This window comes from Sphaeramia orbicularis, chromosome 2 (assembly GCF_902148855.1).
Source record: "Sphaeramia orbicularis chromosome 2, fSphaOr1.1, whole genome shotgun sequence".
NCBI classification, from domain to species: domain Eukaryota; kingdom Metazoa; phylum Chordata; class Actinopteri; order Kurtiformes; family Apogonidae; genus Sphaeramia; species Sphaeramia orbicularis.
In genome coordinates, this window is record NC_043958.1 from 1 (window position 1) to 72,089 (window position 72,089).

At 37.9% G+C, this 72,089-nt stretch overlaps 4 protein-coding genes and 1 pseudogene across 5 annotated transcripts in view; 4 read left to right on the forward strand and 1 right to left on the reverse strand.

Annotated features, from left to right (window-relative positions):
• Positions 1-6: 6 nt before the first annotated feature.
• donson (DNA replication fork stabilization factor DONSON) lies at positions 7-12,185 on the forward strand. Its single transcript, XM_030155753.1, has 4 exons — positions 7-110; positions 2,374-2,443; positions 4,357-4,487; positions 11,964-12,185. The coding sequence occupies exons 1-4, from the start codon at positions 96-98 to the stop codon at positions 12,102-12,104; spliced, it is 357 nt and encodes a 118-aa protein (XP_030011613.1). The 5' UTR covers positions 7-95; the 3' UTR covers positions 12,105-12,185.
• Positions 12,186-16,508: 4,323 nt separating this feature from the next.
• On the forward strand, positions 16,509-32,433 carry LOC115434066 (uncharacterized). Its single transcript, XM_030155740.1, has 10 exons — positions 16,509-16,745; positions 17,111-17,191; positions 19,734-19,930; positions 20,041-20,188; positions 21,794-21,942; positions 25,164-25,315; positions 25,657-25,733; positions 25,806-25,907; positions 30,852-30,914; positions 32,028-32,433. Exons 2-10 carry the CDS (start codon positions 17,137-17,139, stop codon positions 32,156-32,158), a joined length of 1,074 nt encoding a protein of 357 aa, XP_030011600.1. The 5' UTR covers positions 16,509-16,745; positions 17,111-17,136; the 3' UTR covers positions 32,159-32,433.
• Positions 32,434-39,133: 6,700 nt separating this feature from the next.
• On the forward strand, positions 39,134-61,081 carry carm1l (coactivator-associated arginine methyltransferase 1, like). 2 transcript variants are annotated; one of them, XM_030150385.1, is made up of 15 exons: positions 39,134-39,225; positions 41,228-41,336; positions 42,832-42,957; positions 43,049-43,191; positions 44,927-45,031; positions 46,121-46,231; positions 49,320-49,497; positions 51,719-51,809; positions 55,377-55,458; positions 56,353-56,438; positions 56,803-56,892; positions 57,807-57,944; positions 58,661-58,750; positions 58,886-58,996; positions 60,245-61,081. In XM_030150385.1, exons 1-14 carry the CDS (start codon positions 39,160-39,162, stop codon positions 58,908-58,910), a joined length of 1,440 nt encoding a protein of 479 aa, XP_030006245.1. In that variant the 5' UTR covers positions 39,134-39,159; the 3' UTR covers positions 58,911-58,996; positions 60,245-61,081. The 2 variants fall into 2 exon arrangements, with proteins under 2 accessions (XP_030006245.1, XP_030006236.1); XM_030150376.1 differs by lacking the exon at positions 60,245-61,081 and having other exon boundaries at positions 58,661-58,776; positions 58,886-58,933.
• Positions 61,082-64,293: 3,212 nt separating this feature from the next.
• LOC115434119 (E3 ubiquitin-protein ligase TRIM39-like) lies at positions 64,294-67,293 on the reverse strand (annotated as a pseudogene).
• Positions 67,294-69,414: 2,121 nt separating this feature from the next.
• The window catches only part of cnot9 (CCR4-NOT transcription complex subunit 9), a 10,004-nt gene continuing 7,329 nt past the window's right edge, over positions 69,415-72,089 (forward strand). The window contains exons 1-3 of the mRNA XM_030157272.1: positions 69,415-69,587; positions 70,436-70,615; positions 71,960-72,075. Of these exons, the coding sequence (XP_030013132.1) occupies positions 69,570-69,587; positions 70,436-70,615; positions 71,960-72,075 (314 nt within the window). The 5' untranslated portion in view covers positions 69,415-69,569. The remainder of the gene's footprint in view (positions 69,588-70,435; positions 70,616-71,959; positions 72,076-72,089) is intronic.

Sequence of the window (72,089 nt, forward strand, 5' to 3'; positions counted from 1 at the left end):
TCCTCATTAACTGTAAGAGCGTGGTGGCGTCCGCCGGCTCCCAGGCAGGCTTACCCCCCACACTGCTGGCCCCCGTCGCTTTCAGAGGGGCTACGATGCACACACTGAAGGTACGAGGACAGACACACACACACACACACACCCACACACAGCTGTTCAAACCCTGAGTGGACCTTTGGGCGTCCACTGTCAGTCACATGACCCTATCGACCAGAGCCGAACAGCAGCTGATAGCACAGATCAGGCTCTTTCTGTTGGTCTGTAACATGCTAGGGTAGAGGTCTGCATGGGCCGAGGGGGAGGGCTGGAAGTGGGAGGAGCTTAGAGCAGCAGAGTGCAGTTGGTGAGAGAGACATGGAAGAGTTTTATTACTTTTAGTGAGATTTTAGCGGTGAATTCTCGTAAATAATTGTATGTACAGGGTTCCCACGGAGTCTTAAAAAGTCTTTAGTTTATAAATCTGAATTTACTACCTTAAAAAAGTCTTTAAAAGGTATTAAGTTTGATCTGGTAGGTCTTCAGTTCTGTTTCTATAAACTTGTTGGCTGTGTTGGGTTTAAATGTGTCTGTTAAATGTCCAAACTGCAAAGGAAGTAACGTTAGTCCACGCGGTCTCACCTGTTCCAACCCGACAGTTTATATTGAAATTAGGAACCCATTAGCGCTAACTTTGCAGAACTTTCACCCCAACACACATGCAGCCGTTGGTCGCATGCATCGCCTGACAAATGCAAGTGAAAAGTAAACATGAGGAAGTGCAGTTTTAGTTTTGGTTGGAGAAAAGATCATTCTCTACCTGTTTGACACCAGTTTGCCTAAATTCTAGGAGTCACAAATTTTTGCCAGTTTGGCCATGAAATAAGCTTTGAAATGGGCATTAAATTCTGTTCTAAGTTGTCTTAAAAAGACTTAAATTTAACTTGTAGAAACCTGTGGGAACCTGCTGTTTTGGAGTGTTCTACTAGTGTGTTTTAACATGTTTGTGTCAAGTTTCACAGTTTTTTTTCTACTGTTTTATCTGTATTTTTCCAGTTTGTATAGTTCATTGATAGTTGTATTTTATCTGTTAATATTCTATAAATGTCTGTATATTTCTCTCTCTATGTGTAGTTCTTTATGAGGGCTGCACGATTTTGGAAAAAACTAGCATTACATATTTTTTAATCCTGAGATATACAGGGTGTCCCAAAAAAAATGAACGTCATTTGAGATGTCCATATCAGAGTGACTACATGGTCAGGAGGAATGATGCTTAAAGGATAAAATGTTTTATTCTACAAATTTCAAATGAAAAATGTATGAATTTATTATTTAATTTAGGGTTAGGGTTAGGTTTAGGGTAACCCTAAACCTAACCCTAACCCCAGGGAGGTTCACACAGCTGCCTGCAGCGGCACCGTGAACCTCTGTTTCCCACAATGCACGTCGCGACAAAAAATTCCTCAGATGCCCGAGTTCCCTCCCAGCTCTGAATGTAAACACATGGTCTGTTTATGGTGGATGGCACTAAGAAACTGTTCACTGTAATGCAAGAGATTCAGCTGAGTAATGACAGACAGACACAGATTCATGAAACTGAGGATAGGACTGAGGTTTGACAGATCTGATGAAAAAGTGGTCACGAAAGTCTCCAGCACCTTTAAAGCAGAGGTGTCAAACATGTGGCCCGGGGGTCAAATCTGGTCCACCGAAGGGTCCAGTCTGGCCTCTGGGATGAATGTGTGAAATGGAAAAATGACACTGAACATGTGAATCCTTTTAGTTCAGGTTCCACATACAGACCAGTTTAATCTGCAGTGGGTCGAAGCAGTCAAATACTGTCACAGTAACCGAGAAATAACCACAACTCTGAATGTTTTTGTTTGTTTTTGTGTAAATACAGTAGAATGACATGAAAATGTTTACATTTACAAACTATAATTTCACAAAAAGATGAATAACCTGAACAAATATGAACATTTTGAAATGTCTGAAGTGCCAGTTATTATATAATATTCTGCCTGTTGTTAAATGTTTAGTGTATTTGTAGATCCGCTGTGATCTGTACGTTATAATGAGCATGTGTAAATGATAAACTGAGACAGAATATTAAAATTACACTTAGTTTTCTTAAGAAATGTCAGTTTGTTCATGTTTTTCGCATTGTTTTAAAGGATAGTTGGTAGATGTAAACATTTTCATTGCATAATCGTACTTTTTTTTTCGCTGTAAAACATAGAGGAAAGTTTGTGATTGACATTCTTTCTACATTATTCTGTTCTTATTTCCCTGGTCCGGCCCACTGCAGATCAGATTTGGCTGAAGTAAAATGAGTTTGACAGGCCTGCCTTAAAGGGTTCATGTGTCGGAGGAAATATGTGTGTGTGCTTTCAGGCCCGTAGTGTGAATGTGAAGAGCCAGGTGGGGAACGCCTACCACAACATCAGCAGTCTGGAGATCACAGGTAAGACACAGCACACGTGCACAGCAGCAGAGACGACAAACACACACACACACACACACACACACACACACACTCAGGCTTTAGTGAAGCTGGAGCCAAAGCACCCTGCAGCAGAACCGACCCATAAAGATGGAAGAGCAGAAGCAGCAGGTTGGATGGAAATCTGAGGAGAAAACAAACCCAGTCAGAACCGTCGACCCACACACAGGATCAGACTCACTCTGCAGGAAGGAGCTGAATATTCACTGAAGCACTTCCACCTTAAAATACCACCTTAACACCAAACATACTGTATGTTAGTGTGGATTCTGCTAACGCTACGGCTAACAGGTCGTTCAGTTTGGACAAACCCGTTAAGTGCAGATATATTCACTTCTTTAACGAGTCTTTAATGAGAAACAAAAGGAACATACAGTAGATTAAAGATGAATGATATTTAATTCTGATTAAATGAAATGAGCCCATAACGAACCTGTGATTAATGTGATTAAAACTGTTAATGGTTTGACTATAGCACTATAGAAAACTCACACCCATGTGTAAAGGCACACACCACACACGGAGATGATGTCATTTCAAATAAAAACCAACCGACCACATGGATACAAAGCAGCCTTCATCTGGAAAACAGTCTGAAGCAGATCAGACTGTCAGCCCTGAGTACTGGAAAGAAGAGCTGATAACAGTTTTTATCTTGTTGTTTTTTGTGTGTGTGTTTTTTTGTTTTTTGTTTGTTTTCTTCTTCTTTTGTTGGGGTTTAATAGGTTTGTAGATTTGTTGCATAATTTTCAGTGTTGGGCAAATTACTTTAAAAAAAAAGTAATTAGTTATAGTTACGAGTTACTTTCCTAAAAAAAGTAATTGAATTGGTAATGGAATTACTTCTTTATAAATGTAATTAGTTACCAGGGAAAGTAATTATTGCATTACTTTTTTGAAAAATCTTCAAATATATAAAAGGAAACTGATTTTTGAGCGTGTTTCATGTCCTGTGGTATAGAGTAGAACAGTAGACAGGAACTGAAGACCAGGACTGTGGGGAGGATGGGGTCCACTGGGGCCAGGCTGGGGTCCACCAGGGCCAGGCTGGGGTCCACCACATAAGTGCATATCTGCATTTATAGAAGAAGATGCTCCTCCAGTTAATCCAGCAGTAACTGTGTTCAGTCCAGTCAGACTGTCACTGATAACTCCTCCCCTAAATTAGCTGATAACTCCTCCCCTAAATTAGCTGATAACTCCTCCCCTGCACACGTAGTTGCGTTCAGGTGCCTGTGTTGTGCTGGTTCAACTCAAACTGGTAGATGTCATTAGTGGTTCAGGTGAAGGGGGCGTGGCCAACTCAGACTCATGGACACACAGGTGAAGCATGAAGGCAGTGTGGGCGATTTGAATAGAAGAACGACTCAACACGATTCACTTCTTATGATTCACTGAAAAGAGCCGTTCAAAAGACTGGACTGGTCCGTGAACGTCACACCTCTGGTGCCTGGCTGAGCGAGTCAGAACTGATAACAGCTGTTCGATATCAGTGCACAGTAACACACCACATTTCACTGCCGGTAACGGGAACAGCGTTGGAACGTTTCAAATAGTAATTCATTAGATTACCTGTTACTGGAAAATAATAACAGCGTTAGTAATGCCATTACTTTTAACACTGTAATTCCCAACACTGATAATTTGTTTGTATATATTGTGTGTGTGGTTCCTTGTGTATAAGTACATGTTTATATAAATGTATAATTTGAAATAAAAAAAAGAAAAGAACCTTCAATCAGAGGATGAAAAAAAAAATCTGATCTGACATCTGCTGTGAGTAGAAGTGAACAGGTTCATGGTCCCCCCCCCCCCAGTCCAGACCTGTGTGTGTAAACATGTGGTTGATTCAAGTGTTTCCTGTCGTTCCTCAGGGCCCGTCCTCCCCTCCTCCCTCCACACCATCACAACCATCCTCCGCCCAGCGCAGAAAGGAACCTTCTCAGCTGCTCTGTACACACACACACCTACTGCCGTCATGAACGTACACAGCACAAAGCAGCAGGTAAACACACACACACACACACACACACACACACACCTACTGCCGTCATGAACGTACACAGCACAAAGCAGCAGGTAAACACACACACACACACACACACACACACACCTACTGCTGTCATGAACGTACACAGCACAAAGCAGCAGGTAAACACACACACACACACACACACACACCTACTGCTGTCATGAACGTACACAGCACAAAGCAGCAGGTAAACACACACACACACACACACACACACACACACCTACTGCTGTCATGAACGTACACAGCACAAAGCAGCAGGTAAACACACACACACACCTACTGCCGTCATGAACGTACACAGCACAAAGCAGCAGGTAAACACACACACACACACACACACACACACACACCTACTGCTGTCATGAACGTACACAGCACAAAGCAGCAGGTACACACACACACACACACACACACCTACTGCCGTCATGAACGTACACAGCACAAAGCAGCAGGTACACACACACACACACACACCTACTGCCGTCATGAACGTACACAGCACAAAGCAGCAGGTACACACACACACACACACACACACACCTACTGCTGTCATGAACGTACACAGCACAAAGCAGCAGGTAAACACACACACACACACACACACACCTACTGCTGTCATGAACGTACACAGCACAAAGCAGCAGGTACACACACACACACACACACACACACACACACCTACTGCTGTCATGAACGTACACAGCACAAAGCAGCAGGTACACACACACACACACACACACACACACACACACCTACTGCTGTCATGAACGTACACAGCACAAAGCAGCAGGTACACACACACACACACACACCTACTGCCGTCATGAACGTACACAGCACAAAGCAGCAGGTACACACACACACACACACACACCTACTGCCGTCATGAACGTACACAGCACAAAGCAGCAGGTAAACACACACACACACACACACCTACTGCTGTCATGAACGTACACAGCACAAAGCAGCAGGTACACACACACACACACACACACCTACTGCCGTCATGAACGTACACAGCACAAAGCAGCAGGTAAACACACACACACACACACACCTACTGCTGTCATGAACGTACACAGCACAAAGCAGCAGGTACACACACACACACACACACCTACTGCTGTCATGAACGTACACAGCACAAACCAGCAGGTACACACACAGACACACACACACCTACTGCTGTCATGAACGTACACAGCACAAAGCAGCAGGTACACACACACACACACCTACTGCCGTCATGAACGTACACAGCACAAAGCAGCAGGTAAACACACACACACACACACACACACACACACCTACTGCTGTCATGAACGTACACAGCACAAAGCAGCAGGTACACACACACACACACACCTACTGCCGTCATGAACGTACACAGCACAAAGCAGCAGGTAAACACACACACACACACACACCTACTGCCGTCATGAACGTACACAGCACAAAGCAGCAGGTAAACACACACACACACACACCTACTGCTGTCATGAACGTACACAGCACAAAGCAGCAGGTAAACACACACACACACACACCTACTGCTGTCATGAACGTACACAGCACAAAGCAGCAGGTACACACACACACACCTACTGCTGTCATGAACGTACACAGCACAAAGCAGCAGGTACACACACACACACACACACACACCTACTGCTGTCATGAACGTACACAGCACAAAGCAGCAGGTACACACACACACACACACACCTACTGCCGTCATGAACGTACACAGCACAAAGCAGCAGGTAAACACACACACACACACACACACACACCTACTGCTGTCATGAACGTACACAGCACAAAGCAGCAGGTAAACACACACACACACACACACCTACTGCTGTCATGAACGTACACAGCACAAAGCAGCAGGTACACACACACACACACACACACCTACTGCTGTCATGAACGTACACAGCACAAAGCAGCAGGTACACACACACACACACCTACTGCCGTCATGAACGTACACAGCACAAAGCAGCAGGTAAACACACACACACACACACACACCTACTGCTGTCATGAACGTACACAGCACAAAGCAGCAGGTACACACACACACACACACACACCTACTGCCGTCATGAACGTACACAGCACAAAGCAGCAGGTAAACACACACACACACACACACACACACACCTACTGCCATCATGAACGTACACAGCACAAAGCAGCAGGTAAACACACACACACACACACACACCTACTGCTGTCATGAACGTACACAGCACAAAGCAGCAGGTAAACACACACACACACACACACACACACCTACTGCTGTCATGAACGTACACAGCACAAAGCAGCAGGTACACACACACACACACACACACACACACACCTACTGCTGTCATGAACGTACACAGCACAAAGCAGCAGGTACACACACACACACACACACACCTACTGCCGTCATGAACGTACACAGCACAAAGCAGCAGGTACACACACACACACACACACACCTACTGCCGTCATGAACGTACACAGCACAAACCAGCAGGTACACACACACACACACACACACACACCTACTGCTGTCATGAACGTACACAGCACAAAGCAGCAGGTACACACACACACACACACACACCTACTGCTGTCATGAACGTACACAGCACAAAGCAGCAGGTACACACACACACACACACACACCTACTGCTGTCATGAACGTACACAGCACAAAGCAGCAGGTAAACACACACACACACACACACCTACTGCCGTCATGAACGTACACAGCACAAAGCAGCAGGTAAACACACACACACACACCTACTGCTGTCATGAACGTACACAGCACAAAGCAGCAGGTAAACACACACACACACACACCTACTGCTGTCATGAACGTACACAGCACAAAGCAGCAGGTACACACACACACACACACACACCTACTGCTGTCATGAACGTACACAGCACAAAGCAGCAGGTACACACACACACACCTACTGCCGTCATGAACGTACACAGCACAAAGCAGCAGGTAAACACACACACACACACACACCTACTGCTGTCATGAACGTACACAGCACAAAGCAGCAGGTAAACACACACACACACACACACCTACTGCTGTCATGAACGTACACAGCACAAAGCAGCAGGTACACACACACACACACACACACACACACCTACTGCTGTCATGAACGTACACAGCACAAAGCAGCAGGTACACACACACACACACACACACACCTACTGCCGTCATGAACGTACACAGCACAAAGCAGCAGGTAAACACACACACACACACACACACCTACTGCTGTCATGAACGTACACAGCACAAAGCAGCAGGTACACACACACACACACACACACCTACTGCCGTCATGAACGTACACAGCACAAAGCAGCAGGTAAACACACACACACACACACACACACCTACTGCCGTCATGAACGTACACAGCACAAAGCAGCAGGTAAACACACACACACACACACACACACACACCTACTGCTGTCATGAACGTACACAGCACAAACCAGCAGGTACACACACACACACACACACACACACACACCTACTGCTGTCATGAACGTACACAGCACAAAGCAGCAGGTACACACACACACACACACACACACACCTACTGCCGTCATGAACGTACACAGCACAAAGCAGCAGGTAAACACACACACACACACCTACTGCTGTCATGAACGTACACAGCACAAAGCAGCAGGTAAACACACACACACACACACCTACTGCTGTCATGAACGTACACAGCACAAAGCAGCAGGTACACACACACACACACACACACACACCTACTGCTGTCATGAACGTACACAGCACAAAGCAGCAGGTACACACACACACACACACACCTACTGCCGTCATGAACGTACACAGCACAAAGCAGCAGGTACACACACACACACACACACACCTACTGCTGTCATGAACGTACACAGCACAAAGCAGCAGGTACACACACACACACACACACCTACTGCCGTCATGAACGTACACAGCACAAAGCAGCAGGTAAACACACACACACACACACACACACCTACTGCTGTCATGAACGTACACAGCACAAAGCAGCAGGTACACACACACACACACACACACACACACACACACACCTACTGCTGTCATGAACGTACACAGCACAAACCAGCAGGTACACACACACACACACACACACACACACCTACTGCTGTCATGAACGTACACAGCACAAAGCAGCAGGTACACACACACACACACACACCTACTGCCGTCATGAACGTACACAGCACAAAGCAGCAGGTACACACACACACACACACACACACCTACTGCCGTCATGAACGTACACAGCACAAACCAGCAGGTACACACACACACACACACCTACTGCTGTCATGAACGTACACAGCACAAAGCAGCAGGTACACACACACACACACACACACCTACTGCTGTCATGAACGTACACAGCACAAAGCAGCAGGTACACACACACACACACACACACCTACTGCTGTCATGAACGTACACAGCACAAAGCAGCAGGTAAACACACACACACACACACCTACTGCCGTCATGAACGTACACAGCACAAAGCAGCAGGTAAACACACACACACACACACACCTACTGCCGTCATGAACGTACACAGCACAAAGCAGCAGGTAAACACACACACACACACACACACCTACTGCTGTCATGAACGTACACAGCACAAAGCAGCAGGTACACACACACACACACACACACACACACCTACTGCTGTCATGAACGTACACAGCACAAAGCAGCAGGTACACACACACACACACACACACACACACACACCTACTGCTGTCATGAACGTACACAGCACAAAGCAGCAGGTACACACACACACACACACACACACACACACCTACTGCTGTCATGAACGTACACAGCACAAAGCAGCAGGTACACACACACACACACACACACACCTACTGCTGTCATGAACGTACACAGCACAAGCAGCAGGTAAACACACACACACACACACCTACTGCTGTCATGAACGTACACAGCACAAAGCAGCAGGTACACACACACACACACACACCTACTGCTGTCATGAACGTACACAGCACAAAGCAGCAGGTAAACACACACACACACACACACCTACTGCTGTCATGAACGTACACAGCACAAAGCAGCAGGTACACACACACACACACACACCTACTGCTGTCATGAACGTACACAGCACAAACCAGCAGGTACACACACACACACACACACACACACACCTACTGCTGTCATGAACGTACACAGCACAAAGCAGCAGGTACACACACACACACACACACACACACCTACTGCTGTCATGAACGTACACAGCACAAAGCAGCAGGTACACACACACACACACACACACACACCTACTGCCGTCATGAACGTACACAGCACAAAGCAGCAGGTAAACACACACACACACACACACACACACCTACTGCCGTCATGAACGTACACAGCACAAAGCAGCAGGTACACACACACACACACACACACACACACCTACTGCTGTCATGAACGTACACAGCACAAAGCAGCAGGTACACACACACACACACACACCTACTGCTGTCATGAACGTACACAGCACAAAGCAGCAGGTACACACACACACACACACACCTACTGCTGTCATGAACGTACACAGCACAAAGCAGCAGGTACACACACACACACCCCCAGAGTCCTCTTCCCTCTCATAATACAGATCAGTGTTTTCCAAACTAAAACCTAAACGAACACCATCGTATAGATCTGTACGACTGCACCGTGCCTCCCATACTTTTATACAAAGGACCTCAGTCTGAGGGGGGGTCCGTCCCAGGGTCGCTGAAACACCCCTCTCAGCCTTCTTGTTGCAAACGCCCCATGACAGTCGCCCACGCACCCCCGATGTGCCCCCCCCCCCCCCCCCCCCCCCCGAAAAAAGAGAGCGACTCAGAGCTGCTGAGGAAGGTTGGCGTGTGTCCGTCTTCATTTCCTGCATGACTATCCGGTTTAGGGCTGCACAATTAATCGTTAAAAGACTGCGATCTCGATTCACACATGAACGTGATCTCATTTCTAAACAGGGACGATTCTGAAGCATTTTATTTAACGGCTGCATTACAAACAAACGTCCACAAACACAGAACCGCCGCCGCCTCTTCCCTCAACCAACAGTAAAACGTCTTCACAACACAAGAGCTGCTGCTGTTGGCTGCAGATGAGTGAAGAAAGAGTGAATGACAGCAGAGGAACGACTACAGTAAAGAGAGGGAAATGGATGAAACCCCCAGTGGGAGGGGCCAGAGTCCCCCACCTGAACTCCTACATGGTTCAGGTTCACATTCATCTGTGTTCATCTCATGTCGGTCTGGTTTCCTGTCGTCCAGATCCAAGTGTGTTTTCATTTTCACTTCTCTGACTTCTGCTGCTGTTCTTCTCTTCCTTTTCTTTTCTTTGTAGGTGACAATAACTCGGCCTTTAACCAAGAATCAAAAGTCTCCCCCTCTACAAAATTTTTCTATTAAAAATATTCCATTGTGCTGCTGGAAAGTTTCTTTGCGCTGCAAACTTTCACAGATCAGCTGACGTCGCTTAGCAACCAGGACCAGAAGTGCAGGGAAAAGAGAAATGAACAGAAAGTTTAACTTTCACTGCTGCGGGGGCACGGACCGCACCGCCCCCTACCCCTATTGTATAAGTAGGACGGTACCCCCCCCCCCCATTACACACAGCCACACCAACAGATCATTTCCACGGCAGACAGCGCATGAGTGAGTGGACGACTGCAGTGACATGAACGACACGAGTAAGAGGAAGAAGCAGCTACTGTCCTGGACAGCGCTGCAGGAAACATTCAGTGAAAAACATCGTGCCACAGAATCGTGATCTCAGTTCTAAGTAAAAGAATCCTGATCCCGTTTGTGCCAGAATCATGCAGCCCTGATCCTGTTTGTGTTGGACTAAACAGACCCAGGTTTCACACAGACCAGGTCCACTGACACTGGATCTGGAGGACCACTTCCATGAATCTGCTGCTGTGGACAGTCTGCTTCTGTGGTGTGAACTGGGCTTTTTCTAATGTCAGATATGTGCGGTGGTTCCAGAAGGTTGGAAAACCCTGATCCAGATGGTGGTGCTCTGGGTCTGTATGGTGTGGGTGGTTTTCCACGTTTATTCAACAGGCGTCGTTGGGACTTTAGGAAACATCTATAAACTGTATAAACTGTATAAACTATAAACTGTCATCGATCTGGTTTAACTCTGAGCTTTTATTCATGTATGTTTAAACCCACTGTGTGTGTGTGTGTGTGTGTGTGTGTGTGTGTGTGTGTGTGTGTGTGTGTGTGTGTGTGTGTGTGTGTGTGTGTGTGTGTGTGTGTGTGTGTGTGTGTGTGTGTGTGCAGGGTCCAGACGGGTCAGTGGACCTGGGGGGGTGTGGTCTACATCCAGCCTCCATCCAGCAGCTCCAGACGCCCTCCCCCCTCGGAAAGACGGCACTGACTCACATCAGCATGAACGACTTCAGCTACAGCTGGAAGAACTGAAACACACCAAAAGAACTGAAACACAGCAGAACTGAATCACAGAAGAACTGAAACACACCAAAAGAACTGAAACACAGAAGAACTGAAACACAGAAGAACTGAAACACAGAAGAACTGAAACACACCAAAAGAACTGAAACACAGAAGAACTGAAACACAGAAGAACTGAAACACACCAAAAGAACTGAAACACAGCAGAACTGAATCACAGAAGAACTGAAACACACCAAAAGAACTGAAACACAGAAGAACTGAAACACAGAAGAACTGAAACACAGAAGAACTGAAACACACCAAAAGAACTGAAACACAGAAGAACTGAAACACAGAAGAACTGAAACACAGAAGAACTGAAACACACCAAAAGAACTGAAACACAGCAGAACTGAATCACAGAAGAACTGAAACACACCAAAAGAACTGAAACACAGAAGAACTGAAACACAGAAGAACTGAAACACACCAAAAGAACTGAAACACAGCAGAACTGAATCACAGAAGAACTGAAACACACCAAAAGAACTGAAACACAGAAGAACTGAAACACAGAAGAACTGAAACACACCAAAAGAACTGAAACACAGAAGAACTGAAACACAGAAGAACTGAAACACACCAAAAGAACTGAAACACAGAAGAACTGAAACACAGAAGAACTGAAACACACCAAAAGAACTGAAACGCAGAAGAACTGAATCACAGAAGAACTGATATGCAGAAGAACTGAATCACAGCAGTAGAATTGAATCACAGCAGTAGAACTGAATCACAGAACTGGAGCTGCCATGTGACCTGCTGTGGTGTGTTGGATCCTTTTTTGGTTGAACTCTGGGTGTTCCAGGGCCTTTCAGACAAACTTTTTGTCCCACGTTCTGCATTTGTTGTTACTTTGGTGTTTACGCTCTGGTATTCGCTCATAGACGCTGTAGGAATGTCCACATGTTCTTATTCTTTTATTTTTTTTCCCTCCTTGGATATATAAAAAAAAAGTTGCATAAATATCACACAGTCCAATGGTATTGTTGTACAGTGTACTTAATATCAGTGAAATAGAACTATTGTGTTTTTTTTTTTAATAACTTCATCATGAAATTAAACTGTTGGCATAGATACAAACACTGTGTATTATTAGTAAAGATGCTTGGGATATTTAGTATAAGTTTGTAATCTTACCCCCAGAGCAAAGATTTTTATTATAAATAATTGGCGTGGTTTGTCATGTGTCCACTAGAGGGCGTATTTCTTCAAGACAGAAGTAATAATGTCACAGTAATGTTTCTGGTCACAATACAAAATAAAAGTTCTTCAACAGTAAAATGGAAACTGATATAAAATCTACTCTAACGGGCTAAAATTTTAAAACTTTAAGTAATAACATGTAGTTATAATAATTTTACAAACTGTTTGGTTGGTATAATCTATATTGCTTGATTTTGGTGATTTTTTTGGTTTAATGGGAACTCAAACACATCTACTTTTCCTGTATTGTTTTGAGTTGAAATACTCTAATTCTTAAAATAAAGCACAAATAATACACTGAAAAAAACTTACAAGCAAAAAGGTCTAGTAAAAGTTAAAACATTATCAGGCATTATATTTTTACCACAGTAATATGCAAATCAAATGCTATTGGCTGCTGAAAATGGCACCACTTGAGTTATTTTTTTTAAATCGAATATTCACAAAAATAGTGCTAACTTTGTTTTATTTTATTTATATGTCCCAAGTTAAATGAAAAACAATGCAAATTATCAGTTTTCCTTCACAAATTATGATTGTGTCTATTAATTAAAGGTCATTATTATTATTTTCACTAAGAAGAAAAATCATTTTTAATAACACTGGGGTAAAAAAAACCAAATCAAACCTGCTGTCATTTCATAGTTTGACCACCAGATGGCGGGATTGTCCGTGTTATTAAAAAAAAAAGAAAAAAAAGACACAAACTTTTCCAGTTTTAAAGCAGTTAATTCTTTTAAAAGTTTCCAAAAGTTTTGTGAATATTTGATAAAATAAATTAACTGTCAAGATTTTCCACTTGTAGCAGCCAATTCCATTTTATTTGCAGATTATTGCAGTAAAACTGTAACACTTGTTAATGCTTTAACTTTTACCAGAATTTTTGCCTCTAATTATTTTAATGTCTTTTTGTCATGGGGTGGGTGGGTGGGTGGGGGGGGACTGCAGCTGATGTCAGATTTTTGCACCAAGTCTCCTCAGCTGTGACGTGGACTCCATTTCCCAGGAGGCCTTTCGCGCCGGAGCCCAGGTGAACTGATGGAGCACGCGCCGCGGTTTCACCCGGGACACGGAGGAAAACACAAACCTGGACCCAAACCTGGACCCGGTGCCTTTCTGTGACCCGTTCCGACCCGGTTGGAGGTAAAAGTCGGAGTGCTGCTTTTAAATGTGTGAATGTGTGCCGTAAAGCGGCGGCAGGTGTCGCTGTCGGCCTCCGGTTTCAGCAGCTGCACGAGACGGAAAAAGAGTGAACAGACGGAGAAAAACTGTCAGATTTGACTGTTCTGACCTCCACCAGGAGGGGGGGGGGGGTCACTTTGATTTGTGTTTGTGTGTGTGTTTGTTTGTTAGCAAGATAACTCAAAAAGTTATGGACGGATTTTCATGAAATTTTCAGGAAATGTTGATACTGGCACAAGGAAGAAATGATGAACATTTGGTGGTGATGGTGGTGGGTGGGGGGGGTAGTCCAGTCAGAAGAAGGAGTGGACGCACGTCATCAGAATGAACACAAATGAAGGAAAAAATGAACAAAATGCACAAAAATGAAGAAAATACTAAACTTAAATGAACACAAATGAATGAAATAATGAACAAAATTCACAAAAATGAAGAAAATGTAAAAATTAACCCTTTCATGCACGAATTATGAGAACCTCAGTCAAGATTTTATTCTTGAGTGTTTTTATTCCTCTATAGGCATGAAAAAAAAAACAATGTGAGTGATTTTTTTTTTTTTTTAATGAACCTATTTTTCATGGAATTACAAAAATGTCCACTCAGCTGGACATCATGCATTTAATTTTAACAGCAAAGAAACATGTATTTACTGATATACTATCAGGTAAAAACATTTTTAATGCTGCTAATTTGATGTTTTCTCATATTTTAACAATACCTGCATATAGATAATATGCAATAAAACAGAACTGTTAATTACAGTTTAATAACAATTAGCTTTTTTTTTTTTTTTTACAGTCAAACATGTTACTGCAGATCAGATTCATCTAGAACAGCAAATTTACAGTAATGATCTGAATTACAGTGTATGGGACGATACATAAGCGTCCACTGTGTTGGCTGATATGGAACTAAAACAACAGAATCCATAAGTATATAAGAGAACCCCTTTGAACAGCTGTCCACTGTAGTGACCACTATGCATGAAAGGGTTAAATGAACACCAATGAAGGAAATAATGAACAAGATGCACAAAAATGAAGAAAATATATAAATGAAATGACCAAAAATGAAGAAAATATTGAACAAAATGAACAAAATGAATATAAAAACACAATGAAGAAAAATGAAGAAAATATAAAAACAAAATAAACAAAAATGAAGAACATATTGAACAAAATGACCAAAAATGAAGAAAATATTGAACAAAATGAACAAAATGAATATAAAAACACAATGAAGAAAAATGAAGAAAATAATGAAGAAAAATTAATAAAATATAAAAACAAAATAAACAAAAATGAAGAACATATTGAACAAAATGAACAAAAATGAATATAAAACAAAATGAAGGAAAATGAAGAAAATATAAAAACAAAATGAAGAAAATAATGAACAAAATGAAGGGGGGGGGGGGGGGCAGAGGTCTGCGCTCTCTGAGTGCTTTTCTTGTTATTGTTATTATTAAGAAAAAGTAAAATCATGTTTCATTTTAAATTCCACAGAATGACTGAAACCTGCTGTAATGTCATGGTGTGGTCTTCAGATGGCAGGATTCTCCCAAATATTAAAATAATAAAGACACTAACTTTTCCGGCTTTTATAAGATATTTAAGCCATTATTATTTATTTATTTAAAGTTACCAAAGTGGTGCAACCCCCAGCAGCCAATAACATTTTATTTGCATATTAGTGCATTAAAAATGTAATACCTGATAATGCTTTAACTTGTATTAGAATTTTGCTTGTAACAGTTTGTTTTAGTGGATTATTTGTACTTTATTTAAGAATTAGAGTATTTCAGATCGAAACTTTAAAATTATAATAGCTACATATTACTACTTAAAGACACAGATCATTTTATTTTATTGAATTCTTCCAGGTTAATTGAAAAATAATGCAAAGTGTCTGGTTCTGTGTCAAAAATTATGATTTTGTCCATTAATTATAGGTTGTTATTATTATTATGAAACAACACAGGAAAAGTAGAGTTGTTTAAATAGTTTTTTTCATTATATCTTGTGTGGTCATTGCAGGGCTGTGAATAAGTGTTATTTTTCCTACAGCACTTGAAGGAGGCACGTACCTTTTCAGAGTAAAGGCCTGACTGTGCTGGAAGGGCAGCGGTGACTGGACAGGAGGCGCCTGCTGTTATTTCTACCACACACAATCAGTTTTATCTGTCTGGATTATTGGACCTGGTGGAATCTGTCTGGTAAGGTTTTGTCTTATTTGATCTGCACCTGTCACTCACATGTATTATCATCTTAACCCCACATTTTATCTGTTGCATTGACTTTTGAATTAAACAAAGTGAATATTTCACCTCATTGCATGAACAGTTTTTGGAATCTTTCACTTTATGGAGTGTTAAAAAACACTTGACAGGACAGTTCACCACGGTCACGGCTCTATGTTTTTTCCACTCTGTGATCTATTTTTACTCCTCTGGGTATTCACACATGTTACATGCATGTACCTTTCCAAGTATGTGAGTCAGCGTGTGAGTGAGCACATTTTACAGCTGCTAAAAATGACCCAGGCTGACTCAGGCTGGAGGTTTTTTTATTCTTTTTCTGTTTTAGCACCGAAGGAAAAGGAGGGAGAGGAGATGCTTCCTCTGTGGATTTTGTTGCTGTGCTTTTATTGTGGAGGGGTTCGCAGCGGTAAGTCTGCACGATTCTTACTTTTACATTCCTTCAAAACAGTGCAGTACAGGGGGGTTAAATATATGGCCTGTGGGCCAAAACCGGCCCACCAAAGGGTCCAATCCGGCCCGCGGGATGAATTTGTGAAATGCAAAAATGACACCGACGGTCCAACCAAGGATGTTCAAATCCTTTAGTTCAGGTTCCACATTCAGACCAGTATGATCTCAAGTGGATCAGAACCAGTAAAACACCATCCTAATAACCTATAAAGAATGAAAACTACAAATTCTGCCTTTGTTTTAGTGGAAAAAGTAAATTACATGAAATTGTTTTTATCCACAAACTATCCTTTAACGAAAAATGTAACTCACCTGAAGAAAAACGAACAACCTGAAATGTCTTATTAGAAGTCAGTGTAAATATACTAATATTCTGTCTGTTATTAAATGCTTTGTGTATTTGTACATTCACTGTGGTCTGTAAGTTGTGATGTACATGTGGAAATGATAAACTAAGCCAGAATATTGTTAAAATTACGCTTATTTTTCTGAAGACATGTCAGGTTGTTCACATTATTAACACTTTTTAAAGGTTAGTTGAGAGATGTAAACATTTTGAAAATGTAATTTATTTTTTTACTGAAACATAGAGAAAATATTGGAGTCAACATTATTTTTTATATGTTATCATGTTGTTATTTTACTGGTCATTTGAGATCATATGAGGCTGAATGTGGAACCTGAGCTAAAGTGTGTTCAGTCCTCTTGGTCCAGAAGGTTTACACACTGGCTTATCTTCAGTCTGACATGATTAAAATATGCTTTATCTTATCTTGTCAACTTTTCTCTCTGCACTTATTCTTCGTTTTTCTCCATTTTTTTGTCTTTACTTTAGGAAAGCCGTTCATTTATGCTTCTCTGCAGATTCAGTGTCATTCAGCACTGTATTCAGTTTTCAGTTAATCCATTATTATATTCATTTGCAATATTCAACATAGTGTCTGACATTATTTACTTCCTAAACTCCAACCACAATGACCTTTTGACCTTAGAATAACAATCTAGAATGAATGTGAGGAGGCACGAGCTGTATCCCCTGTCATCGTCTTCGTCAAACGTCTCCAAACCTACTGGTTGGATTCATTTCAGGTTTTTTGTGCGTCTACGTTGGGACGATGTCCATAAAGTTTGCTCACAGTTATTAGAAATGTGGCCTTTTATGGTCCATATTTAGATGGTTTATAACATGTCAGTGGTTACAGATGTTTATATAGTTCCTATTGATCACTGATAGGAAGTCATATATGACTTTCATTAGGGTCCATGACCTTTGACCTTGAAGGGTCAAACACAAGATCACCAATGTCTAGATTTCAATATTCTTCTTCTGTGAAACTACTGATCGGATTCATTTCAGATTTTATGTATCCTCCTTGTGACAATGTCTACAAAGTTTGGTCAACTTTATTTATTATTCAAATGTCATGAGATAACTTTTGTTATGATTTGGCACTAGATGCATAAAATTTGATTAATCCATTGATTCACGTTTTTCAGAAATTTAGATTTTTTTTTTTTTTTTCATTTTTGATGAATTTTTGAAATATTTATATTGTGTCTTTCCTTGTAATGTTTCATATTTTGATGGTTTATAACATGTAAATGGTTACAGATATCAATATAGTTCCTACACAGGAACAATTACTGAGCATTTTTTGTCTAGAGTCAAAAGTATTTTCCTCAAAAAAGCTAAATTTGGCTCCATATTGAGTTTGGAGAGCTCTACCCAAAGAGTAACTTTTACTCTTTTTAGAGAGGGACCAAATGTTATGAGTAGAGTAAAATTTTCTTCAATGTGAGTAAATTTTACTGAGATAAATTTCCTGTGTATTGATCACCGATAGAAGTCATATGTGGACCATGATTGGATGAGTTGAGTTCTCTTCCAGTGAAAGTCCCGCCTACTTGTATCGTTAGTTTGATGTGCATCCAGACCACAGGACTGGAACATAGAGACAGAACCTGAACAACCTCACACAGTTAACATGGAACAGACACTGACCTACAGGGATGTTGGTCTTTTTAAAAGTCTTATACCTGTTCTCCTCCTGATCTTGATATGGAAGAAAATCTGTCTCATCAGATTTTGAATTAGAAAAGCCATTGAATTTCTAGCACTGAATTTTTTTTTGCACTGAAATTAAGTATCTGAATTTTTTGTCTCTCAATTTTACTATGTTCATAAATTTAGAATAAAAAAAAATTCTGATGCAAAAAATTCTGATGCAAAAAATTCCGATCACACACCCGGGACACCAAGGATAAGCAATGATTCTATCTGAAGTCGAAGCGACAGCCAGCCAATCGAGTTACATTAGGTTGGTCATGTGACGTTGAAAAAAAACTCAGATACTTAATTTCAGGGCAAAAAAATTCAGTGCTAGAAATTCAGTGGCTTTTATTATTCAAAATCTGATGAGACAGATTGTCTTCCATATCTTGACCCCTGCTTGTATGAACTTTCTATGAACTATGAACTTTCCCCTTTCCTCCATAAGTTTCCTCCTCTTCCCTTCATCCGGCCCCTCACATTCCTGAGTCTCTGGACCTTCAGGTGGAGTATGGACAGTCGGCCATCTTGCCCTGCGATGGCTCTTCATACCTGGAGGATGATGGGGGCGTCCAGTGGGAGGCGATGGGGGAGGATGTGGTAACTCTACAAGGGGAGGAGCTAAAAGTCGGAGACAGATTCACGGTTTGACCTTTATATCCTGCATCTATTATGTTATATTCTTCTTCTTCTGGTACTTCTGCTTTTGATTCCTCATGAGATGCAGTGTTTACAAGTCCCATAATTCCGTTCAGGGTCGGGTCCATTTTGCCTCTGAAGAGAAGAGAAAGGAAGGAGACTGGTCTGTGGTGGTCGAGCGTTTACGCTTCAGCGACACCAACATGTACGAGTGCATCTGGCAGGGACGGCGGACTCTGTCCACAGTCTGGCTCACAGTCACACGTGAGTAGGAAACACTTTTATCAGGCATGTGTGTCTGAGGAAACACGTTTTATTTTTTATTTAATTTAACGTTTATTTAACCAGGAAAACCTCACTGAGATTAAAAATCTTTTTTCCAAGAGTGTCCTGGCCAAGACGAACAGCAGTTCATTAAAGAGTTACAGACACAAACTTTCACACATAAAACAAAAACAAGTTTTCAACACATAAAAACACACAGTCAAGTCAAACCTTCCAAAGTCAACTTTGCAAAAAGTGCCCATGAGATGAAGACAAAGTGCATCAGGTAAAACATCTGCAGACACACGTCTCCCTCTCTAAGTCGTACAACATCATCTTAAAAGTGTCCAACCAAACCAGATCCTTCAGTTCCAGGTCTTTTTGTAGTTCGTTCCAGGTGAATGGAGCTGTAAACCTGAAGGCCTTTTTCCCTGTTCAGTTCTAACTTTAGGAACAGACAAAAAGAAAAGATCCTGACAACAAAGATTATAAGCGTCTGTGGTTCTACAGCTGATGTAGGTCTGAAGGTAGGATGGAGCTGACCTAGAATAGATTTATACATTAAAATACGCCAGTGAGTAAGTCTGCGGGCCGACAAAAGAAGACCATCCTACACCAGCATAAAGCAGACAATGATGAGTGAGAGATTTGAAATAGGTGATGAACCTCACAGCTCCATGATACAAAGTGTCCAACGACCATAGGCTATGGGAGGAGGCATCAGCGTAGTCCAACACAGACAGAAATGGAGCTGAAAGCAGTCTCCTCCGTGATTCAAAAGACAGATGTGATTTTATTTGAAAGAAGAAGCCAAGTTTTAGTTTGAGTTTTTTAACAACTTCACGCACTAGTGACTGTGTTTCAGCTGTAAAGCACTGACAGTAGAACCAGTGCAACACTGAGGTGTCTGCTCAGTTCATGGAGAACTAATGAATAACAAATAATTCAGTAACTTGTGTGGGATAAGGTAGCTGGGATGGGCTCCAGCAGCACCCCCACAACCCCCTCAAAGACCCAGGGATACTCTTTTATGTCAGTTCCCAAATGTTCTCTGTATTGAACTTTTCTCAAGTGATTTATCACCATTTATTATAATATTATCCTCTGTGTTTTGTGTTTTTTCAGTGAAAATGTGGTATTTTTGTACATGTAATTCATTGATCATGTAGATGTTCATTAAAGCTCAGATTAAAAATTTAGGGTTATTAAATCAGAATTACGTTTTATTACATTTTTTTCTTGAGCTTTATTTTGCTGCTGCCATGACCATTGAATTTCTCCATTGTGGGATCAATAAAGTATAATCTAATCTAGTCTAATGTAATCTAATGTAATCAAGTCTATTGTGGTGTATTCTAGTCTAATCTATTCTAATCTAGTCTAGTCTAATCTAAGATAATGTATTCTCATGTAATGTAGTCTATACTAGTCTAGTCTAATTTCTTCTAATCTGGTCTAGTCTTGTCTAATCTAATCTAATCTAATCTAATCTAATCTAATCTAATCTAATCTAATCTAATCTAGTTTAGTCTAATCTAATCTAATCTAATCTAGTTTAGTCTAATCTAGTTTAGTCTAATCTAATGTGTTCATTTCCCTCCCCAGCCCCTGAAGTTGAGGACTCTCTGGTGGTCTCTGTGGGTGATGATGTGATCCTCCAGTGCTACATTGACGTCTCCAGGATCCAGTCTCCTGAGGACCTTCTGGTGTGGTGGGAAAGGAACAACACCATGATTATCCAAAAGAAGGAGGAGGTACTGTGATTCTGCAGCACACTACTGATGTGTGCCATAGCATTTATACAAATCTGTGCTCATGTTCTTACTCATATATTCATGGGACGCACCAATTGCGAAGTTTTTGCTCTTTTTTTGTGTCCATTTGTGCCTAGAAACATAGAAATCTTCATTTCATTTCATTTCATTTGTTTGGATCTCCATTAGCTTTGGCTTAGGCCACAGGTGTCAGACCTGTGGCCTGGGGGCCAAATCCGGCCCGCCAAAGGGTCCAAGTCCAGCCCTTAGGATGAATTTGTGAAATGCAAAAATTACACTAAGTTATTAACAATCCTTTTAGTTCAGGTTCCACATTCAGACCAATTCAATCTCAAGTGGGCAAGATCAGTAAAATACTATCGTAATAACATATAAATAATGACAACTCCAAATTTTCCTCTTTGTAAATGTAAATATTTTCATGTATTTACACTAAAAGAATAATTTTGCAAAAAAAATGTGAATAACCTGAACAAATAAGAACAACCTGAAATGTCTTAAGAGAAGTAAATGCAATTTTAACAACATTCTGTCTGTTACTAAATGTTTTGTGTGTTTGTAGATCCACTGTGATCTGTACGTTATAATGTACATGTGGAAATGGTAAACTGAAGCAGAATATTGTTAAAATTACACTGATTTTTTCAGTTTGTTCATGTTATTCACATTGTTTGAAAGCATAGTTTGTAGATGTAAACCTGTTCATAATGTAAATTTACAATGTTTTCACTCTTAAACATAGAGAAAAGTTTGGAGTTGACATTATTTAGATATAATTATGTTATTATTTTACTGGTCCGGCCCATTTCAGATCAAATTTAGCTGAATGTGGAACTGAACTGAAATGAGTTTGACAGCCCTGGTTTAGGCCATCGCTATTCCTGGAGTCCACACCCATCACAACTGTCTTCATACTGCAATACACAAAAATCATTATAGACCATAACAGAACTGTTTTCGTCTTTCAAATCTCCATCTCATGATCTTTCAAACCTTTTTTATTTCATTTTTATCTCCATGAATTAAATGGTTCAAATCATCTACATTATAAATATCTAGATGTTCTGGTGTAAATGAAGTCAGAATCCCATGGAGTTGTCCTGTTGTCTGTACGCTGAGTCCATGCAGTAGAGATGTGATGAAGTTATGCGTGCTCTGATTGGCTCCCGGTCACATGGCAGACAGGTTCTGGGCTATAATTGGTTATTTCAGTTGTCAATCACCTGTTTGTAGGAGATCAAATAACTAACCAGAAAAGCGGTGATTTCAGCACAAATCCACTTGACTAAATAATCCTCCTCAGATAAGTGTTCGTTTTTATTTCAGCTGAAGTCCCCTTGAACACACAGGTTACCTCATGCATGTGTGGAGGCCTTTGTATCCTTTATCTCTCCAGGAATGTCCCAATGAGGTGCAGGTAGGGATGGGAATCAATAAGAATTTTACAATTCCGATTCCATTATCGATTTTGCCTATCAATCCGATTCCTTATCGATTCTCTTATCGATTCTGTTTGGGTGAGGGAATAATGCCATGTTGGCTACATTCTGACCAAAACAATGCAGCGTACGCATGACGTCATCACGCATGCACAACGAAGGCAGAATCAATCAGCAGAATCATTAAGCAGGCAAACGATTCCAAGGAACTGAGCTACTGGGATCCGGTTCTCAAAAAGAACCAGTTCTCGATTCCCATCCCTAGGTCCAGGATTTCTTTTTCTGGGGATTTGCATATATTCGTCACATTTTGTCAGCGCTCTGACGAAGTGCAAGCAGAAGTTTCAGATTTGAAATGACAGAAAATGAGAACACAGTCGATTTTGTTAACCTTAAAAATCTGTTTTCAAATCTTGATTTATGGTTTGAAAACTTTATTTTCGATATACCTTTTTCTCCTTTGCTTGCATAATACAAACACAAAATTATCTTCATACTCTACTTGTTGCACAGGGTAAAGGATGCTGAAAAGCCAGGCTCTCATTGGCTAGCTGTTAGCCAATCAAAGTCAAGAAGATTAGCATGTTGAATATTTATGAGAACTGGTGCAGATGGAGCTGAGTCTTCCAGCAGGCTTTCATTACCACGTTAGAACGGATGGAAACTTAGCAACTGAGTCCATGGCAGAACGTCAGACATGACCATAAAAGGAATGAAATACGTGTAGCAGAGCACCTTTAATTCATATTTAAAGACTTATTAGAAAATGTAAATTGTGTGGATGTGAGAGTGAGTGGTTGTTTGTGTGTAGTAGAGATGTAACGATTACCGGTATAACGATAAACTGCGGTAAAATTGCAGACGGTTAGTATTACTGTTTAAATTCTGTGTTTGATTATTGCACTTGTAGGGAAAAAACCCGATGTAAAGATCTGCTTTTATGTCAAATATTTGAGTATAGTTTTAATTTATTCCAATTTTGATTTTCTATACCTAATATTTGGAACCGATATTCACTTTTAAAGTCTTTGAAAAGGTTCGTTAAGCATCTGTGTGTTACTTATGCAATAAAGTATATAAATTTTTCAAATCAGATTTTATATTTTTTGTGTGTTTTGTGTACTTTGTGTACTTTCATGTTGATATAGTAGGTTAAAGTGAAAAAAATAATAGGCAGATGAGATAGATGAAGTTGTGCTGAAAAAACAGATCCCAAACATGGGTATAGTAAACATTTGTTTATATAGTACATAAAGGTAAAATCAAAAGGACTTAAAGACGGCCTAAATAGGCTCAGACCACTAAGGGTTAATATTTGAATGTTTCTGCAACAGAAGGGACATCATGCCTATTGTTTTATTTGATTTATTTATTTATTTAAATACAACTCGGTTCAAGTCTTTCAGTGTGTGTATTAGTACTTTTTAAACATTTTGAGCACAATTTCAACAATACCGCGATAATGATAATCGTGATAATTTTGGTCACAATAACCGTGATATGAAATTTTCATATGGTTCCATCCCTAGTGTGTATATGCCATTCATGTGAGGAACAGTCCAAAAAAAAAACACGTCCTTTTGCAACAATGCAATTTTTCAGTTTGGGATTAATGAAGTACATCTGTGTCTGTCAGTCAAACACACACAAAAAAAACAGATGGTGGTCTAAGATGATGTTTGTCCTTTAAATCTGTGCATCTCCGTTCATCCCTATTATATGATTCTGTGACTAAGTTTGAATCCTGTGTGTGACTTCCAGGTGTCTGTCAGTTCTGACGGTGACTCGGTGGTTTATTCTCCAACGCAAAATGACTTCAGTGAGCAGACGGACTTCACTGAGACCTTTCACGTCCATATGAGGCCGAAAACAGTGGATGACAGTGGAGAATACCGCTGCTGGTATAAAACCAGGTACCTGCCATTAGGATGACAGAATGACAGGAGATAAAATAAGACTTTATTGATTCCACCACTGGGAAATGTCACAGTCGACAGCAGCAAATACAGAAATAAAGTGCAAGGGAAGACAGGATGGAAATGTACATGCAGGATTTTTTAATTTTATAAATATTTCTATAAATTTAGATTGAAATATTATTTACTTACATTATAGTTGCATGACTTTTTAAACTCCCACATCTAACAAATTCCACATTAACACTTTGGATTATGTAAAAAAAAAAAAAAACAGATGTACTTTGTTGTATTTAGTGTTTTATTACGACAGCTCATATAAATAACCATATTTTCAGGAGGTCTGATGATCCCAGGCCAGGGACGCCACAGAGCATCACAGTGACTGTTCTAGAACCAAACCATGAGGAGACAGGTAGGAACTAAAACCTGAACATGTCCATATTCCACACATGATTCATCTGATGACATCATCTGATCTTACCAGGTTTCGAAATGACCGATCATTTTGAGACAACCACAGAAACGGCTGAAACCATGACCGATCTAACGCCAGTGCTCCTGGACGACGCCACACAGCCCGTGGAAGGTAAATAAAATGTAGAGGACGCACATTCAGCAATTTGAGGAGATAATCTGAAATAAGATTAAGACAAAATAAGATTAAACATGACTTTTTAAGCTCCCACATCAAACAAATTCCACATTAACACTTTGGATTATGTAAAAAACAGGTGTACTTTGTTGGATTTAGTGGTTTATTACAACAGCTCATATAAATAACCATATTATCAGGAGGTCTGATGATCCAGCAATTTAGTCCGGCCTGTCTGGATTGAAACGTTTAACCCTTTAACCCCTGACGTGTCTGTGGTGAGCGTTCTGAATGTATGATGTATTTTAAATATTCATAAAAATTCAACTGTTTGCTCAATAAGAAAAAGTTCAGAACATGCTGATAGAATAGTGTTAGAACCAGTGACACAAGACTTGGACCCAAGTGCACAACCAACAGACAGGAATAAAGTTAATGAGTGTTTATTAAACACGAACAAAATTAACAGTTCACAAAAAGGGTTCTTTAAGGAGTCTTCGCAGGTCAGACTGTGTGAATTCGTCACGGCGTCCGAGACCAGCAAGGGAAACTCTCTGCCCGGGTCGGGAACACATGAGGGGAACCCGACTAGGAGGAAACAGAGGAGAGTCAGGGGACAGACCAGGTCATACACAGAGGATCCAGAAAACAGGCAACGGTACATGGGGATAAAGCAAAGCACTAACCGTGAGTCCAGGCAAAAGTCGAAAACCAGTGAGGCAGAATCAGGCAGAGGTACAGACAGGGATCAGGCAGGCTCAGAAGACGAAGACAAACCGGGTCAGGAACGAACAGACAGACGAACAGGTTCAGAGAATCGCTGGTAAGTAAACACAACACTAGGAAGGAATACGAACTGGCGACTAACTGAGGGGAACACATTGTTTAAATACAGAAGAGGGCGGGAAGACAATAGGACACAGGTGGAGACAATCAGGGAGGAGTCAGGTAATCAGGTAAAAGGTGAACACAAAAAGGAAGGAAAGACACCAGACGAGACACAAGAGGGAAACTACAAAATAAAGCAGGAAGTGGCACACACAAGACAGACAAAACATACAAGAGTCCAGTACTGATATGACAGAATAGACCTTGTTCTTTCCATAGACATCTGAGCATGCTCAGTGCACCCCCACCACCTGTGGAATGGCGGGGGGTGTAAAACACAGAACAATGAATGAGACCGACTCACTATAAAAAGAGTTTGGTTTTTTTTGCACCGTTTTCCTTGTGTTTTTTTGTTTTTACTGTTGACACAATAAACTGGAATTTGACCCCCTAGACATGCTCAAAAACTCACCAAATTTGGCACACACGTCACGTCCTGTGAAAAATTTGATAACAATGTAAATATTAACCCCTTAGATGCCAAAATGTGCTCTCTAGCACCCCCTAGATACACAAAAACAGCCCTAGCGGCCAGTAGGAATGTGGTAGAAACATGAAACGAACGCCAAAATGTTTGTCTCATCGAGCCCAACAAGTTGTACACCGACACCCATGAGCCACCTGCAACAGGAAGTTAGCAATTTGCCTTTCAAAATAAAATGCTCCCATACAAACTTCCAGTTGGAATGTCGTACACACATGAAGTGAACGTCCAAATTATTGTCTGATTTTTTACTGAGTTTTGTCCATGGAACTGCTTTATGGAGTTAAACAGGTGTCAAAAAACAGCTGGACTGATTTATTTAAAAAAAAAAAAAAGAGCCCAAAGCTAAAACTACTGGGACCAAATTCAAATCCTTGTTGCTCAGTGTGTTCCAGTTCCCAGTTGATGTTCAGCATCCTAAATCTCTTACTGATGCACATTCTAGTGCCTTATTTAGTCCAAACCTGTCCAACTTCAGTTCCTCTCTTTGTCTTTTTTCTGTTCTTTCACCTGTTTTGACCCTAAAACACACAGTAAAACAAAACCACTGAAGAAAAGGAACACAACAAGCACATACTCACAGCAGCTTCAATGAACCTGAAACAGATGCAGATTCACAGCAGAACCTTTACCTGGAATCAGGGGTTAAAGGGTTAACATGTGAATCTCTACCTGGAATCAGAGGTTAAAGGGTTAACATGTGAACCTTTACCTGGAATCAGGGGTTAAAGGGTTAACATGTGAACCTCTACCTGGAATCAGGGGTTAAAGGGTTAACATGTGAACCTCTACCTGGAATCAGGGGTTAAAGGGTTAACATGTGAACCTCTACCTGGAATCAGGGGTTAAAGGGTTAACATGTGAACCTCTACCTGGAATCAGAGGTTAAAGGGTTAACATGTGAACCTCTACCTGGAATCAGGGGTTAAAGGGTTAACATGTGAACCTCTACCTGGAATCAGAGGTTAAAGGGTTAACATGTGAACCTCTACCTGGAATCAGGGGTTAAAGGGTTAACATGTGAACCTCTACCTGGAATCAGGGGTTAAAGGGTTAACATGTGAACCTCTACCTGGAATCAGGGGTTAAAGGGTTAACATGTGAACCTCTACCTGGAATCAGGGGTTAAAGGGTTAACATGTGAACCTCTACCTGGAATCAGGGGTTAAAGGGTTAACATGTGAACCTCTACCTGAATCAGGGGTTAAAGGGTTAACATGTGAACCTCTACCTGGAATCAGAGGTTAAAGGGTTAACATGTGACCTCTACCTGGAATCAGGGGTTAAAGGGTTAACATGTGAACCTCTACCTGGAATCAGAGGTTAAAGGGTTAACATGTGAACCTCTACCTGGAATCAGGGGTTAAAGGGTTAACATGTGAACCTCTACCTGGAATCAGAGGTTAAAGGGTTAACATGTGAACCTCTACCTGGAATCAGAGGTTAAAGGGTTAACATGTGAACCTCTACCTGGAATCAGAGGTTAAAGGGTTAACATGTGAACCTTTACCTGGAATCAGAGGTTAAAGGGTTAACATGTGAACCTTTACCTGGAATCAGAGGTTAAAGGGTTAACATGTGAACCTTTACCTGGAATCAGAGGTTAAAGGGTTAACATGTGAACCTCTACCTGGAATCAGAGGTTAAAGGGTTAACATGTGAACCTTTACCTGGAATCAGAGGTTAAAGGGTTAACATGTGAACCTTTACCTGGAATCAGAGGTTAAAGGGTTAACATGTGAACCTCTACCTGGAATCAGAGGTTAAAGGGTTAACATGTGAACCTTTACCTGGAATCAGAGGTTTAAAGGGTTAACATGTGAACCTTTACCTGGAATCAGAGGTTAAAGGGTTAACATGTGAACCTTTACCTGGAATCAGAGGTTAAAGGGTTAACATGTGAACCTCTACCTGGAATCAGGGGTTAAAGGTTCACATGTGAACCTCTACCTGGAATCAGAGGTTAAAGGGTTAACATGTGAACCTCTACCTGGAATCAGAGGTTAAAGGGTTAACATGTGAACCTCTACCTGGAATCAGAGGTTAAAGGGTTAACATGTGAACCTTTACCTGGAATCAGAGGTTAAAGGGTTAACATGTGAACCTCTACCTGGAATCAGGGGTTAAAGGGTTAAAAACAGTCCAGTTCTGTATTATCATAACGTGTGCATGAACATTGTCTGATGACAGTAGGTTTCCTTTGGTCCTCTGTCAGTGGGGTTGTATGGTTTGAATCAGGCTTGAACATTAATGTCTGATGTTACTCTTAAGGTTTTTCATCACAGTTTTTTTGTCGCTCTTTGTTGTTTTACTATTGTCTGATCTATTCTGCAACATTCACTTTGGATAAAAAAAAAAAAAAATCAACCTTTAAACTGGGACTTGATATTTACCCTGGCAATGATCCAAACTGACTGATATGCGACATTTTATCATGTTAAATTGTTCATGATACTATTCCCTGGAAATAGTTTAATCAGGTTTAAATGTGTCTTCACACAAATGATCACAAATACAATCATCACAACTCAGTTCAATCAAATGCTAATGTGACTGTTTTATAGTAGAGGTGTGAATAATATAAACCTCACCTTAATAAAGATTATATTGACTTATTTATGAAAGTATGTATTAACTTTATGATGCATTTCACCTGCTTTTTTATTTCAACTTGAATAAGACGGTGTTCTATATAGAGTAACACTTAAGTAATGTATTTTTTTGATGTAAATGTTAGGGGTGTAAGTAAATATCGGTTCTGCAATATATCGCGATATTTCATTTCACAATACTGTATCGATATTAAAAAGTACTGTATCGATATTTTTAGGTATTTATTCAAATGCAGATATTGTGGAGGTTGATTTTTGTTTATGTTTTATTTATTATTATTTAACACTCTTATTAAATAATATTAGTTCCTTTGTTGGGATTGCACAAAAATAATGTTCTGATGTTAGTTCTGAACTAATAGAATAAATGTTCATATTCTATTAGTTCAGAACTAACATCAGAACATTATTTTTGTGCAATATTTTTACGATATAGCATTAGATCCTGTTTTGATCGAATAAAACTGTGTTTAGTATTTGTCCATATTTCTGGTGTAATTCAATTCTTCAAAGAAATAATCATTTACAAAAAAGAAACAAACAAAAAAAATGCCTTTTTAACAGTATCATGATATATTGTGATATATCGTATCGTGATCCTAGTATTCTGATTTATATCGTATCACCAGATTCTTGCCAATACACAGCCCTAGTAAATGTGTATGTAACAGTGAATGTAGCAGAAGTAGCAGTAGGACAACCCCTAAACACGTTATTACATTACACACTAAACACCAGCATTCATTTGGAGATTGTGTCAAAATTATCTTTAGTTCCAGTTTAATTCTCGCTCTGTTTGGTCTGCCATAAATATCTAGATGCATAAATCTACACTATATGCTACAGTGACAAGTGTGAAAAGACAATAATATGTTCGATGGTCTGGTGCAGACTGGACCGCACAAGTTACAAGCAGCATTATTTAATATGCATTTTTTTAATATATATTTTTAGTCATCACAGAGCCACAGCCAATGGAAGCCTTTGACGAGACAGTGACATCATTCCCAGATGACCGTGAGTGGACATTTAACACATATCTGACCAGATCACTTTGGTCAAAAAACATCACTTTTAACTGTGTTTCAATACATCGATCGCCCACACATATATATAAACAGTCCAAACCAGTGCAGTTTGAATTAAAGCAGATATATGCAAGCCCAGCAGGTCCAAATATATGCATTTGTTCATCATATACATCATGTTTCTATGCAGTAACACGATTAAGGTGATGGTTCTCATGCACCCACTTCTGTGTCAGTTCCCAAATGAATTTTTCTCCATATCTAAACTTTCTTAAGTGATTTACCATCATTGATAATAGTATTGTCCTCTGTATTTTACATTTTTCAGTGTAAATCATGTATTTTCCTATATTTAATTTACTGTACATGTAGATGTTCATTAAAGCTCAGAGTGAATTCAAAGGTTATTTTATCAAAACAGAGAAAAATGAAGAAAAAGGGACTTTTTCAGCAAAATATGTCATTAACTGAACATAAAACAAGTGTCTCCACTGTCATCTGTCAAAGTCTATTGGTGTATTATTTTCTGTACAATTTTGTTCAATTTGTGGCGTATTTGGTTTATGTTACTAATTATTTAGTTGGTTTATTTTTCATTCTATTCATGTGATTGATCCCTTTGGATGTTTTTGTTTATCTTGTTGCTTATTCTATTCTTTTTTACTTAATTTTATCTTATTTTTTCATGTTATTGAGGATTTTGTAAAGTTTTTCTTCATTTTGTTTGTTTTATTCTTTATTTCATAAATATAAAAGTGTCACTGATCCAACTCCATGGGTTTTACTGGTGACTCAGTGTTGTAGAAGATGACAGTGTTTCCATGGTAACTACAGAGCCTCTGAACGTCCAAACGGGTCATATCTGATGACCATGAAAAGATGACCAACTGTATTTTGCACCAATTATTGACATGTACTGATAGGATTAGTGGATGAACAGGTATGAAACAGTTCCTTCAGTAGATGGTTTTTTTGTCACAGGTTGTTGAAGGGTTAAAGTCAGACATGCACATACAGACATGTACCCCTCATTTAACCTGCAAAGCCCATCCTGCCTTTCATAGCTTAATGTGTCCTCTCATCCGTCCTTCTGCCCTTCTAGACTCACCGGACACATGGTCTGAGTCTGTGCAGTGGGACTCCTTCCCGTGGGTTCGGACCGGTCTAATTGCTGGGGTCTTGCTGACCACAGCCGTGGTCCTGTGCATCCTCAGAGCTCTGCGGAAAGTCTAGGACTTCACTCCACACCATTTAGTGGACTTCTGAAACGACTTAGGACACGACGAACTTTTATCTTAGTGTTGGGACTTTAAAACTAGGAATTTCTCCAACAACTGAAATGACCGCAATCACAAAAAGTAAATGCAAGAGATACATGAAACAGTGTGTGATACTGTACTGGACAGAGCAGGTGCACCGTCCACAGAAGCTTTGAAAAGTTTCAACTTGAATAGAAAGAATAAAATCCTGACTGAGTGTCTGTGACAGACAAAGCCCCTTTTTTTTAAAGTTTGACCAAATAACACACATTTATCATAGAATCCATTTCTTTCCGTAGTTTATCAAATTTAAGAGGCAAAGATTTTTTCTCGGTGTTAATGTAATCAGTATGTTTAAGACTCAAAGTCCTCCCACAATTTAACAATAGAATATAGTAGTATAGAAGAGGATTAGGGCCACTATATATATATTTATTCTGAGAAAAAGTCAGAATTCTGAGAAAAAAGTCAGAATTTCTAACTTTTTTCTCATAATAATAATAATAATAATAATAATAATAATAATTATATATATATATATATATATATATATATATATATATATATATGTGTACCTTTTTTTCCCCCAGTGGCCCTAATCCTCTTCCATAGAATAGAATACAATATAATAGCCTTTATTGTCATTGTGTGTTAATGTTCTCATTGAAGTCAAAATAAACATAAAACTCAAAGTATCCTGTTTATATTCAAGGTTTTCAGTTAAAGCAAATGGCGAGAAGTTCCCAACATTAGTTTTGAAGGAAGGTCTCATGAATGAAATGAAAGTTACAGAAGAAGGTGAAGATAGACATTTCAGGCGCCGTCAGCTGGTGAGTATCTCTGCATTTATTCACACCAACAAAAGAAATATCACATCAACAGCTACAGTTTACGAAAGTAAAGGTTTAGATTTTTATGAACTGGAAACTGTACTGGAGTAAATTTCCATTTTATGTGACTTTATACCTGTCCTCTGCTGCATTTCATGGTCCAATATTTGTCTTCAGATTGCTGTCCTTCTTGTCCAATGAAACTCAAACATCTACAGAATAAAATGTGTTGGATTTGAATATTTGTTATAAATAGAAGGAAAGAGTTTTCGTTTATGGACCGAGTTAATACATTGTCTTTATTCAGATGAATCAACTCAAAGGACAAAACGACAAACATATGAGGATTTTCTAGAATATGAGGCATATGACGTACTTCACATGAGCCCAAACTTAACCCTTTCATGCATAAAGACCCACACATCCACCAGTGACCAAAATACTCTACTGATCTGAACTGTTTAATACCTGTTGATCCACTAATCCTATCAATCCATGTCAATAATTGGTGTAAAATGCAGTTCTTCATCTTTTCATGGTCATCAGATATGACCCATTTGGACGTTCAGAGGCTCTGTAGTTACCGTGGAAACACTGTCATCTTCTACAACATTGATTCACCAGTAAAACCCATGGAGTTGGATCAATGACAGTGGAGAAAATGAACAAAAATGAATGAAAAACATCTACAAAATAATAAATAATGTGAAAAATAACCAAAAGAATGACTAAAATAAAGTAAAAAGTGAATAAAATAAGCAACAAAATGAACAAAAATAGCCAAAGTAATGAATGAAATGAACAAAAATGGAAGATAAATCAACAATGTAATAAGTAATATTTAATAAAAACTTAAGTAAAAAAAAAATACAGTTCTTAATCTTTTCATGGTCATCAGATATGACCCATTTGGACATTCAGAGGCTCCGTAGTTACCATGGAAACACTGTCATCTTCTACTGTACAACATTGATTCACCAGTCAAACCCATGGAGTTGGATCAATGACAGTGGATAGAATAAACAAAAATTAATGAAAAAAACTACAAAATGTGAAAAAATAAGCCATAAAGTCTACTAAAAATAAAGTAAAAAGAATAAAAGAAGTAACAAAATGAACAAAACCAGCCAAAGTAATGGAAGGAAATTAACAAGAATTAATAATACATCAACAATGTAATAGTAACATTGACAACATAAGCCACAAACTCTGAACTACAGAAAAAAAAAATTTCAAAAGACAAGAAAATGAATAAAAACAAGTAAGATAATAAATGAAATCAACAACATGAACAAAAGTGAATAAAAAATGTGCAACATAATAATTAACATAGAGAAAATAAGCAATAAAATGAACAAAATAAATAAAAAAAACTCAATGATGTATCTTACTAAAAAAGTCTGTTTTTCTTTCTTTTCTCTGTTTTTGATATAATAACCCTCAGAGAAGTTACGGACATCTACATGATCAGTAAATTAAATATAGGAAAAATATCAGATTTTCACTGAAAAATACAAAAATACAGCGTATAATATCAGAATAAATTGTGATAAATCACTTTTAAAATGGTTAAAAATGTAAAAAAATTCATTTGGGAACGGTCACAAAAGTAGCGCTGGGTCTTTATGGGTGAAGTACACGTTTCTGACAGTCCACACTTTTATTTAAGTAGGTTTTGTGGAGTTTTTTTGGTCTACTTTGGGTTCTTCTTTCTCTACTGTAAGTGTGAGTCTTCACTGAGGATGGCATGGACCTACAGCTGAGAGTGAAATCCAATATAGAAATGACCCCCAGCCAAAAAACGCTGCATCAGGACGCCTTCGTAGCCACATAAACCTCCACTAATTACTTCCCAGTGATTATACCCTCTGCCACGCCTTCATATTACTCATTCCACCCACACTACTTTAGGATATAGTTTACATTTCGATAGCCGTTTTAGAGGGAATTCACGCCTTTACATGTGACTCATATGGCCTTAACTCACCTGTGACCTTAGCAACGGTCCACCGCACATATGTGCAGGGGTTTACATACCTGACATACCCTAGAGCAGAAGCAACCAGGCCTGGGGAAATATTAGTGAAGCACTTTAAAGACACACACCCAGACTTTGTTTCAGGACATTAAGTTGCTGCTCAGAAGTTATGGTCTGGACTAAGGTTAGAATAGTTTTGGACTTTCCATTATAGTTTAGTTTTATTTAATTTTGGCTTTTTTTCCCCTTCTAATTTAGTTTTAATTAGTTTTTAGAGCAGGTTTGACAGTTTTTATTAGTTTTAGTTTTTTTCTAAATACTTAGTTTTAGTTTAGTTCTAGTTTTTTTTTTTTATATATATATTTTCTCTTCCTCGCCGTCGTATTCAAATCAATCCCATACAGGACTCTGCTGCTTTCTCCCATAATTAGTCTCCATGTTTCCAGGTAGAGTGGGGACCAGAAGACGACTGGAAACCACAAGTGACGGACCATGACCTACTGTACTGTATGGTGCCACTAGCTAAAATTGCTCAAGTGAAATAAATCAATTTCATATCAATCAGACACTTACAAAAGATGAAAACAAAGGGAATTTTATCCATAATTTTTATGTATTTTAGTTATTTTTGTGAGCACAAAATACAGTTTCAGTTAGTTATCATTTTTTCTTTTAATTATAGTATTTATTTATTTCAGTTAATGAAAATGTTTTTTTTCTATTCTAGTTTTCGTCATGTCGTTAGTTTTCAGTAATAACCTTAGTCTGGACCCGGTGTAGTGTGTTGACGCTGGAGTTATTGCTTTGTTGTAAATGTGCGGTGGTAGATGGACGGGCCGTGGAATGCAGCGGGGGGGGGCATTATAAAGTCCATGTATATTAATAGAATGTGTTATAGTATCCAGCTGCACAGGGTGGTATGTCTGAGGGACTGAAAGCTGAGTTGGACAAGGTGGTCCACACCTCTCAATGTAAACTGTCGCTCTCTTCTTACAGTTATTTTATGTCACAGGCGCCAAATAATACCCCCGTTCCACTCAGCTGACCCTCTTTTATAAGTGTGGATATCAGTCTGTTCACCGAGTAAAGAGCTGAGGGTCGACTTAGTTTAGTGAGTTTAATGGACTCAGACTCATTTTAGTTCCAGACCGAGATCATCTCAAATGGGCTGAACCCATGAAATAACAGCACAGTGACCTCTACATCAGGGTTCTCAAACTCATGTTCTTTCAGGTTCCACATTCAGCCCCATTTGATCTGCAGTGGACCGGACCAGTCACATAAGAACAGAATTACCTATAAATAATGACAGCTCTAAATTTTTGTCTTGTTTTAGTGCAAAAAACCCCAAAAACAATTAAATAATGAAAATACTTTTATAAACTATCCCCCCCAAAAAATGTGAATAACTTGAAAAAACTGAAATTTAAATTTTAAAAAATTAAGAAAATTTAGCGCAATTTTAACACTATTCCGCCTCCACTTCTCATTAGTCCATGTGCATTCTGGATCAGATCTGCAAAGACACTAAACACTGAGGAACAGGAAGAAAAGAGTTCAAACTGGACTGAATTTAATACAGACATTTCAGGTTGGACATATTCAGCTTATTCACATTTTATTGCTACTGGAAGTTTGTAAATGTCAGTATTTCCATAATTTAATGTTATTTTTGCACTAAAACAAAGAAAAAATTGGAAGTTTGTGTTATTTCTAGGCATAATGTAATCTTTTTCTCACATCAAAGCAAGAAGTAAATCTGCAGTGGTTCTTCTGTGTGGGTTCTTCTGCTGTTCTTATTGGACCAGATTGGTCTGGATGTGGAACCCACACTAACATGAGTTCCACAGCCTGGACTGTGGAATTTTCGCACTTTGCAAATTCATCCGACAGGCTGGACTGGAACCTTTGACGGGCCGCATGTTTGAGACCCCTACTCTAAATAATTACAACTCCAAACTTTTCTGTATGTTTTAGAGAGAAAAAAATGAGAATTACATTCTGAAAATGTTTACATCTACTCAGTTTCATACTTTATTAGTGCGTTAAACGATGTGATAGTTTTTATCCTGGGCAGAGCTGAAAAGATGTTCGTCTATATTTTATAAGCACTAACATAAAATTTCACAAATCACTGCAAATGTTAGATTAGACGTCCAAGCGAAACATAAGGTGAGCAGCGCTTCCACATGATCAGTACTCCAACAATTTATTTATTATTCATCAACAGACCATGCAAAAAATAGAATATAACAAGAATATACAAAACATCAGATGTTCCAAGCCATAATAATCATAAACTAATAAGACAAATAAAAAAACTACAGTAATAAATAAAATTAAAAATATATAGACAAAATATAAATAAATAATAAATTAATTAAAGAGAATAAAAAAGAAGATCCAACAATAAGTAAAGGTACAGTTAGAAAAAGACAGAAAAATAATATTACAGTATGAAGTGGCAGACCAATTTACTTCAGGTAACTGTAGTAAAACTGAAGCGCTGATAAACGTTTTTTATTAAATTTAATATGTTTTAGAGATTCAAAATACATTTTCAATTCTAGTAAAAATAACTGAAATAATGCAGATGCTGTGGATTATCTTAGCTTTACTGAATATGAAATTTACCCAGAAGAATGAAGAGGTTGACTATGTTAAAATAATTATTATGAGAAAAGTAGCCAAAAATAATCATTTTTTCATCAAACTGATACTTTAGTTTTGGTAAAAAGAAAATTTTCCAGATTTTTCCACGAAGGGGTACAAAACTGGCATGTATAAAATAAGTGGACGATACTTTCACTCTCCCTTTTATAAAAGGTGCGACTGTCATCAATGAAAGTCAAGGGGACTAATGAGTGAGTGGGACTGGTGGGGGTTCTGTGTTCTTGCAGTGACAGTACTGTTCCACCAGAGGGCGCATGATTATAAACCATGATGTGCAGAAAGTGTAAAGTGTAGTCTGTTTGATGAACTTAACCTCTTGAGACCCAGGAAATGTCAGCAAAGTACCAGCTTTTTCTGTTTTTTATCAAATCAGTGCCTGTATTGGAAACATCATGATGCAACAGTTTTTTCAGATGCAGTTTTTACAATTTTTATGGAATGTCCTTTGTGGTGGACAGTTTTCTTTTCTTTTTTTATGTATAAAGTTGTGAAACTCTTGTCCACAAATGTGGACAGAAACCCCAGAGCTGGGTCTGAGGAGGTTAAAACTGTAGAATTACAATTTTAGAAAATAACTGCCTTAATGACTAATTTACTTTAGTTTATTTCACTGTCATACAGCATACAGGGTGGGGAAGCCAAATGTACACTGAACATTTAGTTGTTTTTTCTCAGCAGACACTACGTCAGTTGTTTTGAACCCAAACATATACTGATGTCATAATCATACCTAACACTATTATCCATACCTTTTCACAAACTTTTGCCCATATGAGTAATCAGGAAAGCAAACGTCAAAGAGTGTGTGATTTGCTGAATGCACTCGTCACACCAAAGGAGATTTCAGAAATAGTTGGAGTGTCCATAAAGACTGTTTATAATGGAAAGAAGAGAATGACTATGAGCAAAACTATTACCAGAAAGTCTGGAAGATACTATTAAAGAAGAATGGGAGAAGTTGTCACCCCAATATTTGAGGAACACTTGCGCAAGTTTCAGGAAGCGTGTGAAGGCAGTTATTGAGAAAGAAGGAGGACACATAGAATAAAAACATTTTCTATTATGGACATTTTCTTGTGGTAAATAAATTCTCATGACTTTCAATAAACTAATTGGTCATACACTGTCTTTCAATCCCTGCCTCAAAATATTGTACATTTTGCTTCCCCACCCTGTAAGCCAACACTTATTTGAGATCATTTATTTTATTTTTATAGAATGTCCTTTACCGTAGACAGGGTGATTTATTTATTTTTTTAAGTAAAGCTGTGAAGCTGGTGTCCCCTCCAGAGGATCTAAATGCGTTGCTTGGTCTCCAGACCTAAACTCAAACGGTTCTTTCATGCTATTTTGTGCATTTCACATTTTCCCTTTCTCCTCTCTCCTTTGAAAATCTCTTCCATCCATCTCTCCTCCCCTTTTGCTCGGTCCCCTCCCTCTTTTTTCTCCTCTCCTTCTTTCTTCTCAGTCAGGAGCTCTTTTCCACAGTGAAGAATGGAGGAGAAGGTTGAGGAGGAGACGCTGGTTTTCTCAGTCAGGGTGTACACTCTGCAGGAGGAGGTGAGGCTGCCCAGGCTGGACCTACACTCCAACACCACTGGAGTTGATTATCATTCTGACCTGATTTCACTGTGGATGTGTGCGCTATGCAGCCGTTTCATGTCTAGGACACACTCAAATGTATATGGGTTTGTGAGTGCAGTGAAAGAGAATCAGTAGATGTCGCTGGATTTTAACCCTTTAGCCCCTGACGTGTCTGTGGTGAGTAGGGATGGAACCATTACCAGTATAACGATAAACGGCGGTGAAATTGCACACGGTTAGTATTACCGTTTAAATTATAATTATCACGATAATCGTGTTTGATTAACGCACTTTTCCAGAGAAAACGCCTATGTAAAGATCTGCTTTTATGTCAAATATTTGAGTATAGTTTTAATTTATTACAATTTTAATTTTCTATACCTAATATTTGGAACCAATATTCACTTTTAAAGTCTTTGAAAAGGTTCGTTAAGCATCTGTGTGTTATTTATGCAATAAATTATATACATTTTTTGTGTTTTTTTTGTCCTTTTGTGTTGATATAGTAGGTTAAAGTGAAAAAAAAGGGCAGTTGATATAAATGAAGTTGTGCTGAAAAAACAGATCCCAAACATGGGTATAGTAAACATTTGTTTCTATAGTATATAAAGGCAAAATCAAAAGGACTGAAAAACAGACAGAATAGACTCAGACCACTAAGGGTTAATATTGGAATGTTTCTGACACAGAAGGGACATTGTACCAATTTTTTTTTTTTTTCAAAATACAACTTGGTTAAATTATTTCAGTGTGTGTATTAGCACTTCTTGAACATTTTGAACACAATTTCAACAATACTGCGATAATAATGATAACTGATATTTTGGTCACAGTAACCGTGATATGACATTTTTATATTGTTACATCCCTCCCTAGTGGTGAGCATTTTGAACGTATTTATTTTGATTTATTTTCAATAGTCATAAAAATTCAACCATTTGCTCAAAATACAGAGCAGTGAGTGAGACCGACTCACTGTAAAAATACACGGTTTTGGCTTTTTTTGGACACTGTTTTCCTTCTGTTTTTTTTTTTACATTATTTTTTACTGAGTTTTGACCATGCAACTGCTTTTTGGAGTTAACCAGGTATCAAAAAGATAGAATGACCCCCAAAAAAAAAAAAAAATCAACAAATGTCTGAATATTTTGTAAATGTAAGAAATTCAATAAAAATAATAACATATGACTGAAAATTAGCAAAAAAAAAAAAAAAAAAACAAATAAGTGAAATTGAACAACATAGTCATGCAAAAAATGGCAAAAATAGTCAACAAAATTGACAGAATTGAACAAATATGAACCAAAATCAGCAAACTGATTGAACAAGAACAAAAAAAGTTAAAAATAATCAAGAAATCTACTGAAATGAACAATTACAGGTGTTACAGTTGATGTTTTTTTTACTGTGTTTTTACTGAGTTTTGACCGTGGAACAGCTTTTTGGAGTTCAACCAGGTATTAAAAAATTTAAATGATAAAAAAAAAAAAAAAAGCAAAACCATCAACAAAATCAGCAAGTGTTATCAGAATATTTCGTAAATGTAAGAGATTCAACAAAAATGATCAACATACAAAAGAAAATTATTTTTTTTAAAAAGTGCTATTCTATTCTATTCTATTCTATTCTATTCTATTCTATTCTAGTGGTGTGAGAAGTGCAGGATTTGAGTACACACCTCTAGTGTGCATTAACCTACAGGTCATTATTATTAAATAACTTAATGTTAAACCCAGACCAGACTGACCTGTGTTATTGTATTTTGGTTTTAGTGGACACATCCCAGCCACAGACTCACTGTCCAACGTAACAAAAACAGGACTGACTTCAGGATTTAGAAGGAACACTTCCTGTGGTGCGTTTTCAGATGACACCTCTGATGGTGTCTACTGTGTGTGTGTGTGTGTGTGTGTATGTGTGTGTGTGTGTGTATGTGTGTGTGTATGTGTGTGTGTATGTGTGTGTGTGTGTGTTGAAGGCAGTGAACAGAGGTGAGCAGGTCGGTGTTTACAGCCACAGACTGGGACAGGAGTCCACTGTGATCCTCAGCACAGGACGGGAGGTTCAGCAGCTGACGGTGCAGGACGGTGAGCACACACACACACACACACACACACACACACACACATTCAAAGATGACAAATGTTTGCGTCTTTCTTAAATGCGGTGGAAGCGGCTGCAGTAGTGGACAGTGTTAAATGCATCAGAGGACTAAACCAGTAGCAGACTGCTGAGGTCACAATGATCATCACTAAAGACAAAGACAGTGTGTGGGTTTAGAACGGACTGTGAGGTCATTTTCACACAGAACAAGTCACATGTCTGTCTTATCAGTAAAATACACAACCATGTGTGTGAATATGTGAATTCATTTTCCAAGTTTGAATAGAAGAACTGTTGAATTGAAGAGTTCATTATGTATAGGTCCTATATATTAGTTGTATATATCCTATATTTCCTATATGCATCTTATAGTACATGCATATATCCTTTATTACCTGTATATATCATGTATTATTTTATATATATATATATATATATATATATATATATATATATCCTATATTGCCTGTATATATTCCATATTACCTATATATATTCTATATTACTTCTATGTATTCTGCATTTCTCATATATATCCCACATTGCCTATATATCCTATATTTCCTATATATATATCCTATATTATTGCCTGTATATAGCCTATATTACCTGTATAGATCCTACATTACCTGTATATATCCTGTATTTCTCGTATATATCCCATGTTGCCTATATATCCTATTTTTTCCTATATACATCCTATATTACCTGTATATATCCTATATTATTACCTGTATATATCCTATATTATTACCTGTTTATATCCTATATTATTACCTGTATATATCTTATTATTACCTGTATATATCCCACATTACCTGTATATATCCGATATTACCTGTGTATATCCTATTATTACCTGTATATATCCTCCATTACCTGTATATATCCTATATTATTACCTGTATACATCTTATTATTACCTGTTTATATCCTACTTTACCTGTATATATCCTATATTATTACCTGTATATATCCTATTATTACCTGTATATATCCTATTATTACCTGTATTTATCCTCCATTACCTGTATATATCCTCCATTACCTGTATATATCTTATTATTACCTGTATATATCTTATTATTACCTGTATATATCCTACATCACCTGTATATATCTGATATTACCTGTATATATCCTATATTACCTGTATATATCCTATATTACCTGTATATATCCTCCATTACCTGTATATATCTTATTATTACCTGTATATATCCTCCATTACCTGTATATATCTGATATTACCTGTATATATCCTATATTACCTGTGTATATCTTTACATGTTGTACTTGTCTCTCAGCTGTAGTATAGTTAGTTTTTTTGTATATATCAGTAGTATTAGTAGTATATGTATATGCATATGTATATTTTATCCTGTGGCTCTTTGCACATGCCTACATGTTTCAGTTCCAATCTGATCAATACTTACTATTTTCTGCGAACATGTTCTGTGTGTGTGTGTGTGTTTTCAGACAACAGAGCGTCAGTCTTCCACGTCCCCGTTTCCATGGAGATGGACTGCTGTCAGGTGGGAGGTCAGTCCTCCCTGGTCACCGTCGGCAGGATGAGTGTCGTTCTGCAGTTCAACACTCCGTCTGGTTTGTGACGTCATCGGTAAAATACTGCGTCCGTGTCATCGCGGGGCGGGGCTGTGCTCTTACAAACGCCTGTCACTCCTCGATGTCGTAGATATGAAGAACTTCCAGCGGCGGCTGAGGAGGCAGATCGACGAAAAGACGAGGACAGGACAGCAAGGAAGTAGGAGAGGAAACAAGGGTGCAGAGAAAAGGAGACATCTGTGTGAACTGAGGACTGAAGATTCACCTCCACAGGTAAGAGTCACAACATCTGCTTTAAAATGATGCATGCATCTGGAGTTATTCTGGTTCTGAGTGAAAACTCTACTGTTCACATGGATGGTAAACCGAGAGGATTCAAACCTAACAGCAGTTCACCACAAACAGGGATGGAACCATTACCAGTATAACCATAAACCGCCGTAAAATTCCTGGTGGTTAGTATTACCATTTAAATTCTAATTATCATGATAACTGTGTTTGATTACTGCACTTTGAAAGACAAAGAGAGAGAGAGAGAGAGAGAGAGAGAGAGAGAGAGAGAGAGAGAGAGAGAGAGAGAGAGAGAGAGACTATCTATCTATGAAAAAGAAACTAAAACAACTCAAACTTGATCTGGGAAATGGTCCAACAAAGGCCATAAGGTTCCATCTGTAATGCACATTTGTATGTTTGGTGTTTACATGTTAATATTTGAATGTTTCTGCAGCAGAAAGTACATTGTGCCAGTTATTTTATGTATTTATTTATTTTCAGTTTTTTTCAATTCCAAGTTTTCAAATTGGATTTTGTATGTTTTTGTGTTTTCTGGACTTTTGTGTTGATCTAGTAGGTTAAAGTGAAAAAAATAATAGGCAGATGATACAGATGAAGTTGTGCTGAAAAAACAGATCGCAGACATGGGAACAGGAAACATTTGTTTATAGACTGGTTAAATTAGATTAGACTAGACTGAATTAGAATGGATTAGATCAGATTAAACTGGTTAGAATAGACTAGACTAGACTAGACTAGACTAGACTAGACTAGAATAGAATAGACTAGAATAGAATAGAATAGAATAGAATAGAATAGAATAGAATAGATTAAACTGGTTACATTCGATTAGATTAGACTTTATTGATCCCACAACGGGGAAATTCAGTGATCAATTCAGTAACAGAATAAAGTGCAAGAAATAGTGAACATGTGTAAAGATGGAGCAAAAAACAAAGCATATAAAACTAATAATAGTAATAAACCTATACAGACTGTATGGCTGTAACATTAGAGTCCATTGAACCCAGGTCCTGCTGCAGCTTCAAACACATGAATAAACAGGTTTATGAACAAACAGGTTTATGAACAAACAGGTTTATGAATAAACAGGTTTATGAACAAACAGGTTTATGAACAAACAGGTTTATGAACAAACAGGTTTATGAACAAACAGGTTTATGAATGAACAGGTTTATGAACAAACAGGTTTATGAACAAACAGGTTTATGAACAAACAGGTTTATGAACAAACAGGTTTATGAACAAACAGGTTTATGAACAAACAGGTTTATGAATGAACAGGTTTATGAACGAACAGGTTTATGAATAAACAGGTTTATGAACAAACAGGTTTATGAACAAACAGGTTTATGAACAAACAGGTTTATGAACAAACAGGTTTATGAATAAACAGGTTTATGAATAAACAGGTTTATGAACAAACAGGTTTATGAACAAACAGGTTTATGAACAAACAGGTTTATGAACAAACAGGTTTATGAATAAACAGGTTTATGAATGAACAGGTTTATGAACAAACAGGTTTATGAACAAACAGGTTTATGAATAAACAGGTTTATGAATAAACAGGTTTATGAACAAACAGGTTTATGAATGAACAGGTTTATGAATAAACCTGGTTAATAAAACATAAATAAAACAGGTTTATGAATGAACAGGTTTATGAATGAACAGGTTTATGAATGAACAGGTGTTTTTTTGTTGGTTCCAGTTCCACAGCTGCCTGTCACAGCAGCAGAGCCTCCTTCAGGACTACCTGAGGACCGCCACGTATCAGAGGGCCATCCTCCTCAACGACATCGACTTCAGAGACAAGGTGACAGACACTCAGTCCATAACAGACGGCGGCTTTTGATGGAGCTCCGCCCCTTTAAAACGCTTCCTTCAGATCAACTTTATAAATATATATGTAGGAATTTTATCAGGGGAAACATGAGAATGACATGAAGCAGAGGTTTTATCCCTATAAAAGTATTTGTATCACATGTACTACACCAGGTTCTGAAACCTCTAACTAATCAATAAGATCAATACTTTCCTTAGAAGCCTGTTGTATGTGACCCAGTGCAGGTTTTCTGCCCCCTGGTGGGTTATCATCCCACTGCAGCCAGTGGAAGGGCTTTTTTTGGCCTTTTTCAATATGGCCGCTATCGTTAAATGATCCACACACTTTGTGCAGGAAAGTCTTTGGTAATTTTCTAAAAGTTTTTCTAAAAATTACACTGAAAATGTGACTGTTCAGGGGTGACGTACAACTGAATATGAAATCAAGTAAAATAAAAGCACAATAAATAACCTGTGAATAATGATACTTCCAAATGTTGATATTATAAGAATATTTACATTTACAAATCCAGTCACAATAAAATGTGACTAACCTGAACAAATATGAGAAACCTGACATTTCTGATGAAAAATAAGTGCAATTTGAACAGTATTCTGCCTGTTACAAATGTTTTGTGCATTTGTCGATCCACTGTGATCTGTAAAGTGTGTTAGTGATAAGTTGCAACGAAATATTGGTGAAATTACACCTTTAAAAAAAAAAAAAAAAAAAAAGATATTTCAGGATTTACATGGTTGTTCAGGTTATTTACATTTTCATAAAGTACATTTACTTTCTCATTAAAACAAAGACAGAAATTTGGATTTTAATTTATAGTTTATTATGCCTATTATTTTCTGGTCCGGCCCACTTTAGCTCATATTGGGCTGAATGTGGCCCCTGAACTAAGACCTAAGTTTGACGCCCCTGGTTCAGACCATTCTGTTTCTTTCATACCATGTTGAAAATCTCCTCCCCGCTGACTGCTAATGTTCTAAAAGTCTCAACCAGGAGGAGATTGAAGAGTCTGAGTCTGCAGTAACAAAAACAGTCCTTCCTTCTTTCTGTCTGTCTCCGTAGGTCGTTCTTGATGTGTGTTGTGGTTCGGGTGTTTTATCTTTCTTTGCGGTCCAAGCCGGCGCCACCAGAGTGTATACTGTTGAGCCCAGCCCCATGGCCAAACATACACAGGTACGGTTATCCCAAACCAAATAAACAGCATTTATGTCACAGGTGTTAAACATACGGCCCATGGGCCAAAACCGGCCCGCCAAAGGGTCCAGTCTGGTCCATAGGATGAATGTGTGAACGGCTAAAATCACACTGATATTAACAATCATTTTAGTTCAGGGTCCACACTGAGGCCTGTTCAATTTCACATGGGTCAGAACCAGTAAAATATAATGATGATAACCTAGAACTAAAGACAACCTGCAGCTGCCTGGTCCCTCTACACATACAGGACCACCTTTCCCTTTACATCAAATAATAGATGAGAGTTTCTAGTAATTGGACAAAAAAGTCCTTAGAAAACCCATTAAATTCCAGTACTTTACAGCAGGAGTGTCAAACATACGGCCCACGGGCCAAAACCGGCCCCCCAAAGGGTCCAGTCTGGTCCATGGGATGAATTTGTAGAAGATATTAATAATATCAATAATGTTGAAATCATTTCAGTTCAGGTTCCACATTCAGACCAATATGATCTAAAATGGATCAAACCAGTGAAATAAAAACAGAATAACCTATAAATAATGACAACGACAAAATTTCCTCTTTGTTTTGGTGTAAAAAAGTTCAATGACATGAAAAAGTGCAATTTTAACATAATTTTTTGTTCATTATTGTGAACGTTTTCTTCTTGTTATTGTTTGTTTTGTTTCTCAAAAATGTTTTCCATTTTTAAGGTTATTTATAGATTATTGTGTGATTATTTTAATTGTCCAGTCTTCTTGAGATCATATTAGGCTGTAAATACAAAATGTGAATAACCTGTACAAATATGAACATGTGTCAATATTCTGTCTGTTATTAAATGTTTTGTATTTGTAGATCCACTGTGGTCTTTAAGTTGTAATGTACATGTGTAAATGATAAACTGAGGCAGAATATTGTTAAAAAGGCACTTATTTTCCTTAAAACTTTTCCAGGTTGTTCACATTTTTTAGAGGATAGTTTGTAGATGTGAACATTTTATGATATGATTTTACTTTTTTCACTGTTGTTATTTTACTGGTCTGACCCACTGAAAACTAAAATCAGTTTGACAGACCTGCCTTACGTAAAATCAAAAGGAATAAAAATATGTGTGTGTACTTTATTTTATATTGTTGTTTTTTTTACATATATTGAGTTGAAGTGTGGTCGTGTTAGTTTCAGCAGGAATTGCAGGTTTATTTTAGTCTCCAGATATAACGCAGGAGAATAATGTCTTCCATGTCTTGACTCCCTGACCATAAGCTCTCATGCAGACTTCGGAGAGTAATGTTTTGTGTATATTGGCTTTGCAAGAGCTTAAAGAGAAACCACAGCAATGCAGTCCACACAGGGTACATACATCACATGCAGAGCATAGCATTCTGGAGAGTTAATGGGTTGCAGCAACATCTGGCCCAGAATGCAGTGGGACAGGGGCTGCAGAAAGATACTGGTGTGGGGTGTGCAGATGTTATAGACCAGAGTCAGACCAGTCAAATAAGAACTAAATGACATGATGGAAATGTTCATATCTACAAAGTTCCCTTAAAATCTGAATAACATGAACAACCTGTTTACATCCATATTTACACATGTACATTACAACGTGCAGGTCACAGTGGATCTACAAATACACAAACATGTCATAACAGACAGAATATTGGTCCAGTTACACTGATTTATATTAAGACGTTTCAGGTTGTTCATATTTATTCAGATTATTTCCATTTTTTGTGAAAAGATTGTTTGTAAATGTGGACATTTTCACGTAATGTAACTTATTCTGCACTAAAACAAAGACACATTTGCTGGTGTCATTATTTATTGGTTATTATGATCATATTTTTGTGGTTCAATCCACTTGAGATCAGATTGTTCTGTATGTGGCCCCTGAGCTAAAATGATTTTTACATCATTTATTGTTCATATTTTCAGTGTAATTTTTGTATTTCACAAATCCATCCCACAGGCTGGACTGGACCCTTTGGCTGGCTTTGGCCCAGGGGCTGTATGTTTGACACCCCTGTTACAGACAGGGAAGTAACATGACTGGTCAAAACTTTTACAAATACCTGTTATATAAGCATTTAATTTTATTTTCAATGTAAAACCAAAGAACAACTGCATGTGAAAAAGAATATGAAATGATATGTTCCTCAAATATCAGTGTGTATTATTAACACAATCTGTTAGAGACAGACCCAACAAAGATTCACAAGTAAAACCCATGGAGTTTGATTAATGACAGTTCTATACTGATTAAATAACAAATACAGTGAACAAAAATGAATAAAAACTTTACAACATAAAATAACATGAAAAAATAAGCAAAAATTAATGAAAACAAAGTTTAAAAAATTAATAAAATGAACAAGAAGATTAACATAAACAGCTGAAGTGTTCAATAAAATGAACAAAAATGAACAATAATCAAACAAAATAATGAGTAACATAAACGAAATAGGCCCCAAACTGAACCGAATCTAAGAAAAAATAATACAATAGACAACAAAATGGACAAAATGGACAAAGTGTTCAATAAACTGAACCAAAGTGAACAATAAACCAACAAAATGATGAGTATCACAAACGAAATAAGCCACAAACTGAACAAAATTATCTTTTTATAGTAGGTTAAAGGGAAAAAATAATAGACAGATGATACAGATGAAGTTGTGCTGAAAAAACAGATCCAAACATGGGTATAGTAAACATTTGTTTCTATAGTATATAAAGGCCAAATGAAAAGGACTGAAAAACAGACAGAATAGACTCAGACCACTAAGGGTTAATATGTGAATGTTTCTGACACAGAAGGGACAGTGGGACTATTATTTGTTTAAATTTTTATTTTTTTAAATACATCTTGGTTACATTATTTCAGTGTGTGTATCAGTACTTTTTGAACATTTTGAGCACAGTTTCAATAATACTGTGATAATAATGATAGCTGTGATAATTGTGGTCACAATAACTGTGATCTGAAATGTTCAGATCCTTCCATCCCTAGTGTCTGGTTTTTGTCCATGATGTCCGTGTGGAGGTGTGTGTTTGTGCATAAGTTTTGTGTGTCCTCGTCCAGGTGCTGGTCCAGGCTAACTGTCTGACTGAGCGGATCACGGTCCTGGAGGGGGAGGTGGAGGACGTGGACTGTCCCGCCATGGTGGACGTCATCGTCTCTGAGCCCATGGGCTACATGCTGCTCAGTGAGCGGCTCATAGAGAGCTTCCTGTACGCCAGGAAGTGGCTCAAACCAAACGGTAGGAGCTCAGGTGTAGTCCAGACTCGATCTGCTGAACTTCATTGACTGTGTTTGTGTTTTAAAGCTTCTGTTCTGTACCTGCAGATGGCTGGTCCCTCTACCGCCTTTCACTTTACATCAAATGACAGTACAGAGAGTTTCTAATAACTGGACAAAAAAGTCCTTAGAAAACCCATTAAATTCCAGTACCTTACAGCAGGAGTGTCAAACATGCGGCCCGCGGGCCAAAACCGGCCCCCCAAAGGGTCCAGTCTGGTCCATGGGAGGAATTAGTAGAAGATATTAATAATATAATAATGTTCAAATCATTTCAGTTCAGGTTCCACATTCAGACCAATATGATCTAAAACGGATCAGAACCAGTCAAATAATAACAGAATAACCTATAAATAATGACAACTACAAATGTTCTCTTTATTTTAGTGTAAAAAAGTGAAATTACATGAAAATATTTACATTTACAAACTATCCTTTTCCAAAGAAATATGAAGTGCAATTTTAACATCATGTTTAGTTCATTATTGTGAATGTTTTGTTCTTGTTCATTTTGTTCATATTTGTAATTTTTCCTTATCTCTGTTCAGTTCAAAAAAATGTCTATTATTTATAGATTATTATGTTATTATTTTACTGGTCCAGTTCACGAGAGATCATATTAGGCTGCAAATATAAAATGTGAATAACCTGAACAAATACGAACAACCTGAAATGTCTGAATATAAACCAGTGTAACTGTACCAATATTCAGTCTGTTATTAAATGTTCTGTGTGTTTGTAGATCCACTGTCATCTGTACGTTATAATGAACATGTGGAAATGATAAACTGAGGCTGAATAATGTTAAAACTGCACTTATTTTTTTTAAAGAAATTTCAGGTTTGTCATGTAATTCTCAGTTTTTAAAGGATAGTTTGTAGATGTATACAGAAGCGTGTTGCATTCACACAAAAAAGAAAATTCTGCTCTGTTTTTCCGAATTAACAAGATACTATTTTCTGAAAAAATAAAAATTCAGCTCTATTTTTACAAGATAATTATCTTGTTAATTCAGAAAAACAGAGCTGAATTTTTTTTTAACTTTTTTTTTCTGGTAATTATGAGATAATTATCTCATTAATTCGGAAAAACAGAGCTGAATTTTATGTTTTTGTGTGAATGCAACATGCTTCCGTAGATGTAAACATTTTCATGATGTAACTTGACTTTTTTCGCTGTTAGTATTTTATTGGTTCTGACCCACTTTAGATCGTTTTGGTCTGAATGTGGATCCTGAACTAACATGAGTATGAGGCTCTTACACTAAACTGAATATACTCTACCCACTAAACCTAGCTTTTCAGATGTCAACAACTAGGGATGTAACCATATGGAAATTTCATATCATGGTTATTGTGACCACAATTATCACAGTTCTCATTATCATCGCGGTATTATTGAAGTTGTGCTCAAAATGTTCAAAAAGTACTTTTACACACACTGAAATAATTTAACCAAGTTGTATTTAAAAAACAAACAAACAAATAAAATAACAGTCCCACTGTCCCTTCTGTGTCAGAAACATTCACATATTAACCCTTAGTGGTCTGAGTCTATTCTGTCTGTTTTTCAGTCCTTTTGATTTGGCCTTTATATACTATAGAAACAAATGTTTACTATACCCATGTTTGGATCTGTTTTTTCAGCACAACTTCATCTAGATCATCTGTCTATTATTTTTTCACTTTAACCTACTATAAAAACATAAAAGGACAGAAAACACACAAAAAATATATAAAATCCGATTTGAAAAATGTATATAATTTATTGCATAAATAACACACAGATGCTTAACGAACCTTTTCAAAGACTTTAAAAGTGAATATTGGTTCCAAATATTAGGTATAGAAAATTAAAATTGTAATAAATCAAAACTATACTCAAATGTTTGACATTAAAGCAGATCTTTCCATAGGGTTTTTCCCCTGAAAGTGCGTTAATCAAACACGGCTATCATGAGAATTAGAATTTAAACACTAATACTAACCGTCTGTGATTTTACCGCCGTTTATCGTTGTACTGGTAATCATTACATCCCTATCAACAACATTTTACTAATAACCCCTACATGATGCATGCATGAGTGAAGCCCAGTTTCATCTGCAGAGCTTGTACTTGTATTGGAGTATTTGAAAGTATTTTTGAAGTACAGGATGTAACTAATGCCACTGTTCTGACTTCAGGTCTGATGTTTCCCTCCTCTGGTGATATTCATGTGGCTCCCTTCAGTGACGAGCAGCTCTACTTTGAACACTACGCACGAGCCACTTTCTGGTCTCTCACACACACACACACACACACACACACACACACACACACACACACACACACACACACACACACATATACACAAGCATACATAGGCATACATCCATGCATGAGGACACAAACACACTAGAGCCCTTTCATTCTTCCTCCCTCCTCCCTCCCTCCTTCCCTCTTTTTCGCTCATGTTGGTGGAGTTTGACCTCAGCCAGGCATGTTTCCTGTTGGTGTAAAACGCTCGGGTGCAGTCCAGTCCTGACTCATATGCACCAATAATAAGGGTCTGACTGATACGAGCGTCTGTAGACCGCTTCATTTCAGCTGAGGGCGACATTTTATTTAATATTAACCCATAAAGACCCAAACCATCGACTGGTGTAAACTATCAATCCATGTCAAGAATTGGTGTAAAATACAGTTCTTCATCTTTTCATGGTCATCAGATATGACCCATTTGGACGTTCAGAGGCTCCGTAGTTACCATGGAAACACTGTCATCTTCTACAACAATGATTTACCACTAAAACCCATGGAGTTGGATCAATGACAGTGGATGAAATGAACAAAAATTAATGAAAAAAACTACAAAATGTGAAAAAATAAGCCATAAAACTTACTAAAAATAAAGTAAAAAAAAAAAAAAAAAGAGTAAAACAAGCAACAAAATGAACAAAAACAGCCAAAGTAATGGAATAAAATTAACAAGAAATAATGATAAATCAACAATGTAATAGTAACATTGACAAAATAAGCCACAAACTCTAAATAAACTAAAGAAAAAACATTTCAAAAGGCAGGAAAATGAACAAAAACACCTAAAATGATGAATAACATCAACAAAAGGACAAAAGTGAATTAAAAAAAATCTTAACACTTATTCCCCAGTCAAACCCATGGAGTTTATTAAATGACAGTAAATGGACACACTGGGTTTATGTTCAGTTAATGACAGATTTTACTGAAAAAGCCACTTTTTCTTCCGTTTTCTCTGTTTCTGAGATAATAAACCTCAACTGTAATCTGAACTTTAATGAACATATACATGATCAGTGAATTAAAAACAGGAAAATACAGGATTTTCACTGAAAAAAATGCTAAATACAGAAGATGATATTACAGTAAGTGATGATAAATCACTCATGAAAGGATAAAGAACAGAGCGATGCCACAGCAGTCCTGGGTCTTTATGGGTTAAACCTTTCCTGTCAGATAATGTCCTTACCAGATTTAAAGTCACACCTTATATTTCAACACGTGGTCATGTGTGTCGTATGAGTCATCTGTGTTTTTCTGAACGGCCGCTCTTTCTCACATTACACCTGGACAAAGCTGCAGACAAACCTGCGGCATAAATGTCTTTACAGTCTGTTTAAAAAGCCGTTACAGGAGATTTGTACAGAAAAAACACAGTCAATGGAAGACTAGACTTAGATCAGGGCTGTCAAACATGCGGCCCATGGGCTAAATGCAGCCTCCTCAAAGGTTCCAGTTCGGCCCCTGGGATGAATTTATGAAGTACAAAAATTCCACAGTCCAGGCTGAGGAACTCATTTTAATTCTGGTTCCACAAACAGACCAATCTGATCTACAGTCAAAATACATAATGTCTATAAATAATGACAACTTCAAATTTTTGTCTTTGTTTTAATGCAAAAAATAACATTAAATTATGAAAATATTTACATTTACAAACTATCCTGTAACAATAAAATGTGACTAACCTGAACAAATGTGACCAACCTGAAATGTCTAAAGAAAATTAATAAATCTTCAATTAAGTAAAAAAAATCTTGAATTAAGCCAAAAAAATCTAGAATTAACAACTTCAAATGTTTGTCTTTGTTTTAGTGCAAAAAAACTCACATTAAATTGTGAAACTCTTTCCATTTCCAAACTCTCCTGTACCAATAAACTGTGACTAACCTGAACAAATGTGTCCAACCTGAAATGTCTGTATTAAATTCAGTCCAGTTTGAACTCTTTTCTTCCTGTTCCTCAGTGTTTAGTGTCTTTGGAGATCTGATCCAAAATGCACATGGACTAATGAGAAGTGGAGGAAGAAGACTGAGAAAATTACACTGATAATTCTTCAGAAATGTCAGTTTCAGTTTTTTCAGGTTATTCACATCCTTTTTGTTTGGATAGTTTATAACAGTAAGTAGTTTCATAAGTTAATGGGGTTTTCTGCACTAAAACAAAGACAAGAATTATCAGTTGTCATTATTTCTAGGTTCTTCTGTTCTTATTTTCCTGGTTCGCTCCACTGCAGATCACATCAGTCTGAATGTGGAACCTGAAAGAACAGGAGTTTGAGAACCCTGATTTAGACACTTTCAACAAAATATATAAATATAGAGAAGCGGATGTTTTCTGAGCACTTTGTGATTTAAACTCCAGGAATGTTCATGACATGTGACCTGTTAAGTAGAAGGAAACCATAAAGCATGAAGATCACACAAAAACCGTTCAAAAAGTGAGTGGTTCTCTGTGTAAGGACTACAGAACAGAAGAACACATCATGGGTGGACAGCTGCTCAGGGGGTTAACATTTTCAGCCGCGTTTTTATTTTATCACTAAATCCAAATATCAGCTGGAAATCATGCAAGCAGTAACCATGGAAACCAAAGCCATGTGAACAGAACAGTCACTGGTGTTGGGTTTGTTTTGTTTGTGCATGCAAGCACAGCAGTGTGTGTGTGTGTGTGTGTGTGTGTGTGTGTGTGTGTGTGTGTGTGTGTGTGTGTGTGTGTGTGTGTGTGTGTGTGTGTGTGTTCATGCTCTGCTCCACCAGTATGTGTGGGTCAGGCTCAGTCACTCTTGAGGAATGAAAGTAATCTGTAAAACTGATGTTTCTCAGCTTTAACCCTTTAAGGACTCCCATCATAACAGGCCCACACGTCTTTGTTGAGTTCGTACAAAAAAATTAGCAAAAAACGACACTTTTACTGCAAAAACTTAACTTTCAGTATCTGGCCTTTAATTACCATTATTATATGTAATAAATGTTTAAAACAGTGTGTTAGAGTAAAAAATAAAAACAAAGGACAGACTTAAATTTAACTTTTTTAAAGTTTTTATTTTGTATTTTTTACGACAGCGTATTAGGGCCACATAAGAAAATCACAATACCTCCTAATTAACAACTTTATTCTTGTTAAATGAGTTTTTAAAACTACAACTTTATTCTCATTAAATAACAACTTTATTCTCGTAGTGATGTGCGTTTTTATTTTCTTATGTGGCCCTACTATGTCGTTGTAATTTTCACATTTTTTACAAGGTACAGTTGAACATTCCCCCAAAACAAAATAAGTAACAATTAACAGAGAGAAAACCAAAGCCATACACAGCCCAGGTGAGGATTTTAAAGGCTGTAACTCTAAACTGAACGTTCATGTCCTAATATTATCTACTGTGATGTGTGAACTCTGTACTTCTGTGGGAAATGAAGGAGTTTAATCGTGTTAAATACAGAATCCATCAGAAGTACTAGCACAGACAGAGGTTCAGGAGTATGATGTGAAATGAACGCCTCCTGTGCAGATTCACTGACTGTTGTTTGGTTTGAGTTTCAGGCAGCAGAGAAGCTTCTACAGTGTAAACCTGAGTGCACTTCACAGCGCCGCAGTCGATGAGTTTTTCAGACAGCCCATCCTGGTAAAGGCCTCCACACTCCTGCAGAAACCTGCTGCCTTACACGACCGAGCACCACGCCCACAAATGACACAGAATTAGACCGGTCCTGCACATCACACACATGAAATACACATACAAGTCCTTCCTAATCACCAACAGTACATAATCTGTGCATGTCTCTAGTTTGGAACTTTTTTTTTTTTTTTTGCCTTTCATCAACTTGATCCAAAAACAAAACACCAAATATTCATTAACTGTCATTTTTTTAACCCTTTAAATACCATGTTTGTAATATAAAGAAACTGTTCTTTTTTCAGCACAAAAGACTATTTATTTCCAATAATCTACATAAAAATGTATTATAATTATTATTATTATTTTCATCCTGGTATATATGTCAGTGATTAACACCAACACTGGTTCATATACATTATTATTTCTGGTGTTAGGTCAAATGTTTAATGCTAAGAACTGTGTTAGTGTAGGAATTTAACATTGTTTACAGTCAGTTCTGGAAATGACAGAAGTTTTGTTTTTACAAAACTTGCTGGAAATGTCTTTTTTTATTATTATTATTCACATGTTTCTGAGGTACAATGAAGAACAATTAGAGTTTTCAAAGAAATTTAACGACAAATCACATTTAAGCAAAAAATCCATTTGTGTCATTCCTAAAACTTTTGGCCATGAATGGATAATGGGATGGTTTTAGTGGATGATCAGAATTTTAAAAATCATGCAAAAATAAACAAATTTTGAATTCTGACCTAAAACAAATTATGAAAAAATCATCTGAGCTTTAATAACATGAAGTGTAAAGTGTGTATAAGATACTGAAGGGTTAAATAAAACTATTCCTTCAGTTCAGTGACAGTTTTGGATTGTTGTTTGTTCTTTATGTCTTGTCTTTTTAAGGACACGTTTGACATCCAGGTTCTGGTGGCCAGGTCTGTCAAACACTGCATCAACTTCATGGAGGCAAAAGAAGAGGATTTACACAGGTACAGGAGCTGAAGCTGAAAACACACACGAGCAGCCACTGGCGTTTGTCAAACCACTGATGAACCAATGTGACAGTGTTTCCACGGTAACTGCAGAGCCTCTGAACGCCCAAGTGGGTCAAATCTGATGACCATGAAAAGATGAGAAGATGATAAACTGTATTTTATATGACTCATTCAAATGTGTCAATCAGGTTAGTGGATCAGAAGTGATTAAACATCTTGGATCAGCAGGTGGTTTAGGTCACTAGTGGCTGTTAGTGTCTTTGAAGGTTACACATCTGTTTATTTATGTATTTATTTATTTGTGTTTGTCTAGTCACAATAATGAGAGTCCTCCTCCTCATGTGTTGCTTTGTTTCAGGGTGGAGATTCCCTTTGTGTTCACCCTGCTTCAGTCTGGTCTGGTTCATGGACTCGCCTTCTGGTTCGACGTGGCCTATCTGGGCTCCAAGTATTCAACCGCCAACACTAACCTCCTCCTCCTCTGACAGATCATGTTCATTTAAAACAGGGTTCTCAAACTCCTGTTCTTTCAGGTTCCACATTCAGCCCGATTTGATCTGCAGTGGGCCAGACCAGTCAAATAAGAACAGAAGAACCGAGAAATAATGACAAATGCAAACTTATGTCTGTGTTTTAGTGCAACAACCCCATTAAATTATGAAAATACTTACTTTTATAAACTATCCAAACAAAAAAGATGTGAATAACCTGAAAAAAATTACATTTCTTCAGAAAAATCAGTGTAATTTTCTCAGTCTTCTTCCTCCACTTCTCATTAGTCCATGTGCATTCTGGATCAGATCTGCAAAGACACTAAACACTGAGGAACAGGAAGAAAAGAGTTCAAACTGGACTGAATTTAATACAGACATTTCAGGTTGGACACATTTGTTCAGGTTAGTCACATTTTATTGGTACAGGAGAGTTTGGAAATGGAAAGAGTTTCACAATTTGATGTTATTTTTTGCACTAAAACAATGACAAAAATTTGAAGTTGTTAATTCAAGATTTTTTTGCTTAATTGAAGATTTTTTTTACTTAATTGAAATTTTTTTTTTTTTTTTTTTGCTTAATTCAAGATTTTTTCCTTAATTCAAGCTAAATTTTTTTTTCTTAAGTCAAGATTTTTTTGCTAAATTTAAGGTTTTTTTTGCTTAATTCAACATTTTTTCCTTAATTCAAGCTGAAAATTTTTATTTCTTAATTCAGTTAAAGACTGTGGAATTTTTACACTTTATAAATTCATTCTAGGGGCTGGGTTGGGACTTTTGGTTGCCGCATGCTTGACGCCCCTGATATAAAAGCTGCTCCAGTGTCTGTGGTAACCATGCGGTGTCTTTAACCCCCCCCCCCCCCCTGCAGGACCACGGTGTGGCTGTCCACAGCTCCCACTGAGCCTCTGACCCGCTGGTACCAGGTCCGCTGTCTGCTGCAGACGCCGCTCTTCGCCAAACTGGGACAAACATTGTCCGGCAGCGTCCTGCTAACGGCTAATGACAGGTATTCAGTCCACCACAAACCCTGTTCACTGGAGGGTCTGCTTTCAAACACAGTCTGAGCTCATATCTGTGTTCATTTACCTGAAAATTCACTGGAACTGTCTGAGATTTTCACCACCATCTGCCTTCACACCAGGACGTAAACGGTCCACACACCTAAACACAGCTCAGATACGCTGTGACCACATTTACAATCAGTGAAAAACCAGTGGAAGTGTGTGTGACTGCACAGAACAGCAAACTGAACATCTGGATGAGTTTTATTCTATTTGTTTTAATGGAGCTTGTGATGATGGGGAGGTTCAGTGTGAGACACATTCTGGATCTGGTCTGGACGGAGTTCCATGGAAACAGAAGGAGAAGAAAGACTCTGTTCTCTTCTCTTCTCTTCTCTTCTCTTCTCTTCTCTTCTCTTCTCTTCTCTTCTCTTCTCTTCTCTTCTCTTCTCTTCTCTTCTCTTCTCTTCTCTTCTCTTCTCTTACCTTACCTTACCTTACCTTACCTTTTCTTTTTCATTTTTTCCCATATCTTATCTTGTCTCTTTTCTTTTTGTATCTTTTCTTTTTTTTACCTTTTCTTTTTCCTTTCTTTTCTTTCTTTTTGTATCTTTCCTTTCCTTTCCACATGTAAATAAATGATTATTACCACTAATAACAGTTCAGTTGTTTCCAGTTTCAGCCTCACAGTGTCTTAAATGAACATGAATGTCCTTTACAGGCAGAGTTACGACATCCACATCACAGCCACGGTCGACCAATCAGGCTTCAGATCTGGAAATATCCTGGACCTCAAAAACCCTTTCCTCAGGTCAGTTCTGTTGACATGTGATTTTTTATCAATATTTAGGAGTAAATACAGGACTTTTAGGCTCATGTATGTCAACAAATGCTTTTTTTTTTACTGTTTAACTTAAACATATGACCTTTTGGGCTGTTTCTACAGGATGCCATCCTGGTTCCACTGTTAGAGGTCTCCAGAACCACATGGGCTGGTGGTCCAGACCAGGTGACCTCTGACCTCTGTCCTCCCGAACGCTGGCTGAGGAGAACGGAGGTAAACACACTCACATGTCCAATCTGTGCTTCCATTCTGTACCACACACAGGTAAAGCAGATTCCAAACACCTCCACAAGAGGGCAGTGAAATCTAATCCCTCCTAATAATTCACCACCACCAGGTTTATGAAAGTGGACACATACCAGGGTTCTTAAACTAATGTTCTTTCAGGTTCCACATTCAGCCTGATTTGATCTGCAGTGGACCGGACCAGTGAAATAATAACAGAATAACCGATAAATAATGACAACTCCAAATTTATGTCTTTGTTTTAGTGCAACAACCCCTTTAAATTATGAAAATACTTACTTTTATAAACTATCCAAACAAAAAAGATGTGAATAACCTGAAAAAACTGACATTTCTTCAGTAAAATCAGTGTAATTTTCTCAGTCTTCTTCCTCCACTTCTCATTAGTCCATGTGCATTCTGGATCAGATCTCCAAAGACACTAAACACTGAGGAACAGGAAGAAAAGAGTTCAAACTGGACTGAATTTAATACAGACATTTCAGGTTGGACACATTTGTTCAGGTTAGTCACAGTTTATTGGTACAGGAGAGTTTGGAAATGGAAAGAGTTTCACAATTTAATGGGATTTTTTTGAACTAAAACAAAGACAAATCTGATGTTGTCATTATTTATAGGCATAGTGTAATGTTATTTTTTTCACATCAAACCAGGAAGTCCTTCTGTTGTGTGGGTTCTTCTGTTGTTCTTATTTGACTGTAGATCAGATTGGTCTGGATGTGGAACCCACACTAAAAGGAGTTCCACAGCCTGGACTGTGGAATTTTTGCATTTTGCAAATTCGTCCCACGGGCCAAATTTGAACCTTTGGGGGGGGGGGCGGGGGGCGCATTTGGCCCTTGGGATGCATGTTTGACACCCCTGATATATATGATGAAAAGTTGGATTTGATTACATTTACATATGTCCTATTTTAATATGAATATGTACGTACAATTTTGCCACTTAGTGCTAAAATGATTTTGTTGTATTGAGTCATTTGTGTGACGTTTTGAAAGCTTTATCAAAATATTTCACTATTTTTCTGTCCTTTATGTTAAAAGTCTGTAAAAGCAGCAGGGTCATGAGTTTGACCCTCATGAGTACTTTAAATAAATAAATAAAAAAATAACATAATACATTTATGAGTGCTACGTACATCTGACATCTGCTGGTTTGACTATTAATGAAAAATGATAAATATATTCTTTTTTTTTCTCTCTTTTGTCTCCAAAGGAACCTGTGGAGGATCATCAACCACCTTATCACTCACTGAAGCTTCGATACATGGATTTTTATATGTACTTTTTTTTTTACTGTTCCAGAAAAGGACAGATAAATACATTTACGACCCAAGGCAACAGTTTTACATAAGCACACACAAATATATCAGATACACAATCTTGAGCACAAACTGACACAAAAATGGAACTGCATTACTCCAGGATTTGTATGTTTTTGTTCACTTTATGAAAGATCAAATTTCTCCGTGTTGTGACAAAATGTTTCCTTAAATTCTTTCTTTTATATTATTTCGACCATGTGCCACTTTTTTGTAAACCTCTAAATTTGATGGCATGTGAATTTATAAATAAATTGTTTATTGGTTCATGATAAACTCTGTCGATAATTTTCTTTGCTTTTTACTGTGATATTAAAATTATCTACATTTTTGTGTTCATGTTTTTGAAGCATTTGAGTCAAGTTGTTTTATTTTTCCAGCGTAGGATGCATCACATGTTTTATATGAACGTGTATTTTTATGTTTTCAAATACATGATGTGGACTTGGTGGACCATGGTATATTTTTGATGAATTTGTCTCCATATTTGTTTTTTGTTTTTGTATTAATTACCTCCCTTGTTTTAATTTGTGGCTGCCAGATAAGTGGCTGAGGAACGCATTTGCACTGCAGATGTTTCAATAAGCTGACAGTGAAATGTTTCTGAACTACAAATGATGCCTGTTTTCAACTGGAACAAACACAAACATCTACACACACTAATCTTCACTTTCCGTACCTCATTTCATTCTTTACATAAATAAATATCTGTTAATTTTGTTACATCTTCATTCTCTCTCTGTCATTAATTTCATATTTGCACAAAAGAAGTGACAAGTGTTGCCTTAACATCTTTTTCCTCATCAGTTTGATAATTATTTCCAAAACAGTGTATTCATTTCTGTCTTTTTTTTTTTTTAATTGAACTTGTGAAAAATGACAAACTCTCAACGAGGATAATAATATAACAATCTTCTTAGGGACAAGACAAACATTTTAAATTCGTTTGTAAATCCAGAAAAGGCTCATCAAACGAACACGAGACAAAGACTTCACTGCGCAGGCGCAATGACTCCGACCACAACAAGAGATAAACAACACTTTTATTATGTTATGTTACTGTTAGCTAATGTTTTTACATGTTTATAGTGTACACAACATGCAAATATTAATAATACAAAATAAATATGACAAAAAACGCTGTAGCAGATGAATTACACCCTGCATTTGTTTCTCGTCGGATCAGTTGGTGACGGACCTACATCCGGTTGATCGAGGTGACTTCCTAGTTTGGACATGCGCAGAACGAAGGTATAAATTTGGAGCAATTGTTGTATTTAAGCTAAATTATGCTAATGTAAAAATATTTATCAGCTTATTGTGTGTTTTTACAGCTGATATACTGAAGTAGACTACCTGTGGGGAATAGTTTTAAAGTTATTTGAATATTTCGGATATATTTTGGAAATTAACAACATAATGCTAACGGTGCTAGCTGAACACTGCTGTATTTACATGACTTTAACACTCACGGGCATTTTGTTTAGCAAATGTTATTTAATTCAGTTACATTATCTTAATTAAAAAAATAGCGTGTTGGAATGTAAATGCTATTTCTACCCTGTGTGTGTGAAGTTGAGATTTTACGACGCTATTTAACTTTTATTTTGTAGGAAGAACCGGAAATGTTAGTGTAAAGTTATTGTGTCTGCTTTTACTTCACGTAGTGAGTTGGGAAGTGCGCCCTCTGGTGGACAACTGGACCAACTGCACTAAGTTTTGTCCAAGTTTTCTCTGAATGTGGAAGAAAACATGAGAAGACAAACAGATGGACTTTATGTCTGTAATAACAGAAAACTGTAGCTATAGTTTGTGTTTCAGCGTCCATCCATAAATGCTTGTTTTTCTTTTTATTTCAACTACATGAGAACTTGAAAAATAAGGAAAAAATGAACCAAAAAAACTTGAAATAAAACATAAAAGTGAACAAATATTTCTAAAGTGAGAAGAAAATGAGCAAAATAAAAAAAAGAACCAAAAAAAACCTTGAAAAAAAAAACATAAAAGTGAACAAATACTTCTAAAGTGAGGAGTAAATGAGCAAAATAAAAAACAATGATAAAATGAACCAAAAAATCTTGAAATAAAGCATAAAAGCGAACAAATATTTCTAAAGTGAGAAGGAAATGAGCAAATTCTTGAAAAATAAGGAAAAAAATGAACCACAAAACCTTGAAATAAAAAATAAATGTGAACAAATATTTCTAAAGTGAGAAGAAAATGAGCAAAATAAGAAAAAAATGAACCAAAAAAGCTTGAAAAAAAAAAACAACATAAAATTGAACAAATATTTCTAAAGTGAGAAGAAAATGAGCAAAATAAGAAAAAAATGAACCAAAAAAGCTTGAAAAAAAAAACAACATAAAATTGAACAAATATTTCTAAAGTGAGGAGTAAATGAGCAAAATACTTGAAAAATAAGGAAAAACTGAACCAAAAACCTTGAAATAAAGCATAAAATTGAACAAATATTTCTAAAGTGAGAAGAAAATGAGCAAAATAAGAAAAAAATGAACCAAAAAACCTTGAAATAAAGCATAAAATTGAACAAATACTTCTAAAGTAAGACTAAAATGAGCAAAATAAGAAGACAAACGGATGGATTTTGTGTGTGTAATTAAATAAAACTGTAACTATAATTTGTGTTTCAGTGTTCATCTGTTCTCAGAGTTTATTTCAGACACAAACTGTCTCACATTTGTAGTTACAGAGAACAACCAGCAGATGGCAGCACCGAGACAGAACGAGTCAAACTGAGATGAAGACTGCACTGCGCAGGCGCCACGACTGGCTACCGTCACAACATTAGCTCCTGAACTCCTGAAGAAACCTGACAGTTCTGACCCCATCAGCAGATTTCACTGACAAGTAATGCTAAAAAAAAAAAATGTAAAAAAATAGAGATAATGTTAAAAATAATGATCATATTAATAAAAAATAATGTTAATAATAATCACGTTAACAATAATGATAATGTGAAAAAATAATGGTCATGTTAATAGTAATGATCATGCTAAAAAATAAAGATATTGTTAAAAATAAAGATCATGTTAAAAAATAATGATCATGCATTGTCTGAGCAGGATGGAAAATATGTCAGTGCAGGTGTACAAGTCATCCAATAATCAACTAGGCGACTGGAAAAAAAAAAGAACTGGAGTGTTTTTCCCTGTGTTTCTGTCCTTCTGCGTCTCAGAACGGAAGCAGAACATTTACTTACAGTTGACAGATTTTGCTTTTCTCAGATTTGTTGCAGTGTATAAACATTTCCTTTCCAGCAGGAAGGAAAAAAAAAGTCAAATTTCTACCTTCATTCTGAAGTCTAACCCTCCAGCGAACAAAAGCATCTACTGATCTGAAATGTTCCATAACTTTTAAACCACTGTTCCTGTCAATACAGACAAATAATTCAGGTCAAATACAGTTCTTCATCTTTTCATGTCCATCAGATATGAGCCATTAGGACGTTCAGAGGCTTCGTGGTTACCGTGGAAACACCGTCATCTTCTACAACATTGATTCACCAGTCAAACACACAGATTTTTTCACAGTTACCATGTGCATAAACTATTAAAATGCTACTAGTTTGTCCATTTCATCTCTGAGGTCTGGGTGATCTGGACATGATGATCTGTTGAAGTAGATTCCCAATCGACAACCTGGATTTATTCATATAAGGGTTTTATCAGGCTGAAGGGGCTTTTCTGGGGGTTTGGATGGTAAAACTCTGCATTTTTACATCATTTACAACTAGACTATTACAGTGTTAGATTAAAAAAAGAAGAAACACAAGAAAAATCTGTTTAGTGTTTAACATATATTGAAGTTTGGAATTTCACAAAATAGAAATAATGTGAATATTTCCATCTATTTCTTCATTGTTTACACGTAAATACATAGTTCAGACTTTGAGCAGAATCATCACAATCAGCCACAGGTTTGTGATTTATCAAATGGATTAATTGGATTTCAACTTCAGTACATTTAATCAGAAAATATTTTGATAATTGATGAATCGTTTCAATGTATTTGGTCTTAAATGTCATCGTATAACCTCCGTCTGAGCTGATGTGAAAATGCAGTGTTTACAGTCATATGTGTTTAACTATGAACAAATAGAAAACAAACATTTAATATTTAGGGATTTTTTTTTAATTGAAAATGAAGACAGTATATGACTGTATTTATTACAGTTGTTGAACATAATCTTTACTGTCATTGTTATTATTGAATATTGAATTCTCTTGAACACTTCTATCATTTAAATGTATAAAATCAATCACATCATGGAAACACATCCACAACATTTTTAATTAAAGTTAACATGAAAACACCATCGTTATCATTGTATTTAATCACAGGCATCAGAATCTCTTAGACTCCAGGCTCCGGCGCTGGCGTGAGCGCTGGATCCAGGCTCCAGGCTCCAGGCTGAAGGCTCCAGGCTCCAGGATGAAGGCTCCAGGCTCCAGGATGAAGGCTCCAGGCTCCAGGCTCCAGGCTCCAGGCTCCAGGCTCCAGGCTCCAGGCTCCAGGCTCCTACACCAGGCCCCAGGCTCCGGCGCTGGCGCGAGCGCCAGTTCCAACCCCAGGCTTCAGGCTCCAGGGTGAAGGGTCCAGGCTCCGGCTATGGCTCCTGGATTATTATCACCACAAGTGTTAGTATTTCAGTGCATTTGGATACAGATTCATACATGTTCAAACAGTTTGCATTGTCTCTCAGTTTAGTGACTCCAGTAAATCAGAGAAAATCTGTACATTTGATGAATTTCTTACTCAGTGTGGACAGGAGTGATGATCAGAGGAGCAGAGTTTGAACCTTCATCATTAGGACATGGACAGAAGAATGGGAGGAGTTTATCATTGAAGCAGCAGCCAATGAAGGAGTAGATGAGAACTGAAGAACCTACGTCATAAAAGGAGACCAGACCCTCCTCATAATCTACAAACACCCCCACCTTCTGAAGACCAGACTGCACAGACAGACGGACATGAGGATCAGCCCAAGCTTTGTACTAATTTCCATTTGTCAATCCAATGCTCCAGTATCCGTCCTGAGGACTCAGTGTGATCCGTTTCCTGTTGATGGACCTTCTGACCACTCCTAAAGCCCAGTCAGTCTTTCCTTTGACCTGAACCTCGAAGTAAAACCTGCCTGAAGAGAAAGTCTGCTTCGCTAAGATGGAGCAACTAGAGAATCTCTGTGGTTTGTCTGGAAGTTTCTTCTTTACACCACCATCATGAACCTGTTTTCCATCATCAGACAGGATGAGTCTAGGATCTGCTGTATCTGGATCCAGAGTCAGATCCACCTCATACTGTTGGACTCTCTTCAGCTCACCTTCAACCACCTTCTTCATGTCTTCTGTGAGTTTCTTCTCCAGCTCAGACACAGCTCTCTTCACAGTCCCCTCATATGATGGTGGACGGACGCTGACCTTTGTCCAGGTCTTCATGGATGGAGCAGCTTTGACACATGTGAACCTCTGGACAAAGTGGAGGTGGTCTTCAGAGCCTGAGAGCTGCTTCACCTCAGTGCTTCTCTTCTCCAGCTCACAGATTTCCTGTTCCAGCTCTTTGATGAAGTCTTCAGCCTGTTTCTTGGTGGTTCTCTTCTTTTCTTGGATCTTCTCTTTGAACTGGTCTAGACTTCTCTGAACAGAGTTCATCAGACCAGTGTAGACCTTCACACCTTCTGCTGTCTCTCTGTCTGCAGCGTTCTCACTGACCTCCACTGACCGTTGGATCTCCTGGATCTTCAGTCGTCTCTCCTTGATCATCTGTTTAATTTCAGCCTCTGTCTTCTTCAGCTCTGTCTTCTGTTCTTCATATTCTTCTTTCAGATGAACAAACTCATGGTTCTTGTGGTCCAAAACAGGACAGAACACACAGATACATGTGTGGTCAGTTTTACAGAACAGATCCAGAGGTTTGTCGTGTTTCTTACACACCCTGTCTTCCAGGTTCTTCACAGGGTGGATCAGCTGATGTCTTTTCAGTCCTGAAACTGTCAGATGAGGTTCCAGATGAGTCTGACAGTAGGAGGTCAGACACACCAGGCAGGACTTCAGGGCCTTCAGTTTGGTTTCAGAGCAGACGTCACAAGGAACTTCTCCTGGTTTGGCAGCTTGTTGGTCTGAGCTGCAGATGTCTGGTTCATGTTGAGCTTCATGTCTGAACTGAGCCACCATCTCTGAGAATAGTGTGTTGATCTTCAGCTGAGGTTTTGTGTCAAAATCCTCTTTACACATGGGACACTGATATGGGACATTAACCCTCCAGTGTTCAGAGATGCAGGATTTGCAGAAGTTGTGTCCACATGATGTTGTGACTGGATCAGTGAAGACATCCAGGCAGATGGAACACAGGAACTGATCTACAGATGGGACACGACCAGCAGCAGCCATATCTATGGACCAACAGAACAGATACAACACTGAAATATTTGTAATTATCATCATGTGATCATCGACACGTAAAAGTCCTTTATGGTCTTCATCTAAGTGTGACTGCTCAGTCACATGACTCTACAGCAGTGCTTAAAATCCATGATGTCAGTCCAATACTTTGACTTTGAAATCTTCTGGAAGTTCATTAAAGTGTAACTGTAGAAAATGTTGGTGGAAACAAAAGCAAGAAGAGATGTAGAACCAAAGTCCACACCATCTAAAGGACATGGACTACAATAATTTAGAATCTGTGTGAATCCTGTTGGTTTATCCATGTGGTTCAGTGATAGGAACCATTTCAGGAGAGTTGGTGTGAAATGAATACAGTTCTATTTGTGTGTTTGCAGTTGAAGTGTGCTGTTGAAGCTCAGCTGGACTCACCGCTGTTTGTCCGAGACTCTGCTGAGACTGGAAACAGATCTGATGAAGTGGGTTTAAGGTTTGTTCGACTGTTCCACAGACACGTCTGCAGCTCTGATCACACTGACAAGAACGTTCACTCTCATTTCTGAGAAATGATCTTTGTTCTGTTGAATGTGGCTCCACCTCTGACCTGTTTCCTGTTTTCATCATACACATGTACAATGAAACTTCAAAGACAACTCTCTTGTGGTGCACAGTATATTTATGGGAGGCAAACAGATCAATAGAAAAAAGAACATCTATATCTATATCTATCTATCGATCTATCTATCTATCTATCTATCTAGATAGATAGATAGATATAGATATACAGCAGGAAAAAGCAGCATGACAACCAACAAATGGTAGATAAATATATTGCACTGTTGACCTTGGCTGAATACTGAGGCTATATGTTTAATATATTTAATATATATCCTTACTGGAGGTATTGACACTATTTGGTGTTCAGTATAGATGATAGATGGTAAAATCCAAGTGTGTGTTGTTTTATCACAGAGCACAGATGAAATGTAGAAGGGTTCTGGTTCTGGTTCTGTAAATACATGTGTGGAAGTGTGGATGTTTAGAAACAGCAGTCAGAGCATTATCTGTCCAGTCAGCTGTTGAACCTGCAGTTTAGCTTCTAAAATATGAACAGGATCCATTTATTAGTGAACGCTTCACATGAATGAACACGTCTGTTACTGAAGCGCTTTTCCATGACTGTCTCTGATCATTAGTGTCGATTGACATGAGTTGGTGTGTGAATGTCATGGACTTCAGGCCTGTTGTTCCTTTGTGTGTTGCTCCCTCTAGTGGTGGTCTGCTGGTGTAAATATGCAGAATGCTGTCAGGTTTCAGGACACACATGAATATGAACTCAGTACTGGTGCTTGTACCTAGTATGACTACAGCTGGGGCTCATGTCCTTCTCTGTCCGTATTGTGCTGCATTCAGGGACTCCACTTGGATACAAACACACACACATTCTCAAATTAGACACCAGGATTAGTTGGATTACACATGGTTTAAACAAAGACGGTCTAACTCAATGCCATTCAAACACAGGTTAGTGTATGTCCAGTGTATGTGTGGACACAATCTGCTGTCCTATGTTCCATCTCTAACTTTGTCCATGTATCAAACGCATGTATGTGTGAAAGTGAGGCCCACTGACAGAGCTACTGATGGAACTGGAAACATCTACTGGGACATGTGTCCTGTCAGCAGACACCACAAATACCATTTATATGGCAGCAGGATTGTGGATGTTCAAATGTTTGCCTTGTCCCTAAAAAAATGAGAAAAAAACAAAACTGCAATGAAAATAAACCACAACATTAGTCATTACTAATTGTTTTAATTTTTAAAGTCTTCTCTGTTGCATCTCTGCTCCTATAGGTTAATTTCAAATGCCTAATGATTTGCACTGTATTGTATTTGAATGTAGTTTTGCTCTTGCCTACATATCTCCATGATTTTTGAACTTTATTTTATTTATGTTCATTTGTATTACTATATTATTATTATTCTTGTTGAGAGTTTGTAATTTTTCACAAGTTCAGTTAAAAAAAAAGTATTGTGTATGTTCAACTTATTAATCCTTATTATTGGACAGAATTACCAGCAGTATGATTTGTTGAACCATGTGATCACCGGAGTGGCGACATCAAAGCGTGGCGTAACATTTTTTTTTTTTTTTTAAATTGACAATCTACAGAGATACAAACAACATGGCATCCCTATTAAAGAAAATACAAAGGCAAATAGGAATACATATATAGATGTCAACAACCATGAAGACTGCAATTTTTGAAGAAAAAAAAAAGAAATAGAAAATTTAAATAACTAACAAATAATGTGAGGTGTATGTGTGTGTGGGGGGGGGGGCTAAGGCTTGTTTTAATAATTCTATTCTTTAATAATTGGTGGAAGCTTCAGTGCAGGTTTCCTCCTCATGTGACTGAGAGTTTTCATCTAGAGCAGAAACTCATGATGCAAACTGGAACATGTGGGTTTCATCTTCAAATGTTTACATTTGTGCATGTAAAACTGACCCAGAATGATGATATTATTTAGTAAAAAGCTGTCTTTGACATTGTCCAGTACATGTCAAGTGTGTCCTAACTCTCATTACAGGGCTCTGGGGGCGCAATACTGTAAACGCACTGATCTGTTCGTCGTGTTTAAAACAGTCAACCGGAAGTTCAAACAAGTGCTTCCGGTTGGCATCGTTGTTGCCAATGAAGCCTGCTTCTATCTGCGTTTTAGCAGACTGTTTTTTCTGTTTAACGTCCTCTACAGGCTTCTAATTCTGTCCCAGACACGAGGGGCCTTATTTTACTGAATCAGAGCTCTAAACAGAATGTTGGCGACAGGAGCAGTAAGTAAAGTACGGCTGTTCACTTCTGAGTTAGCTAGTCAGTTAGCATTAGCACATTTCAAAACAGGCTGGACTTGAATGGTGACAGAATATAAATGACGGTTTAAGTCAGCAGGTTATTGTTGTCAGATTTAGAGTTTTACCTTTAGTTCGTCTCCCGCTTTCGTCTCAGTACATACTAAATATATGCAAATTTCACAACGAAATTCTGACAATATGACGAGACTCAAGTCATATCATGTGTAAGGTAGTGAGCAAGTCGACTTTTACGAGTGAGGTTTTAATTACAACTACACATTTTCTACAGCCTAAGTAACAGGTTTGTTCTGCATACTAAACTATCCAGACTTAAGTTTTGATTTACACCGGAAATTTTAAACATTTACTCATACAAGTTAATATGCTCTATTAGTTTGGTATTATTCATTCATTACTTGATGGAACTTTTTTTTTTTAAATTCTGAATATATTAAGGTTTGAGGTTAATTTTAGTGTACCACAATACTTGACCAATGACCAACTAGTGAAATAAACGTCAACGAATGAAAGTTTGTAATGCAATAGCAGAACTACTTGATTCACTGTTGATGCATTAATGTGAATGAATCACATAAAACTAACCCAGAAAACTGCAAGATACTTTAAGATCTCGTTTTCCAATTACTCCAGGTTGGAGGTACAGACTGAATAAACTTTGATTTTTCATCTTCTCTATAAACAGTCAGCACCTGTAACATACTGCAGTTATTTGATTGAGCTGCCATTAAAAAGAGCAGCAAAATAAGTCTCATGTGACACCTTTAATATAACATAGTTCTCACTATTATAATTTCCTCTGGTCCTTTCAGGCTGTAACAACAGCACTTGCACAGGTCGACAGAGAAAAGATCTACCAGTGGATCAACGAGCTGTCCAGCCCAGAAACCCGAGAGAATGCCCTGCTGGAGCTCAGCAAGAAGCGGGAGTCTGTTCCTGATCTCGCTCCCATGCTCTGGCACTCATGTGGAACCATCGCAGCCCTGTTGCAGGTCAGTGACGGAGGAGTTTTCACATGTTTAAATGAGGTACTCATACCACACTTTGGTGGTACTCTATGAATGTTTTTCCAAAGACTTGAAAGTGGAGGTAGTACACAGGCCTCTGTAAATGGGAATTGTGTGATACCATTCAGACGCACCACTTTTGGCCAAAATGTACTGTCAATAGCAGGAGGTAAACTTTGGAATAACCTGTGCCTCCCAGTAAGAGTGTGTCCAACATACAACACTTTTAAAACTCACTTAAAACAGTGGCTCCTAGAAAACCAGGGATGCACTCATTTTTAATTGACATGCTTTTCATCACACGTACACTGTCTGTGTTTAGTTGTATGTAAGTATAGAGGTGAATGTATCGGCTAATGCCCCTGTGATCATACTATGTCTATTTGTTTTTTGTTTGTTTTGATGATGCCTATGTCATCATTATGTGTATTTTTAAATTTTTTAATTTATAGCAAAGGGGTGATGTATTAATGTTAGCTGTTTTAGGTTTTGATTCTGTCACCTGTGTAGGGACTGCAGATGAAAAGTAGTTATTTTTACTAATTCTGGCATATTTACATGGGTGTATTTTTTTTAATGTTCATAAATGTGCATGGTCCCTATTAAATAAACCAATTAATAAAACAGACGTTCTGCATTTAAAACCATATCTCCACAACGATCGTCAATGGTGCAAATACAAATAGTCACGGTGTAGTAAAATGGTTCCTGCCAGTGTTTTATTATTATATATGATGTTTTGAATTTTTATTACTGCTGCATTAATGTGTGTGTTGCATTTTACTGCTGTAGATGTTTACGTTGGAACCGGTGTGAAGTCCCTCCTAATCAGTAGGGTTATTAGTCTACAGTAATGTGTGATTTTAAGTTGATTATCACATCCTTGTAGCATCACTTTCTGGTGGGAACCATGTAGTATCTCTACAGTCAACTTTACATGAGCTCAAGTAAAGGACGCCTCAGCTTTGTGGTGATTCCATCTGAAGAGGGAAGGAATAGAGTTTTACCTCCTCATAAAAGGACACGGTGTCCCACAATGTGTACACATGTTCAAAATCAGCATTTTAGGAGATCTGTGGCTTTTATTAGATAAGAAGTGGATGGAAATCTGTAATATTACAAGTAACTAAAGCTGTCGAGACAAATTCTGCGGAGTAAAAAGTAACATAATTACCTCAGAGACCTAGTGAAGAATATATAGTTGCATGAAACACCTCGGATTTATATAGTACTTGACTAAAAATACAAAATCGCACCACTGGATAAGTTGTTGTTTTCTTCAGGGTTATATATACTAATGGGCTGTTTTTGAATTCCTGCTATCGTTAGGAAATAGTCAACATCTACCCATCAATCAACCCCCCCACCCTGACAGCACATCAGTCCAATAGAGTATGTAACGCCCTGGCGCTGCTCCAGTGTGTGGCCTCTCATCCAGAGACCAGGTCAGTGAACTCCA

Excerpts from the sequence above, each read along its gene's own strand:
- LOC115434066 (XM_030155740.1), top strand. The coding sequence starts at position 17,137 with ATGCTTCCTCTGTGGATTTTGTTGCTGTGCTTTTATTGTGGAGGGGTT. Across the intron at positions 25,316-25,656 it reads CGCTGCTGGTATAAAACCAG|GAGGTCTGATGATCCCAGGC; the intron begins GTACCTGCCATT and ends CCATATTTTCAG. Across the intron at positions 25,908-30,851 it reads CGCCACACAGCCCGTGGAAG|TCATCACAGAGCCACAGCCA; the intron begins GTAAATAAAATG and ends ATATATTTTTAG.
- donson (XM_030155753.1), top strand. Across the intron at positions 2,444-4,356 it reads CAGCAGTCTGGAGATCACAG|GGCCCGTCCTCCCCTCCTCC; the intron begins GTAAGACACAGC and ends GTCGTTCCTCAG. Across the intron at positions 4,488-11,963 it reads TACACAGCACAAAGCAGCAG|GGTCCAGACGGGTCAGTGGA; the intron begins GTAAACACACAC and ends GTGTGTGTGCAG.
- carm1l (XM_030150376.1), top strand. The coding sequence starts at position 39,160 with ATGGAGGAGAAGGTTGAGGAGGAGACGCTGGTTTTCTCAGTCAGGGTG. Across the intron at positions 46,232-49,319 it reads CCATGGCCAAACATACACAG|GTGCTGGTCCAGGCTAACTG; the intron begins GTACGGTTATCC and ends GTCCTCGTCCAG. Across the intron at positions 57,945-58,660 it reads CTGCTAACGGCTAATGACAG|GCAGAGTTACGACATCCACA; the intron begins GTATTCAGTCCA and ends TGTCCTTTACAG.